Source organism: Triticum aestivum, chromosome 2A (genome assembly GCF_018294505.1).
Source record: "Triticum aestivum cultivar Chinese Spring chromosome 2A, IWGSC CS RefSeq v2.1, whole genome shotgun sequence".
NCBI lineage: Eukaryota > Viridiplantae > Streptophyta > Magnoliopsida > Poales > Poaceae > Triticum > Triticum aestivum.
This window is the reverse complement of record NC_057797.1, coordinates 664,990,570-665,057,093: the sequence shown is the minus strand read 5'-3', so window position 1 is coordinate 665,057,093 and position 66,524 is coordinate 664,990,570. Positions and strand designations below refer to the sequence as shown.

Sequence of the window (66,524 nt, the reverse complement as noted above, 5' to 3'; positions counted from 1 at the left end):
ATCTATATCTATATCTATATCTACACCTACCAATAAAGCAAGGTGTGTTTCGTCAAATTTTTCATCCGTTCACCACAGAAAATATTTTCTTTATCCGAGGTGGTACTAAATTCTTATGCGTTTGTCTACTAGAAAAAGATTTTTCGTACATGGGCCACGCGCTGTGGCCTAGCAAAGCCAGCCCACTTATTTTTCTGCCCTCGCAGCTGGGGAAATTCTATTTTCCGCACAGGGCGACAAATAGTCAGAGTTTCGCACAGGACAACCAATAATATGCTGACCCATTTTTTTCTGTGTTTTACTTCTATTTTTATTCTCATTTCCCTATATCTTTTTTCACTACCAAGTTTATTTTTCTTTTAGAATTTATTTCGTAAGTAAAAAATTCTCAAAAAAATTCAGAATTACAAAACCAAATTTTGGAAAATGTTCATAATTCCAAAACTTTGTTGCTGTTTTGAAAAATATTTGGAACTTTTAAAGTTTCCCATTTTTTCAAATAATATTTCTTTACAAAATTGTTCGAGATTTCTAAAAAGAAAATGGCATTTTAAAAAAATGCTCCGAATTCAAAGAATGTTCTTATTTTACTGAATTTTTCAAAATTAAAAATAATGTTAGTGTATAAAATATACACATTTTCTAAAATATTTATGAATTTTCAACACATGTTCCTGTTTTAAAAAAATTATTCACAAACTTAAATAATGTTCATGTCTTTATAATAAAAAAAATTGGTGTTTTCAAAAAATGTTTGTGAATTTTAAAATATGTTCCCTTTCATATTTTGTTCGCGTTTCTTCAAAAGTGTACATAATTTCCAAAAAATTGTTCAGTATTTAAAACATTGTTCATGTCTCCTAGAATATTCAGAAACTACATACCTTGAAATCCCCTCGATTGAAAAGAATTGAAAGGAAGAGTATATTGAATAACTCATGGGTCTTCTCTTAAATGCCCTCAATCAATGAATGAAAAAATAGCGGATTGATTCCTTCACACGCGGCGAAACCGAGAAACTAAATGTTCATTTTTCATGCGCACGCAGGGTTTTGCTTGCATATATAATTTTTATTGACTTTAAATGCATACTATTTTATCTCCCGTTGCAACGCATGGGCATATTGTTCACTGACTTTAAATGTTCAAGGGTTGACTTTAAATGTTCAAGGGTTGTAGACATATTGTTTTTCTCCATATTTTTTATAAAACATTTACAATAGATATATTTGGAATTGGAGCATGGAAACATGTGGGAGATGGTATCACGGGATACTCCCTCCAAATGCACTGCTAAACCCTGGGCTGGGTATTATTACATTATCTATTTTTTTTCTATCACATACATTATCTAAGGCAAGGGATCTTCGGGTAGACATATCCGGAGGTGTCCCCTTGCGCGTTCTGGCAGCGGGCCACGGTTTCTCCGCCGTACGCAGCTGTGATCGCCACGGAGTTGACGTGGATGTTCGTGCAGCTGCCGCTCTTGCTGCAGTCGAACTCGACGGCCGTCTTGTACCTCGAAGTCCCCTTCAGGTTCGTGTACGCACTGGTAGAAAAAGAGGCTTCCGTCCAGCCCCATTAGTCGCAAAACTGTAGGAACCGCGACTAATGAAGTCTTTAGTCGCGGTTCGGCAGACGAACCGCGACCAAAGGCCTGGGCCCAGGGCGCTCGGTGGCCAGCTGGTGCACGTGAGGGGCTTTAGTCGCGGTTGGCCAGGCCAACCGCGACTAAAGGTGCGCAAAGGCCTTTAGTCGCGGTTGGCCAGGCCAACCGCGACTAAAGCTCCTCCCCTATATATACCAGTTCAGCATGCTCACTTAGCCATTTGGTGCCACTTCTCTTCACAAGCTTCACAAGGGGGTGTAGGTTTGCTTTTGGTTCCTCTTATGCACACAAGGTGTTTGATGAAATGCCCTAAGAGGGTGAAACAAACATGATATGAAGTGTTGGAGCCACACTTGAGGTTCCTCATTTATTTTTTCCTCCTCGATCGCGGTTAGCAACTTGAACCTTTCATGCATGTGTGTCATTGATAAAATATGCATGTGTGCAGTTCATTGTTTAATTTATATTGTTTGTAGCTAGTTAGTTTAACAAATGCATGATGGTTAATTATATATTTTATATTATAATAATGCAGATGAATCGGCAATGGATGTACGGTAACCGACTCTCCGGCGAGTTCACTACGGGTTTGAAAGATTTCCTCGTAGTGGCTAATGCGAACAAGCAGGGGGGTTTTGTTATCTGTCCATGTGTTATCTGTAAGAATCAGAAGGGTTACTCTTCCTCAAGAGATGTTCACATGCATCTGCTTCGGCAGGGTTTCATGCCAAGCTATAATTGTTGGACCAAGCATGGAGAAAGAGGGGTTATAATGGAAGAAGATGAAGAAGGGGATGATTTCATCGATGAAAGCTATCTTGCTCATTTCGGTGATACTTTCATGGAGGATGCTGAAGGTGAAGGGGAAGGTGAAGAAGAGGCACGTGATGATCCCGTTGATGATCTTGGTCGGACCATTGCTGATGCACGGAGACGCTGCGAAACTGAAAAGGAGAGGGAGAATTTGGATCGCATGTTAGAGGATCACAGAAAGGCGCTGTACCCCGGATGCGATGATGGTCTGAAAAAGCTGGGCTGCACACTGGATTTGCTGAAATGGAAGGCAGAGGCAGGTGTAGCTGACTCGGCATTTGAAAACTTGCTGAAAATGTTGAAGAATATGTTTCCAAAGGATAACGAGTTGCCCGCCAGTACGTACGAAGCAAAGAAGGTTGTCTGCCCTCTAGGTTTAGTGGTTCTGAAGATACATGCATGCATCAACGACTGCATCCTCTACCGCGGTGAATACGAGAATTTGAATGAATGCCCGGTATGCACTCCATTGCGTTATAAGATCAGAGGCGATGACCCTGGTGACGATGTTGAGGGCCAGAAACCCAGGAAGAGGGTTCCCGCCAAGGTGATGTGGTATGCTCCTATAATACCACGGTTGAAACGTCTGTTCAGGAACAAAGAGCATGCCAAGTTGTTGCGATGGCACAAAGAGGACCGTAAGTCGGACGGGGAGTTGAGACACACCGCAGATGGAACGCAATGGAGAAAGATCGACAGATGGTTCAAAGATTTTGCAGCTGACGCAAGGAACATAAGATTTGCTCTAAGTACGGATGGCATGAATCCTTTTGGCGAGCAGAGCTCCAGCCATAGCACCTGGCCCGTGACTCTATGCATCTACAACCTTCCTCCTTGGTTGTGCATGAAGCGGAAGTTCATTATGATGCCAGTGCTCATCCAAGGTCCGAAGCAACCCGGCAACGACATCGATGTGTACCTAAGGCCATTAGTTGATGAACTTTTACAGCTGTGGGGTGGTGTCCGTGTGTGGGATGAGCACAAACAAGAGGAATTTGACCTACGAGCGTTGCTTTTCGTAACCATCAACGATTGGCCTGCTCTTAGTAACCTTTCGGGACTGTCAAATAAGGGATACAATGCATGCACGCACTGCTTACATGAGACTGAAAGTGTACATTTGCCAAATTGTAAGAAGAACGTGTACCTTGGGCATCGTCGATTTTTAAAGATGAAAAGGATAAAAACAGGAAAAGAAAAAATGAAATGAAATGAAAAAGAAAAGAAAAAAGAGTGTGGCCAGCACCCCCCGCCCTGCACATGGGCCATCCCGACCCCACATATATTCGTCTCCATCTGCATCCCTGGCCAAACCCTAGCCACTCTACTCCAAGCTCTGTTCGGACAATTTGTTTATACGGAGAGGGGCGGCGAGGGGGCGGCGATGCGCGCGGTGTTTTTGTAGGGATCGAGAGGGGACGGCGAGGGTTATAAATGTGTTGTCCTCGCCTCCCCTCTCCGTGACGCCGTCGTCTGCCGCCCTGTCTCGCGCTCTACCGCGACACCCTCTCCCACCCCTTCCTCGCCCCCTCCTTTCGCCACCGCCCTTTCGCCACCGCCACCGCCACCGCCCCCCTTCTTCACTTAATTAATTTGTTTTTACTACATGTTTTCAGGACTGACATAATGGCGGACGATAGAGCTGACCCGATTATGGACAACTATGATCCGGATGGTGAAGCACATATGTTCGGCATCATAAACGGCGATATTCTATATGTGCCGACCGGAGAAGAAGAATATGATATCTCTTCTTATCTGAACCTTGACGGTGAAGATGAAGGGCGCCGTCAGCAAGATGATGCCGAACAAACGTCGATAAACGACGATCTTCAAATGGAAGTAGCAACCACCTCCGGCGCCGAGGTATATATATACATTGAGCCTCTGGTGATACAAACTAACTGATTTGAATAAATATGTGTGTACTAACGCGCGCGACTCTTTCTTATTTTAGCCCTCGGCCGGATCGTCGAAACAATCGAGTACGTCGTCAAAGCGTGGCGCAACCAAGACGATGAAACAAGGAGAAACATGCACCATCGAGGTTGTCGACAGTGCAACCGGCAGGCCGCTGGAGCCCCGCAAGAACGCCACCAAGTTTGTCAGCCAATGCGGAGCCATTGTTAGAGACAACGTCTCGATCACCGTCCAGGAGTGGAATGAGCCAAAGAAGGCACGAATTGATGGTTTCACTTTTGTCGATAAGAGAACAAAAAAGATTGCTTCAAGAAGCTTATGGAACATTTCGTTCTACCTCCGGAATACAACAAATTCGATGAGGAGGGTAACAAGATTGAGGAAAACAAGGAGAGGAGGAGGCTAGTCAAACAGTTCGCTCTTCATAAGATGGCCGACGCATTCCGGAAATTCAAGCAAAATCTAGCCCATGACTTTGTCAAGCAGAACAAGACTCCGGATTTCAAAGGACAATATGAGAAACTGAAACATGATTGGCCAGAATTTGTGAAGCAAAAGAAATCGGAGCAGTTCATTCAAATATCGAAAAAAAATAAGGAAAATGCGGCTAAGAAGGAGTACAATCATGTTATGGGGCCAGGAGGGTATCGCATTTGGGTGCCTAGGTTGGAGAAGATGGAGAACGAGCTGAGGGCGCGAGGAATCCGTCCAGGTACGGAGGGATGGGACCCAAGGGCCAAAAGCTGGTGGTACGGGCATGGGGGAACGCTGAACCCGGAGACAGGGGAGTGTGTTTACCGGGGCAAATTAATTAAACCCACCCAAGCCCTTATTAACGCAATGAGGGATGCTCAACAGGGGAAGATCAAGTTCAACAGAGAGAACGACGCGCTGACAAAAGCCCTCGGGAATCCTGAACACGGAGGACGTGTACGAGGCATGGGGCACATTCCGTGGAAAATAGGGTTCCCCCAGAACGATGACCCGTACGGTTACAGAAGCCGTAAGAGAAAGATGGATCGGGAAGCAGATGTTGTGGCGCGGTTGGCATCGGAAATGGATGTGATGAAGAAAACCATGAGTGTACTAGTAGCCGAAAGAGATGCAGCTCGGGTGCAGCATGAAGATCATCCAGCGGATCTCGGAAGCCAACAGCGGAGAAGCAGCGTGGCTTCCACGGAGGCCCCACCGGCTGGTGCAGATGCACCGACGATCGAAATTACTGCACCGGAGCCTCTGGTGGTCCAAATTACTGCACCGGAGCCTCTGGTGGTCGAAATTACTTCACCGGAGCCTCCTCGCTACCCCGTGGACGATATAAAGGAGATGAAAGAATGTCATCTGTATTATCCTATCGGGAACATGTCCATGAAGGTAGCCATCGGCAGTGCTTTACCATGTTTACCTGGAGCACTCCACCACAACAACCCCATTCAAGATGGCTATGCTCGTGTCACGGTGGAGGACATAGTCCAAGGGTTTGAGGACCTGGAGATTGACATTGCTACACCTGAAGGGGAGAAAAGACTTGGAGATGTCAAGCGTCATTTGATTCTATGGCAAAAGAAGTTTATCAAGTTTCCAGGCGAGGCGCCAAGGACAACAAGTCCACCCCCCTACGGTGGTGGTGGCGGCGGTGGCGGTGGTGGTGGTGGTGGTGGTGGTGGCGGTTCACCTACACCTCCGTCACGTCAGCCGACGCCGCCCCCTAGTCCACAACGTCCGGCGGGTGATCAGCCGCCGCCCCCAGTCCTCGTCCGGCGGGTGATCAGACGCCGCCCCCCAATCCACCTCCGGCAAAGAAGCAGAAGCAGTCCTGGATTATTAACCCGGACCCTTATGTACCTAAGACCACAAAGGTACCGGAGCCATCACTGAAGCCTCTCCCCACAAGGCCTTGGGAACGTAGTGCCGAGGAAGTCGACGCGGCCGCGGCTGCTGATTTGGAGAAATGGAAGGCGGACTGCAAGAAGAAAAGAGAGCCCGAGCCCAAGCCAGTATTTTCTGATGAGCAAAAGAAGTGGGCTAAGTCATTTTTGAGCACACCGTCCCAAGCCGCGAAGAATCTGCCTAACGACTATGCACGTGAACTTCGCAGGCAGGCACTCATGTTCAAGGAGAACAAAGAGCGGGAGAAGGCCGAAAGTAAAAAAAGCGGGAAACAAGTTGCCCAGCTCGGGGAACAAAGTAAACAATCGATTGCCCCGCTTATAGTGGAAGCCTTCTGTCCGGATGCCCCCGAGATCATACAAGCTGCGGCAGCACAGGGATTGACTGTAACGAGTGCCAGAGAACAAGCGGCCAACTTAGGTATTACTCTTCGTGAACTGTTAGGCCTTGATGAGGCGCCAGTGAAGGAGGTAGTAATTACATATGTCAAGAATGGGCCTCTCGTCGAGCCTGCGCAGGAAAAGGATCTACCTCCACAAATGAAAGGTCTGCTGAAATGGTACAAGGGTTACATAAAAAATAAAAACGCCAAAGAATATATTTATGCGGAAGTTAGACATGAGCATCACTTCAAACATTACTATGTACAAATTGAACTGAGTGAATTGTTCCAGCTTTTCAATCTGCGCGAGCTCGATAAATCTATCATCAGTTGCTACGTTCTGTAAGTGATTTATTAATTTCTACCCCATCTCGTTCATATTGCCTGCACTATATATATGTCCTAACTATATTGTTGTGTCCGCTATTATACATGCAGAATGAAGATTAAGGAATGCAGAGTAAGGAACATCCATGATGTTGGGTTCATTGACCCACACATCGTTAATGGACATGTGTTGGAGCGTTACCCCGCCGACGTGGAGGCAGACCTGTGGCAGTTTCTTACAAAGCAGGAACTCAAAAGTGATATTCTATTTCCTTACCATTTTGAGTGAGTGTTTCTGTCTTGAGCACATTCTCTTTTGTTTACTCCATGCATGGTATGTGGCCGGCTAATCGATGAGTTATGCATGACGTACTGTGCATGTATCGTGTCCGCAGGTTCCACTGGATTCTGCTAGTAATTAAAGTTAACACCTCAGAATGTCTCGTCCACGACTCTGTGAATATGGATCCAAAGCTTTGGGGCGGCATGAGAAGAATGCTGCAGAAGTAATTATTTTCATTCATTTGCGCTCTATATCGATCGGCCTATTTCGTTCATTTCCTAATATCAAGTAACTAATTAATAACTCTCTTGTTCATTTAATTTTCTTTGCCTCGTAGGGTTTGGAGACGGTTCGTAGATACAAAGGTCGGTGAATTCAAAAAAGAGCTAGAATTCAAAATGTTAAAGGCTAAGAATGCTGGGGATATTCAGCCACCGGAGACCAATCTATGTGAATACTATGTCTGTGAGATGATCCGGAGATACACCTCTGAGCGGGTTCCGAGTGATACCAATGCTCAGAGGAATAACCTCCGGTGGATGCTTAGTCCAGAAGCTCGCTTCCGACCACTTCAAGAGGAACTAGCTGGATGGTTCAGCAGGGAAGTCCTCCATCCTAAAGGAGAACACTATTACGAGGACGTAGAACTTTATATGCATTAAATCATGTATGGAAACTTGTTCAAAATTGTATATGGTCATCCGATGATATTGAATATATATTGTATATTCCTCTTGAATTCTTTTTGGTTCTAATTTCAAATTTATTTGAAATTGTACATTCATATGCATGTATGTAGTACCGTAGAATATATGAAACTCCTTCAAAATTAAAATAAAGCACAAAAGAAATAAAACAATACAAATTAAACAGAAAACAGGTTTAAGGGGGGGGGGGGCTAAAACCCTAAACCTGCGGCGGCCTTTAGTCGCGGTTGGCCAGAAGAACCGCGACTAAAGGTCCTCCGCCCCGACGGCCACCTGGCGCCCACGTGGACGGGCCTTTAGTCGCGGTTCTTAAGCAACCGCGACTAAAGGGGGGGGCCTTTAGTCGCGCCCGTTCGGTCGCGGTTGCGCAACCGCGACTAATGGCAGTTGCGAACCGCGACCAAAGGCCCTTTTTCCACCAGTGACGTTATGTTGCTCAGCGCCACCGCCCCCTACGGCAAATAAAGACCAATCAGAAGATGCACAAACATTAGTACTCCCTCTGTACGAAAATACTTATAGTTGGGGAAACTTGGTAGTACTAGCTGCTCCACACGTATACAGATCGTCCAACAGTTAATAAACACATGCACTACTACCATGTTTGGGACATCGCGGCGGTCTACGTAGAACTGGTTGATGACCACAGGATGGTCCACGTTGGTGAAGTTTATGTCGGTGAAGGAGATGGATCTCGCGTAACCTTTCCCACCCTGCAGTGCGAAGAAACAGGCGTCAAAATCAGATGATCAGCTCCTTCGTTAGTAAGAGAAGGCCGGTTTCAGCTTGGTTTCATGGCGTGTCGATACACTGGCTAGCACTTTAGTACCTGCCACGTCTTGATCCTTGCTCCATTCGCGGTATTGATGAACTGGACGTTTTTTACGTCGATGTACTCCACGGATTCGGTTGCTCCCTTCCTGCCAAGGCTCCCCACACTAGCCAAGAAACACAATCACGTCATTTTACTCCTCTTCTTGGGGTGCATGGTAAATAGAAAATGCAGATGGAAGAAGACTCCGTATTGTAAGTTTGTAACCCATTTTATGGTACCTTACACCATGGCCGGGGCCGCAGACGATTCCGTCCACGGTGACGAATTAGCTCCCGGGGCCAATGGAGATGCAGTCGTCGCCGGTGCCGATGGTCGATCTGGTGACGCGGACGTCTTGGCTCCGGTCGATGTGCACGCCGTCGGTGTTGGGGCTGTTCCAGGGCGCGGTGATGGTCAGCTGCGTCAGGTGGACCTTGCTGCTCTGGCTGACGGCGATGTGCATCTGCGGGCTGTTCTTGCTGCTGAATTGGCTCAGCTCCACGTCGGCGCAGTTCATGACCACCAAGGCCTGTATCGATCCATGCGGTGGCACGTACGCAATGAGGTTACATTACATGCAGGTTGATTAGCGAATGCTAGTTACCTAGACAGTGTACTTGCTTTCTACACATTTGCACTAACCGTCGGCGCCTTAGAGATACAGTCCTGAAAGAAAAGATTATAGACAATTAAGTACTTTCTCTCAGACGAAGATTTGACAAATAAATCAAAAAACTCAAATGCAAGGAGGAATGAAAAGATTTTCGTTCTTTCTTGCAAGAGGTTAGTTGGGCTCTCACAGCATGGCGTTTGCATTTATCGCCCCACCACGTCCCGCCTCTGCCGTCGAGCAAGCCGGTGCTGCCGCCGGTAACCGTGAGCCCGTGGACCTGGTAGAACATCAGCCAATAGTTCTTCTCGCTCCATGGGCGCGCCGGCGGCGCCGTAATCGTGCCCATGACCTACGACAGCCAAAGAAAGGCCGCAGGATTTCTGACCGTCAGATGAGGCCTAGTCATGGAAGCCACGGACCAGACCTAAGACGAGATCAGGAAAGACGAACGGTGCATGCGTGCCTGGACGATAATTCTGCTGGAGGCGCAGGGCCCGCTGAACCTGGTGGGGCCGACGAGGAAGGATTTGGCCGCCGGCACGAGCAGCGTCGCCGACCAGCCTCTGGCGCCGCACGCCGCCGTCCATGCGTCCATGAACGCCTTCCCATGCAGTACAGAAAACCAACTCACATCCGTCACGTAGGTTGAGTTATTTCGATGGAGAGCGCGACGGCAAGTCCGGCATCGCGCGCGCGCGTGCGTGCGTGCGTACGTACCTTGGTGTCGTCCGTGGTCCCGTCGCCTCGAGCACCGTAGTCCTTGACGTTGAACACGCCGGCGGCGGCGACGAGCACGCCACACCACGCGAGGCCGGCGAGGAGCAGGGTGGCCGTGCGGATGCCCATGATACCTTGCAAGATTACTTAGTACTGTACACTATACTCTCACCGCAGTCTGTGAGTGGAGTGAAGTGCCAAGCTCCGTTCGATCCTAAAATGTTTTTCCGTGGGGGTATATATATCCTCTTCAAGTTCATGCCGGCTGAAATGAAGAGCGTTGAGGGCATACATGGTAGTGCATCTATGACATGTGGACCCATCTTGAAAACACTTGGCTGCACTTGGCGATGGCTTGTATATATGTACACCGGAGAAGCGTGGAAACTGGGGACGGCACCTTTTCTTCATTTTTTTTGAAACAAACAAAGAGGCGGCACCGTTTGTTTTGGTGTTGAAGATTGCCCAAGTGGTGTTGAAGCCACATAGCATTTTGCCGGATCATGTATCTGTCAACGCCCACCGATACCAGATGGATTCTTTGTCGTGTTCTCGCGCCAAAGAAATGAAGATCGATGAAGTGACATGTACGTTTGCCTCACAAAATAATAGAGATATATGTTCGATCAGATGAAATCCTCTTCAAGTTTATGTCGGGCTGAAATGAAGAGCGCTGAGGGCATACGTGGTAGTGCATCTATGACATATGAACCCATCTCGAAAACACTTGGCTGCACTCGGCGATGGCTTGTATATATGTACACCGGAGAAGCGTGGAAACTGAGGGCGGCACCTTTTCTTCATTTATTGTTTGAAACAAACAAAGAGGCGGCACCGTTTGTTTTGGTGTTGAAGATTGCCCAAGTGGTGTTGAACCCACATAGCATTTTGCTGGATCATGTATCTATCAACGCCCACCGATACCAGATGGATCCTTTGTTGTGTTCTCGCGCCGAAGAAATGAGGATCGATGGAGTGACATGTACGTTTGCCTCATAAAATAATAGAGATATACGTTCGATCAGATGTAATGCTTAATCGTCCCAAATTGAATGTGTAAACAATTTCCATGCACTTTCAATGCTTATATTTTAGTAGGCTGGTTGTAGTGGTATCATGTATCAGTATCATGCACATAATATTAGTATATGATATTATTTCTATAATGCACAATATTATAGAATAGTATCATATCTTATTTATTGATGCATGCCACATAAAAGAATATTATTTATTATGATATAGTATCATAATATGATACTCGACCATCTCTTTCTTCATTTAATTCTATGCAGCCTCGTCAAAATTGCTTAATTGGTATGCATTATAGTAGTTATATATGATACTCCCATTACGGTTAGCCGTATCATTTCATAGTCAAAGATCTGATGTAGCATCTTATTTAATGAGGAAAGAGAAATCAACCATATCTTAATTTTGATATTAATCTTAACATCAAATCCAGATATCTCATAAGTTTTCTCTCACCAAATGCATCAAAATGACTTATTTTTGAAACAATACTAGACGTATAGTGCACTATCACGGAGACTGCTATATCTAAATATTTATTTAATGTAGTGGATATAGGTCAAGATATGATGCACCAGCCCTGCCCTAAGTAAACTATCCCACCGTAGCCATTTCAAAGCTCCTAATCAACAAACTCGAACCCCCAATTCGTGGTTTCGCATGGAGACCATTGCCGGGCATGCAAAGCATCCGAGCGACACTAGCCAGCAAAGGAGCACAACATAGCTGCCATCAAACCCCACCACACTGGGGAAGAAACCGAGAAGAGAGCTTGCCCAGAAGAGTTTCTCCACCTGAAACGACACATGCAAAATACTTCCTTCATTCCTAAATATAAGTCTTTGAAGAGATTCTACTATGGACAACATACGAAGTAAAATGAATGAATCTATACTCTAAAATGCATCTAGATACATCTGTATATGGTTCATAGTTGTTGAGTATGATATTCGTGCATGTATATTGTCTTTTGTACATGTTGGAAACGAATATTTTGGCAATGCAACTCGATGTATTGATCGGTGCATAGCGCACGTATATATGGAGTACAAGGTGTGCCACAACCTCAACTATACAATGACTAGGAGGTGGGCCGGACTATACAATATACATGCACAAACCATATATTCAACCCCCCCCCCCCCCCCCCCCCCCGCAGTCGAAGCGTCGCCGGAGACGCAAAGACTAGACCTGAACTCCTCGAAAACAGAAGTAGGCAGTCCTTTTTTCATAACATCAGCAAACTGTTGCGCCGTCGGGACGTGGAGGACCCGGATGCGCCCAAGGGCCACCTGCTCACAAACAAAGTGTATGTCGAGCTCAATGTGCTTCGTTCGTCGATGATGGACCGGGTTGGCGGAGAGGTACACGGCGGAGACGTTGTCGCAGTAGACGAGTGTGGCCTTGTGAACATCACAAAGCAACTCCTGGAGCAGCTGACGAAGCCAAGAGCATTCGGCAACGGCGTTAGCCACTGCCCGATACTCTGCCTCGGCACTCGAGCGAGAGACTGTGGGCTGTCGCTTGGAAGACCAAGAGATCAGAGACGGCCCAAGGTAGACACAGTACCCCGAAGTGGAGCGCCATGTGTCCGGGCAGCCAGCCCAGTCCGCATCAGAGTAGGCGACAAGGTCGTTAGAGGCGGAGGCCGTCAGTGTAAGTCCCATGGACATAGTGCCGCGTATGTAACTGAGGATACGCTTCACCAAGGTCCAGTGAGAGTCACGCGGATCATGCATGTGAAGACAGACCTACTGAATGGCATACTGCAAGTCGGGGCATGTCAGAGTGAGGTACTGCAAGGCACCCACAATGGAGCGATAGAAGGCCGCATCGGATGCGAGAGAGCCCTCCAGAGCTGAAATCTTGGCCTTGGTGTCAACAGGCGTGGGAGCAGGCTTGAGTTAAGCATGCCGGCACGATCGAGAAGCTCATGGGCGTAACGCTGCTGGTGCAGAAAGAACCCATCTGGCCGTCGAACCACCTCAATGCCGAGGAAGTAGTGGAGGGGCCCCAAGTCCTTCAGGGCAAACTCATCGCGAAGACGAGCAGTAAGCCGCTGGAGAAGCGCGACAGTGGAAGCCGTCAGGATGATGTCGTCGATGTAGAGCAACAAGTAGGCCGTGTCAACCCCGTGATGGTACACGAAGAGGGACGCGTCGGAGCGGGTCGATGTAAATCCGAGCGTCTGCAGGAAGGCAGCGATGCGCTGGTACCAGGCCCGAGGCGCCTGCTTAAACCCGTAAAGAGAACGGGAGAGCAAGCACACATGGTCCGGATGTGTGGCGTCGACAAAGCCGGTGGGCTGCTCACAGGAACACCTGCTCGGCGAGGTGGCCGTGCAAGAAGGCGTTGGAGACGTCCAACTGATGCACGGGCCAAGCTCGGGAGACGGCCAGCTGAAGCATGGTGCGAAACGTGCCCGGTTTAACAACCGGAGCAAAAGTGTCGGTGAAGTCCACGCCCGCACGTTGCCGAAAGCCTCGAACCACCCAGCGAGCTTTGTAGCGTTTGAGAGTCCCGTCGGGACGAGTCTTATGCCGAAAGACCCACTTGCCTGTGATGATGTTGGCACGAGGTGGCCGAGGGACAAGCTGCCAGGTGCGGTTCCGTTGGAGCGCATCGAACTCTTCCTGCATTGCAGCGAGCCAATGAGGGTCCCGAAGGGCGGCTCGAGCTGACGATAGGAGAGGGGACGGCTCAGAGACGGAAGCAGCGAGAAGATACTCATCGCTGGTGTACCGCGTACTCGAGCGGAAGGTACCGGCCCGAGAGCGAGTCATCGGGCGGTGCAGCGAGTCCGGGGCGACGGGCGAGGACGAAGAAGAGCCCGCCGCCACTGATGCCGCGGGTGAGACCACGGGTGAGGCCGCGGGCGAGGCCGCCTCGGGCGAGGCCACCGGCGAGGGCGCGGGGAAGGCCGCCGCGGGCGAGGCCGCCGGCGAGGGCGTGGGGAAGGCCGCCGCGGGCGAGGCCGCCAGCGAGGGCGCGGGGGGCGCCGAGGAGGCCCGCGCCGATGGTGGCGCAGGGGGCGTCGCAGGCGCCGGGAGGGGTGCAGCCCCGAAGGAAATCAGTCGGGGAGGAACTCGACCCGGGGCACGGGAGGCACCCTCAAAGCCAGGAGGCGGCCCGCGAGAAGCGCCCGAGCGGCCGTCACCAGGAGCGGGCAAGGCCGCAACATCCGAAGGTACCTACTGAAACGGAAAAACCATCTCACCAAAGTAAACGTGTCGGGAAGTGATGACCCGATGTGAGATAGGATCATAGCAGCGGTAGCCTTTGTGTTGGAAATATGCCCTAGAGGCAATAATAAAAGTATTATTATTATATTTCCTTGTTCATGATAATTGTCTTTTATTCATGCTATAACTGTATTATCCGGAAATCGTAATACACGTGTGAATACATAGACCACAATATGTCCCTAGTGAGCCTCTAGTTGACTAGCTCGTTGTGATCAACAGATAGTCATGGTTTCCTGGCTATGGACATTGGATGTCGTTGATAACGGGATCACATCATTAGGAGAATGATGTGATGGACAAGACCCAATCCTAAGACTAGCACAAAAGATCGTATAGTTCATTTGCTAGAGCTTTGCCAATGTCAAGTATCTCTTCCTTTGACCATGAGATCGTGTAACTCCTGGATACCGTAGGAGTGCTTTGGATGTATCAAACGTCACAACGTAACTGGGTGACTATAAAGGTGCACTACAGGTATCTCCGAAAGTATCTATTGTTTTATGCGGATCGAGACTGGGATTTGTCACTCCGTCTAAACGGAGAGGTATCTCTGGGCCCACTCGGTAGGACATCATCATATGCGCAATGTGACCAAGGAGTTGATCACGGGATGATGTGTTACGGAACGAGTAAAGTGACTTGCCGGTAACGAGATTGAACAAGGTATTGGATACCGACGATCGAATCTCGGGCAAGTAACATACCGATAGACAAAGGGAATTGAATACGGGATCGATTGAGTCCTTGACATCGTGGTTCATCCGATGAGATCATTGTGGAACATGTGGGAGCCAACATGGGTATCCAGATCCCGCTGTTGGTTATTGACCAGAGAACGTCTCGGTCATGTCTACATGTCTCCCGAACCCGTAGGGTCTACACACTTAAGGTTCGATGACGCTAGGGTTATAAAGGAAGCTTGTATGTGGTTACCGAATGTTGTTCGGAGTCCCGGATGAGACCCCGGACGTCACGAGGAGTTCCGGAATGGTCCGGAGGTAAAGATTTATATATGGGAAGTCCTGTTTCGGCCATCGTGACAAGTTTCGGGGTCATCGGTATTGTACCGGGACCACCGGAAGGGTCCCGGGGGCCCACCGGGTGGGGCCACCTGCCCCGGGGGGCCACATGGGCTGTAGGGGGTGCGCCTTGGCCTACATGGGCCAAGGGCACCAGCCCCAAGAGGCCCATGCGCCTAGGGAACCCTAGAGGGAAGAGTCCTCAAGGGGGAAGGCACCTCTGAGGTGCCTTGGGGAGGATGGACTCCTTCCCCCCCTTCTTGGCCGCACCCCAAAACCCATCTAGGGCTGGCCGCCGCCCCTAGGGGGTGGGAAACCCTAAAGGGGGCGCAGCCCCCTTCCACCCTATATATATTGAGGCATGGGGCTGCCCATAACACATGATTTGATCTCTCGTCAGTGCAGCCCTGCCTCTCTCCCTCCTCCTCTTCTCCCATGGTGCTTGGCGAAGCCCTGCGGGATTGCCACGCTCCTCCACCACCACCACGCCATTGTGCTGCTGCTGGATGGAGTCTTCCTCAACCTCTCCCTCTCTCCTTGCTGGATCAAGGCGTGGGAGACGTCACCGGGCTGTACGTGTGTTGAACGCGGAGGTGCCGTCCGTTCGGCACTTGATCATCGGTGATCTGAATCACGACGAGTACGACTCCATCAACCCCGTTCACTTGAACGCTTCCGCTTAGCGATCTACAAGGGTATGTAGATGCACTCTCCTTCTACTCGTAGCTGGTTTCTCCATAGATAGATCTTGGTGACGCGTAGGAAAATTTTGAATTTCTGCTACGTTCCCCAACAGTGGCATCATGAGCTAGGTCTATTGCGTAGATTCTTTGCACGAGTAGAACACAAAGTAGTTGTGGGCGTTGATGTTGTTCAATATGCTTACCGTTACTAGTCCAATCTTGTTTCGACGGTATTGTGGGATGAAGCGGCCCGGACCGACCTTACACGTACTCTTACGTGAGACAGGTTCCACCGATTGACATGCACTTGGTGCATAAGGTGGCTAGCGGGTGCCAGTCTCTCCCACTTTAGTCGGAACGGATTCGATGAAAAGGGTCCTTATGAAGGGTAAATAGCAATTGACATATCACGTTGTGGTCTTGCGTAGGTAAGAAACGTTCTTGCTAGAAACCCATAGCAGCCACGTAAAACATGCAACAACAATTAGAGGACGTCTAACTTGTTTTTGCAGGGTATGCTATGTGATGTGATATGGCCAAAAGGATGTGATGAATGATATATGTGATGTATGAGATTGATCATGTTCTTGTAATAGGATTCACGACTTGCATGTCGATGAGTATGACAACCGGCAGGAGCCATAGGAGTTGTCTTTATTTTTTGTATGACCTGCGTGTCATTGAAGAACGCCATGTAACTTACTTTACTTTATTGCTAAACGCGTTAGCCATAGAAGTAGAAGTAGTCGTTGGCGTGACAACTTCATGAAGACACGATGATGGAGATCATGATGATGGAGATCATGGTGTCATGCCGGTGACGATGATGATCATGGAGCCCCGAAGATGAAGATCAAAAGGAGCAAAATGATATTGGCCATATCATGTCACTATTTGATTGCATGTGATGTTTATCATGTTTATGCATCTTGTTTACTTAGGACGACGGTAGTAAATAAGATGATCCCTTACAAAATTTCAAGAAGTGTTCTCCCCTAACTGTGCACCGTTGCTACAGTTCGTCGCTTCTAAGCACCACGTGATGATCGGGTGTGATGGATTCTTACGTTCACATACAACGGGTGTAAGACAGTTTTACACAGCGAAAACACTTAGGGTTAACTTGACGAGCCTAGCATGTGCAGACATGGCCTCGGAACACGGAGACCGAAAGGTCGAGCATGAGTCGTATAGCAGATACGATCAACATGAAAATGTTCACCGATGATGACTAGTCCATCTCACGTGATGATCGGACACGGCCTAGTTGACTCGGATCATGTGATCACTTAGATGACCAGAGGGATGTCTATCTAAGTGGGAGTTCATAAGATGAACTCAATTATCCTGAACATAGTCAAAAGACCTTTTGCAAATTATGTCGTAGCTCGCGCTTTAGTTCTACTGTTTTAGATATGTTCCTAGAGAAAATATAGTTGAAAGTTGACAGTAGCGATTATGCGGACACTAGAATGCTTATGTCCTTAATGCACTGCTTAGTGTGCTGAACCCCAAACGTCGTTTGTGGATGTTTCGAACATCGAACATACACGTCTTGATAACTACGTGATAGTTCAGTTAAATGGTTTAAGTAGAGGCACCAAAGACGTTTTCAAAATGTCGCGGAACATATGAGATGTTTCGAGGGCTGAAATTAGGATTTCAGGCTCGTGCCCACGTCAAGAGGTATAAGACCTCCGACGATTTTCTTAGCCTGCAAACTAAGGGAGAAAAGCTCAATCGTTGAGCTTGTGCTCAGATTGTCTGAGTGCAACAATCACTTGAATCGAGTGGGAGTTGATCTTTCAGATGAGATAGTGATGTTTCCCCAAAGTCATTGCCACCGAGCTGCTAGAGCTTCGTGATGAACTATAACATATCAGGGATAAATAAGATGATCCTTGAGGTATTCACGATGTTTGACACCGCGAAAGTAGAAATCAAGAAGGAGCATCAATTGTTGATGGTTGATGAAACCACTAGTTTCAAGAAGGGCAAGGGAACAAAGGGATACTTCATGAAACGGCAATTCAGCTGCTGCTCAAGTGAAGAAACCCAAGGTTGAACCCAAACCCGAGACTAAGTGCTTTTGTAATAAAGGGAACAACCACTGGAGCAGAATTACCCTAGATACTTGGTAGATGAGAAGGCTGGCAAGGTCGATAGAAGTATATTGGATATACATTATGTTAATGTGTACTTTACTAGTACTCCTAGTAGCACCAGGGTATTAGATACCGGTTCGGTTGCTAAGTGTTAGTAACTCGAAATAAAAGCTACGGAATAAACGGAGACTAGCTAAAGGTGAGCTGACGATATATGTTGGAAGTGTTTCCAAGTTTGATATGATCAAGCATCGCACGCTCCCTCTACCACCGAGATTGGTGTTTGCGTTGAGCATAGACATGATTGGATTATGTCTATCGCAATACGGTTATTCATTTAAGGAGAATAATGGTTACTCTATTTTGAATAATACCTTCAATGGTCTTGCACCTAAAGGAATGGTTTATTGAATCTCGGTCGTAGTGATACGCATTTTCATGCCAAAAGATATAAGATAGTAATGATAGTACCACTTACTTCTGGCACTGCCATGTAAGTCATAATGGTATAAAACGCATGAAGAAGCTCCATGTTGATGGATCTTTGGACTCACTCATTTTTGAAAAGTTTGAGACATGCGAACCATGTCTATTGGTATATATGCATGAAGAAACTCCATGCAAATGGACCGTTTGAACTCACTTGATTTTGAATCACTTGAGATATGCAAATCATACCACATGGGCAAGATGACTGAAAAACCTCGGTTTCAGTAAGATGGAACAAGATAGCAACTTGTTGGAAGTAACACATTTTGATGTGTGTAGTCCAATGAGTGCTGAGGCATGCAGTGAATATCATTATGTTCTTACTTCACAGATGATTCGAGTAGATGTTGAGAATATTTACTTGATGAAACACAAGTCTGAATTATTGAATGGTTCAAGTAATTTCAGAGTGAAGTAGCAGATCATTGTGACAAGAGGATAAAATGTCTATGATATGATCATAGAGATGAATATCTGAGTTACGAGTTTTGGCACACAATTAAGACATTGTGGAAATTGTTTCATAATTAATACCGCCTGGAACACCATAGTGTGATGGTGTGTCCGAACATCATAGTTGCACCCTATTGGATATAGTGCGTACCATGATGTCTCTTATCGAATTACCACTATCGTTCATGGGTTAGGCATTAGAGACAACCACATTCACTTTAAATAGGGCACCACGTAATTCCGATGAGATGACACCGTATGAATTATGGTTTAGAGAAACCTAAGTTGTCGTTTCTTAAAGGTTTGGGGCTGCGACGCTTATGTGAAAAAGTTTCAGGATTAAGCTCGAACCCAAAGCGGATAAAATGCATCTTCATAGGAAACCCAAAACAGTTGGGTATACCTCCTAATTCAGATCCGAGAGCAATAAGGGATTGTTTCTAGAATCGGGTCCTTTCTCGAGGAAAGGTTTCTCTCGAAAGAATTGAGTGGGAGGATGGTGGAAACTTGATGAGGTTATTGAACCGTCTCTTCAACTAGTGTGTGGCAGGGCACAAGAAGTTGTTCCTGTGGCACCTACACCAATTGAAGTGGAAGCTTATGATATTGATCATGAAACTTCGGATCAAGTCACTACCAAACCTCGTAGGACGACAAGGACACGTACTACTTCGGAGTGGTAAGGTGATCATGTCTTGAAGGTCATGTTGCTAGACAACAATGAACCTACGAGCTATGGAGAAGCGATGGTGGGCCCGAATTCCGACAAATGGTTAGAAGCCATGAAATCCGAGATAGTATCCATATATCAGAACAAAGCATGGACTTTGATGGACTTGCCCGATGATCGGCAATCCATTGAGATAAATGGATCTTTTAAGAAGAAGACGGACGTGGATGGTGATGTCACCGTCCATAAAGCTCGACTTGTGGCGAAAAGTTTTTCATAAGTTCAAGGAGTTGACTACGATGAAATTTTCTCATCCGTAGCGATGCTTAAAGTCCGTCGGATTCATGTTAGCATTAGCTGTATTTATGAAATCTGGCAGATGGATATCAAAACGAGTTTCCTTACCAGTTTTCGTGAGGAAAGGTTGTATGCAATACAATCAGAAAAGTTTTGTCGATCCTAAGGATGCTAAAAGGTATGCTAGCTCCAGCGATCCTTCTAAGGACTGGAGTAAGCATCTCGGAGTTGGAATGTACGCTTTGATGAGATGATCAAAGATTTTGGATTTATACAAAGTTTATAAGAAACTTGTATTTCCAAAGAAGTGAGTGGGAGCACTATAGAATTTCTGATGAGTATATGTTGTTGACATATTGATGATCAGAGATGATGTAGAATTTCTGTAAAGCATATAGGGTTGTTTGAAAAGTGTTTTTCAATAGAAAACCTGGATTAGGCTACTTGAACAATAAGCATCAAGATCTATAAGATAGATCAAAATGCTTAATAATACTTTCAAATGAGCACATACCTTGACATGATCTTGAAGGTGTTCAAGATGGACCAGTCAAAGAAGGAGTTCTTGCCTGAGTTGTAAGGTACGAAGTTAAGACTTAAAGCTCGACCACGGCAGAATAGAGAGAAAGGACGAAGGTCGTCCCCTATGCTTCAGACGTAGGTTCTTCAGTATGCTATGCTGTGTACCGCACCTGAAGTGTGCCTTGCCATGAGTCAGTCAAGGGGTACAAGAGTGATCCAAGAATGGCTCACAGGACAGCGGTCAAAGTTATCCTTAGTAACTAGTGGACTAAGAAATTTTCTCGATTATGGAGGTGGTAAAAGAGTTCGTCGTAAGAGTTACGACGATGCAAGCTTGACACCTATCCGGATAGCTCTGAGTAGAGAGACCGGATACATATAATGGAGCAATTATTTAGAATAGCTCCAAGTAGAACAGTTATTTGGAATAGCTCCAAATAGAGCGTGGTAGCTACATCTAGGAGATGACATAGAGATTTGTAAAGCACACACGGATCTGAAAGGTTCAGACCCGTTGACTAAAACCTCTCTCACAAGCAACATGATCAAACATTAAACTCATTGAGTGTTAATCACATAGTGATGTGAACTAGACTACTGACTCTAGTAAACTCTTGGGTATTAGTCACATGGCGATGTGACCTGTGAGTGTTAATCACATGGCGATGTGAACTAGATTATTGACTCTAGTGCAAGTGGGAGACTGTTGGAAATATGCCCTAGAGGCAATAATAAAAGTATTATTATTATATTTCCTTGTTCATGATAATTGTCTTTTATTCATGCTATAACTGTATTATCCGGAAATCGTAATACACGTGTGAATACATAGACCACAATATGTCCCTAGTGAGCCTCTAGTTGACTAGCTCGTTGTGATCAACAGATAGTCATGGTTTCCTGGCTATGGACATTGGATGTCGTTGATAACGGGATCACATCATTAGGAGAATGATGTGATGGACAAGACCCAATCCTAAGACTAGCACAAAAGATCGTATAGTTCATTTGCTAGAGCTTTGCCAATGTCAAGTATCTCTTCCTTTGACCATGAGATCGTGTAACTCCTGGATACCGTAGGAGTGCTTTGGATGTATCAAACGTCACAACGTAACTGGGTGACTATAAAGGTGCACTACAGGTATCTCCGAAAGTATCTATTGTTTTATGCGGATCGAGACTGGGATTTGTCACTCCGTCTAAACGGAGAGGTATCTCTGGGCCCACTCGGTAGGACATCATCATATGCGCAATGTGACCAAGGAGTTGATCACGGGATGATGTGTTACGGAACGAGTAAAGTGACTTGCCGGTAACGAGATTGAACAAGGTATTGGATACCGACGATCGAATCTCGGGCAAGTAACATACCGATAGACAAAGGGAATTGAATACGGGATCGATTGAGTCCTTGACATCGTGGTTCATCCGATGAGATCATCGTGGAACATGTGGGAGCCAACATGGGTATCCAGATCCCGCTGTTGGTTATTGACCAGAGAACGTCTCGGTCATGTCTACATGTCTCCCGAACCCGTAGGGTCTACACACTTAAGGTTCGATGACGCTAGGGTTATAAAGGAAGCTTGTATGTGGTTACCGAATGTTGTTCGGAGTCCCGGATGAGACCCCGGACGTCACGAGGAGTTCCGGAATGGTCCGGAGGTAAAGATTTATATATGGGAAGTCCTGTTTCGGCCATCGTGACAAGTTTCGGGGTCATCGGTATTGTACCGGGACCACCGGAAGGGTCCCGGGGGCCCACCGGGTGGGGCCACCTGCCCCGGGGGGCCACATGGGCTGTAGGGGGTGCGCCTTGGCCTACATGGGCCAAGGGCACCAGCCCCAAGATGCCCATGCGCCTAGGGAACCCTAGAGGGAAGAGTCCTCAAGGGGGAAGGCACCTCTGAGGTGCCTTGGGGAGGATGGACTCCTTCCCCCCCTTCTTGGCCGCACCCCAAAACCCATCTAGGGCTGGCCGCCGCCCCTAGGGGGTGGGAAAACCCTAAAGGGGGCGCAGCCCCCTTCCCCCCTATATATATTGAGGCATGGGGCTGCCCATAACACATGATTTGATCTCTCGTCAGTGCAGCCCTGCCTCTCTCCCTCCTCCTCTTCTCCCATGGTGCTTGGCGAAGCCCTGTGGGATTGCCACGCTCCTCCACCACCACCACGCCGTTGTGCTGCTGCTGGATGGAGTCTTCCTCAACCTCTCCCTCTCTCCTTGCTGGATCAAGGCGTGGGAGACGTCACCGGGCTGTACGTGTGTTGAACGCGGAGGTGCCGTCCGTTCGGCACTTGATCATCGGTGATCTGAATCACGACGAGTACGACTCCATCAACCCCGTTCACTTGAACGCTTCCGCTTAGCGATCTACAAGGGTATGTAGATGCACTCTCCTTCTACTCGTAGCTGGTTTCTCCATAGATAGATCTTGGTGACGCGTAGGAAAATTTTGAATTTCTGCTACGTTCCCCAACAGTGGCATCATGAGCTAGGTCTATTGCGTAGATTCTTTGCACGAGTAGAACACAAAGTAGTTGTGGGCGTTGATGTTGTTCAATATGCTTACCGTTACTAGTCCAATCTTGTTTCGACGGTATTGTGGGATGAAGCGGCCCGGACCGACCTTACACGTACTCTTACGTGAGACAGGTTCCACCGATTGACATGCACTTGGTGCATAAGGTGGCTAGCGGGTGCCAGTCTCTCCCACTTTAGTCGGAACGGATTCGATGAAAAGGGTCCTTATGAAGGGTAAATAGCAATTGGCATATCACGTTGTGGTCTTGCGTAGGTAAGAAACGTTCTTGCTAGAAACCCATAGCAGCCACGTAAAACATGCAACAACAATTAGAGGACGTCTAACTTGTTTTTGCAGGGTATGCTATGTGATGTGATATGGCCAAAAGGATGTGATGAATGATATATGTGATGTATGAGATTGATCATGTTCTTGTAATAGGATTCACGACTTGCATGTCGATGAGTATGACAACCGGCAGGAGCCATAGGAGTTGTCTTTATTTTTTGTATGACCTGCGTGTCATTGAAGAACGCCATGTAACTTACTTTACTTTATTGCTAAACGCGTTAGCCATAGAAGTAGAAGTAGTCATTGGCGTGACAACTTCATGAAGACACGATGATGGAGATCATGATGATGGAGATCATGGTGTCATGCCGGTGACGATGATGATCATGGAGCCCCGAAGATGAAGATCAAAAGGAGCAAAATGATATTGGCCATATCATGTCACTATTTGATTGCATGGGATGTTTATCATGTTTTATGCATCTTGTTTACTTAGGACGACGGTAGTAAATAAGATGATCCCTTACAAAATTTCAAGAAGTGTTCTCCCCTAACTGTGCACCGTTGCTACAGTTCGTCGCTTCTAAGCACCACGTGATGATCGGGTGTGATGGATTCTTACGTTCACATACAACGGGTGTAAGACAGTTTTACACAGCGAAAACACTTAGGGTTAACTTGACGAGCCTAGCATGTGCAGACATGGCCTCGGAACACGGAGACCGAAAGGTCGAGCATGAGTCGTATAGCAGATACGATCAACACGAAAATGTTCACCGATGATGACTAGTCCATCTCACGTGATGATCGGACACGGCCTAGTTGACTCGGATCATGTGATCACTTAGATGACCAGAGGGATGTCTATCTAAGTGGGAGTTCATAAGATGAACTCAATTATCCTGAACATAGTCAAAAGACCTTTTGCAAATTATGTCGTAGCTCGCGCTTTAGTTCTACTGTTTTAGATATGTTCCTAGAGAAAATATAGTTGAAAGTTGACAGTAGCGATTATGCGGACACTAGAATGCTTATGTCCTTAATGCACTGCTTAGTGTGCTGAACCCCAAACGTCGTTTGTGGATGTTTCGAACATCGAACATACACGTCTTGATAACTACGTGATAGTTCAGTTAAATGGTTTAAGTAGAGGCACCAAAGACGTTTTCAAAATGTCGCGGAACATATGAGATGTTTCGAGGGCTGAAATTAGGATTTCAGGCTCGTGCCCATGTCAAGAGGTATAAGACCTCCGACGATTTTCTTAGCCTGCAAACTAAGGGAGAAAAGCTCAATCGTTGAGCTTGTGCTCAGATTGTCTGAGTGCAACAATCACTTGAATCGAGTGGGAGTTGATCTTTCAGATGAGATAGTGATGTTTCCCCAAAGTCATTGCCACCGAGCTGCTAGAGCTTCGTGATGAACTATAACATATCAGGGATAAATAAGATGATCCTTGAGGTATTCACGATGTTTGACACCGCGAAAGTAGAAATCAAGAAGGAGCATCAATTGTTGATGGTTGATGAAACCACTAGTTTCAAGAAGGGCAAGGGAACAAAGGGATACTTCATGAAACGGCAATTCAGCTGCTGCTCAAGTGAAGAAACCCAAGGTTGAACCCAAACCCGAGACTAAGTGCTTCTGTAATAAAGGGAACAACCACTGGAGCAGAATTACCCTAGATACTTGGTAGATGAGAAGGCTGGCAAGGTCGATAGAAGTATATTGGATATACATTATGTTAATGTGTACTTTACTAGTACTCCTAGTAGCACCAGGGTATTAGATACCGGTTCGGTTGCTAAGTGTTTTTCACGTGTAAGAGAACAAACAGAAACAAGATTTTTAATGATGTCAGGTGAAACGAGTACGTTAGAAAGATGTAATGGAACGGAGTTAGAAGGAAAAGTAGCATGGCCGACATGAGTGATGGGCATGGAAGAACCGTCGCCCACGGTAATGCGAGTAGCAGTGTGAACAGGGTGAGCGGTAAGAAGGTTACCGGGGTTGGCGGCCATGTGAGCCGTGGCTCCGGTGTCCATGTACCAGTCGCCACCGCCGGTGTACTGCTGTGGCGTGGGGGCGGTGTGGAGGGCCGCTAGCAACGCGGGGTCCCATGGTGCCGGCAGGAGGGCCGGGGCCGACGACAGAGGCTGTGGCGGCGGCGCCACGAGCCCACCGGCCGGAGGTAGCCCATAGGCCGCCGAGGGGCCGTAGAGCGGCGCCGGCGGATATGCCTGAGGGGCCGCGTACAAAGCCTGATGAGGGGCCGGGCGGGCGCCAAAAACACCGGGGACGGGGGTGCGCGGTATGGGCATGGAGTATGCGTGAACAACCCCCGTCCAGGGGTTCTGGCCAGCCTGCCAGGGCATCGGCGGGAGCGGGTGCTGCGGCTGGCGCGGCGCCCGCCATGGGCAGCTGGCAGCTGCTGCTGCTGCTTGCGGCTACCTCGGCCGCGACGCCCGCCCCGGCGCTGCTGCTGTTCGGCGGGGGGCGGCGGAGGGGCCTGCGGTGGCGCGGGATATGGGAACCCGGGCGGCGGCTGCACGTGGTGGGGCCCCTGGGCGGGCCGCGGCGGGGGAGCCGGAGCGGTGGGCAGCGCACCGCCGCGGGTTCCGGCGGTGAGAGCCGTATGGGTGGCCCGGGCGCGCGACATCCGCATCCTCTTCTCCTCCAGCTTCAGGTACGTGACGATCTTGGCGAAGGTCGGGTTGGTGATGAGAGGGATATTGGAGGCGGCGTTCCCGAAGTCTTCGTTCAGGCCGGCGATGAGAGTGCTGAGGAGGAGCTCGTCGGAGACCTTCTCGCCAAGGTCACGGAGCTCGTCGACAAGCTTCTTGAGGCGCATGCAATAATCGTCGACCGACGAGTCAAGCTGCTGGCACCCAAAAAACTTGCTGTGCAAGAAAACCTTGCGTTGGAGCTCGTTGTCGGTGAAGAGGCCATTGAGCTTAGTCCAAATGGCGTGAGCGTCATCATAGGCGGAGACCATCGTGTGGAAGAGGTCCTTCGAGATGGTGGTGTAGAACCAGCGGATCAGAGTGGCGTCGATGGACGTCCACTCCTCATCGTCCTCCATGAAGCGGGAGTCCACAGAGCCATCGATGTGATCCCGGAGATTGTACTCACGGAACACAAGGGAGAAGTACGTCTTCCAAGCATAGTAGGTGGAGGTGAGTTGATCGAGGACGACGGGAACCCGAGCGAGGATATTGAGATCACGGATGACGACGGGATCGGGGCCGTCGAAGGGGTTGGTGCGTTGGCTGCGGGTGGTACCGGTGGAACCGGGGGAGGCCATGGCCGAGAGGGGAGGGCGGCGGCGCGTGGTGAAGCGGCGCGGCGGGAGGGATGGCAGCGTGACGCGGGTGGCGGCACTGCGGGTGCGGGCGGAAGCGCGAGGCGGCGACACATAGGGGGGCAGCAGCGCGGTGTCGAGGAGACGCGGCGGCGGCGATAGGATCGCGGTGGCGGCGGCAGGAGTTAGGGTTAGGATCGTAGGTATGATACCATGTTGGAAACGAATATTTTGACAATGCAACTCGATGTATTGATCGGTGCATAGCGCATGTATATATGGAGTACAAGGTGGGCCACAACCTCAACTATACAATGACTAGGAGGTGGGCCGGACTATACAATATACATGCACAAACCATATATTCAACAGTACATTAAGCCCACCTCTCTAGGTTGTTGTATAGATTGAGGTAGAGGCCCCACCTTGTATTTATATATACTGTGCACATTGCACCGAATCAATATATCGTGCAATTCATACATCTACATGGTATCAGTTTTTAGGTTTAGACTTTTACCCTAGCTTCCGCCGCCGCCGCCGCCGCACTCCTCCATGCCGCCGCCGCCGCTTCCCATCCCGCTCCTTTACCCGGCCCGCCGCTGCTTCCCTTCCCGAGACCAGCGCACGCTCGCTTCGCATGCTATGCGCCAGCCGCTATGCGCGCTTGCCGCCAGCCGCTACGTGCGCTTGCCAGCACGCTGCTCGCCGCTACGCGCCAACCTCGTCTGCCAGCTGCCCGTCCCGTCTGATCGGACGCACGCCACACGCCTCGTTTGCTCGCCTCGTCAGTACCCGCTCGCCTCGCAAAACGCTGCTGCCGCTGGCCTAAGCCACCGAGTCGCCTCATCATGTCGTCAGTCACTTCCTCCGCGTCCACCAACTCCAACCCGTTCGCCGACGCCAACCCTCCCGACGTCAACGACATCCGCAGGCTCAACATCTTCGAGTGGGTGCCGGTTCGTCTCTCCCAGGCGGACTCCTCCTACCACACATGGAAAACGTACTTCTCCCTCGTGTTTCGGGAGTACCATCTCATGGATCACGTGGACGGCACCATCGACTCCAGTCTCATCCCCGAGTTTCACGACTGGTCCACCATCGACACCACGATCATCCGCTGGTTTTTTCTCACCATCACGCCCGACCTCTTCCAGACGGTCGTGACAGACGGTGATGATGCCTGCTCCGTGTGGACCAAACTGAACGTGCTCTTCACCGACAACAAGCTCCAACGTCGCGTTTTTCTGTAGCAAGAGTTCTTTGGGTGTCATCAGGACAACACCTCCATCGACGACTATTGTCGCCGCCTTAAGACTCTCGTCGATGATGACCTCCTCCTCAGCACGCTCACCGCCGGGCTCAACGAGGATTTCGGCAACGCCGCGGGGAACCTCAGCCTCATCCACAACCCGTCCTTCGCCAAGTTCATTGCGTATCTCCGCTTGAAGGAGAAGCGGATGAAGAAGGTGAAGACGCATGCCATCCACACCGCCCTCGTTGCCGGTACCTCCCGCGGTGGGCCTCCGGCGCCTCCCGCTGCCCCGGTGCCCCAGCAGCGTCATCAGGCACCTTTTTCGGCGCCCCAGTAGCCAGGGCTCCTGCTCCTGCCATACGGCCCACCCGCGCTCCCCGCTCCTCCCGCTGAAAAGCACCGCGGGGGCCAGCGCGGTGGCCGACGCGGCGGTCAGCAGCAGTAGCAGCCGCAGCAAGCTGGCCAGCAGCAGCAGCAGTTTCAGGCGCCGAAGCAGCTCCAGGTGCCGCCCCCATGGGCCTCCGGCTACAACCTCTGGACCGGTGTTGTCCATGCGTACACCATGCCGGTTCCACGGGCTCCTGCACCGACGCTTCCTGTGCCGCGCCCACCGGCGCACCAGGCCTACTACGCGGCTCCGCAGCCGTACGGAGGATACCCACCGCCGCAGATGAGCGGCGCCTACGGTCTCCCTGCGGTCTCGCCGCCGCCCTCGCCGGTCCTGCCGCCGGCACATTGGGATTTGGCGCTCCTCGCCGCGCTGCACGCTGCGCCCATGCCGAACAACTACACTGGAGGCGGTGATTGGTACATGGACACCGGGGCTACGGCTCACATGTTTGCTCATCCTGGTAATCTTGCCTCCTTCATCCCTGTCACCACCGACCGCCGCATCATTGTCGGCGACGGTTCCACACTACCTATCACACATGTCGGGCACACTTCTTTTCCTTCTACTTCTATGCCTATTACTTTGTCTAACATTCTTGTGTCCCCTCATCTTATTAAGAATCTTGTTTCCGTTCGTTGTTTAACTCGTGAAAATCCTGTTACTGTTGAATTTGACGAGCTTGGTTTTTGTGTCAAGGACACTCGAACCAGGATGGCACTTCACCGATGTGACAGCCTCGACGAGCTCTATCCGGTGCATCCGCCGTCCACCTCCACCACTGCACCGGTTGCTCTCTCCGCCGGCGTCGATCTCTGGCACGCTCGTTTGGGTCATCCCAACCCCGTCACACTTCGTCATATTCTTAGGAGTTTCAGTTTCACTTGTAATAAGATAGAGGACCACACCTGTCATGCGTGTCGTGTCGGCAAACATGTCTGCCTTCCGTTTAATAACTCCACCACCATAGCTTCTTTTCCTTATCAGTTGATTCATAGCGATGTGTGGACCTCTCTGGTTCCTAGTAATTCGGGCTATTTATACTATCTGGTTATTCTTGATGATTATTCTCACTATGTGTGGACATTTCCTTTACGACGCAAGTCGGATGCACTCTCCACTTTGTCGGCCTTTTACTCCTATGTCAGCACGTAGTTTGGGCGTCCCATTCTTGCTCTTTAGACTGACAATGGAAAAGAGTTCGACAATCTTGCTTTCCGCACTTTTCTGTCACACCACGGCATAGTTTTTCGTCTCACATGCCCGTATACTTCACAACAGAACGGTCGAGCCGAACGTGTCCTTCGCACTCTGAACGACTGCGTTCGGACGCTCCTGTTCCACGCTAATGTGTCGCCTCGTTTTTGGCCAGATGCATTCGCTACTGCTTCACTTCTCCTTAACCTTCGCCCTTGCCGCCCATGATGGAACTATGCACCTCATCATCTTCTCTTCGGTACGCCCCCATCTTATGATGACTTGCGTATTTTCGGGTGCCTTTGCTATCCTAGCACTGTGGACTCCGCTCCTCACAAACTCGCACCTCGTTCTGTTGCTTGCATGTTCATCGGCTACCCCTCCAACTCCAAGGTATATCGGTGCTACGATCCCGTCTCCCACCGTGTGTTCACTTCCCGACATGTTTACTTTGATGAGCATGTGTTTCCATTTCAGCAGGTACCTCCGGCTGTTCCTCCCGCCACTGGTGACGCGGGTTCCTCGGCGTCGCCCCCTGGCCCGCCCCTGGCTTTGAGGCGCGCCCCCCGCCTGCGCCGTCGGCCCCCTCGGCGCCCCCGGCCTCCTCGGCGCCCCTGGCCTCCTCGGCGCCCCTCGGCGCCCCCGGTGCCCCTCAGCGCCCCCTCGGCGCCCCCGGCCTCCTCGGCGCCCCTCGGCGCCCCCGGCCCCCACGCCTCCGGCACCTCTGGCCGGCCCGGTCACCCGCGCCCATACAGGCGTTTTTCGCCCGAGCTCGCGCTACGCCGCAGATGACTACGTTCATGCGGCGTCCACCTCTGAGCCGTCGCCTTTTCCATCCTCCGTCCGAGCCGCTCTTCATGACCCGCTCTGGCTGGCTGCGATGCAAGAGGAGTTTGACGCTCTGTTGCGCAACCAGACGTGGCAGCTTGTTCCCCGTCCCCGGCACGCCAACGTGATTACCGGGAAGTGGGTTTTCAAACACAAGCTCCGTCCTGATGGTACTCTTGATCGCTATAAAGCGTGTTGGGTCGTTCGGGGCTTCAGGCAGCGTGCTGGCATCGACTTCACCGACACATTTGCTCTAGTCATCAAGCCTGGCACGATTCGCACGGTTCTTCACCTTGCGGTCTCCCGTGCTTGGCCGGTGCACCAGATGGGCGTCTCCAACGCCTTCCTCCATGGCCACCTCGAGGAGCAGGTCTTCTGCCAGCAGCCCACCGGGTTTGTTGACTCGGCGCTTCTCGACCATGTGTGCCTGCTCTCGCGGTCCTTGTATGGACTCAAACAGGCTCCGCGCGCTTGGTACCAGCGCATAGCGGCATTTCTCCACCAGCTTGGGTTTCGCTCTACCCGCTCAGACGCCTCGCTCTTCGTCTATCATCAGGGCTCCGACACGGCCTACTTGCTGCTCTACGTCGACGACATCATCCTGACGACATGTACGGCTGGTCTCCTCAGTCAGCTCACGGCTCGTCTTCGCCTGTGTTCGGCATCAAGGACTTGGGCCCTTTGCACTACTTCCTCGGTGTCGAGGTGGTGCATCGTCCGGATGGTTTCTTCCTTCATCAGCAGAAGTACGCTCATGAGCTCCTGGAGTGCGCCGGCATGCTTAACCGCAAGCCCGCCGCTACGCCTGTTGATACGAAGGCCAAGCTCTCTGCCACGGATGGTTCTCCTGCTTCGGATCCTGCTTTCTATCGGTCTATCGTTGGTGCTTTCCAGTACCTCACCCTGTCTCGACCTGAGATCCAGTATGCCGTGCAGCAGGTGTGTCTTCATATGCATGCTCCTTGAGACATTCACTGGGCTACCGTCAAGCGGATTCTTCACTATGTCTGTGGCACTATGGATCTTGGCGTCACGCTTCACGCCTCCGCCGACACTGTCCTCAGCGCCTACTCTGATGCTGACTGGGCGGGCTGTCCTGACACTCGTCGTTCCACTTCGGGCTATTGTGTCTACCTTGGACCCTCACTTATCTCGTGGTCGTCTAAGCGGCAGCCTACGGTCTCTCGTTCCAGTGCTGAGGCCAAGTATCGTGCGGTGGCCAACGCCGTCGCTGAGTGTTCGTGGCTTCGCCAGCCGCTTCAGGAGCTTTCCTGCCCTGTTGACCGTGCCACGGTGGTCTACTGTGACAACGTCTCGGCGGTCTACCTCTCTGCTAACCCGGTACATCATTGCCGGACCAAGCATATTGAGTTGGATATTCTTTTTGTTCGGGAACAGGTGGCTCTTGGCCATATTCGTGTTTTACACGTTCCTACTTCCCAACAATTTGCAGATATCATGACCAAGGGCTTGCCTACGGCATCATTTGAGGAGTTCCAGTCCAGTCTTTGCGTCAGCCGTGGTGCCGCTTCGACTACGGGGGGGGGGGGTGTTGAGTATGATATTCGTGCATGTATATTGTCTTTTGTACATTAGGCCCACCTCTTTAGGTTGTTGTATAGATTGAGGTAGAGGCCCCACCTTGTTGTATAGATTGCACCGAATCAATATATCGTGCAATTCATACATCTACAATAGTAAAATCTCTATAAAGACTTATATTTAGGAGGAACGAAGAGAGTAAAACCGAGCGAGCCAGCCAGACCATCCACGTGATGACATGAGCCATTGTCACGTGTTGGGTCCACTCAACCAGGGTCTTCGCATGAGCCACCTGTCTAGGTAAATGTGCTTAGATATGCATGACATGGTGGTTGAACTACACGAGAAAGCAACGAGTGGCCAATTGATGCTACGAATGAGCCCGGGCAACACACAAGCCCTCCAATGCGTGGGACAAGTAAAAAGAAATCTTCAATGCTAAATGAGCGAGATCAATGACACCACACATGATGCACCAGGTTCAATGTTGAGGGCCCATGGAAAATTGACACATCACACATCAAGCACCCAGTCGCCTGTGGTTTCAGGCCCATTTGATGAGGCTGGGCATTAGAGCATCCGACGAAGGCCAAACAAAAAGGCTCTACGTAACCGATCGAATGGTCGTGCCCAACAAGTCCCCACGCCGCGGGCTGCATAGTTGTAGAATTCTGATAGGTTGCTCGCGGCACCGAACAGCCAAGCAACAACATAGAGGACCACCCAGGTAAATGATTCGTCGTTGGTTTGATGAGGATATCAATACCATTGTTATACCCACAACCCCTACTGCTATATATACTGGATCAATCACTAGAGCTCGCACACGTCAATTGAATTACCATGTACTTTTTTCTTGGTAATAATTCTAATGTTCATGAGAATATGATGCTATCTAAATTGGATACATTTATATTGATTACTACTGAAGGGTCTATGGACAAGAGGGATGAACACTAGAGCAGAAACAAGCATGGAGATGAAGGCGTGCGGGAAGGGAACCAGAACGACGTTTCTAGTGCAGATTTCAGTACTTTGAAGCCTCCTTGATGACATACAAGGACATGGATGAAATATAAAAGATGCCCTTTCATAAATTTCGTCCATAGCTTATAATAGGTGCCACACCACCTTATTTTTGGGCCAGGCCCATGTAATTTCGAAATACTTGAGTATAGGCTATTTTTAGAGTCCGTATGTGTGGAGAAACAAGAGTTAGTGTTGGTTTCAGACCACTCCTCCAAGGGTCACGAAATTCCCCCCTCTTCCTCCATATATACAGCCTTAGGACATCGTTTAGACTTTGGGTTTTGTTTAGATTATAGTTCTCCATAGCTGCAACTTCACATACTTCGTTTGTGTTCAACGACCAGACCAAGACGTCACAGAACCCCATCTTGATCAATAAAGCTTTCCTCTTATATTCGCAATATCCATATTATAATCTTAGTTTCTTGCTTGTTCTTTGTTTGCTTGCAGGAAATAGACCCTCGTGGTCAGGTTGATCATACTCCGGCATGGTCAATAACCCTCAGAAGTTGTTTAAGCGATTGTTAAGGCATGACGTCTCGCACGTTCGTAATCGGATCGTCAAAGTCTACTCCCACACAAAACGATATTCACCTTCTCATCAAAACATCGGGACACCTTCGCCTCTATCAAGTGGTATCAGATTTCCAGGTTGTTTGGTGAGATTTTCCAGTTTTTCATAGTTTAGGTCGAGTCTGTTATTCATACCTACTGTCCACGAAAAATCCACAAAAAATATTTAGGGTTAGTTCATCATATCCAAACCAATCTGAGCCATAGCATAATCTTTTCTGTATTTGCTTTGTTGAATTTGTGGTTGCATCGTCGTGTCTGGTCCTTTAGAGTTTCGAGTTCTGTTCACAAGTTGTCGTGCCGCCGCCGCACCATCGTCACCATCGCTGCCATATACGACCATGGTCATCGCCGCTGCCATATACCACATATCTGCTGCCATCACGTTAATCCAAGTCCTCCTCCATCACAGATTCTCCACCAGTCCATGTTCCACCGACCTACATATCTCGTCCACCAGTCCGAGTTCCACTAGATTCATCTCCGCCACCAGTCTGAGTTCCAACAGATTCATCTCCGCCACCAGTCCAAGTCAAGTATTTGTTGCTTTGTTTTTGATTACCAGATCAGGCCATACTATGAGTCATGACCAAGTCGGACTCCTCAACTTTCGTGCCACACGTAGAAGGAAAAAACTAAGTCTGGAAAATTCTGGCTAGGCAGTTCTTAGGCCATTTGTAGACATTTTCAAAAACAAATTGTTGCAGAGCAAAAAAAAAGAGGAAAAAAGTGAAGAAAAAGAAAAAAATTCATAGTGTGCTCCTCCCTTGCTTACGTGTAGCGCCGTGATTTTGTTTGTGTTCTAGGCTCGCGTCTCTAGCACGGTCTAGACTAGGACCATCATAGAACTGTCGTTGAACGTTTATACAACTTTGCATCTCTGAATTGATTGTTTCTGACATTTTTGCTACCATATCATAAGCCTTCCCAGCTCCACATAAATCTACATTGTGCGTTTGACACCACCTGGCAATCGCTCTATCCAAGCTTTGAGCGTTTTGACTACAACGGTTGCCCATCACCACCTGCTGTTGGGTAAGAACTGGTAAGAATTTGAGATTTGCTTGATGAATTTGTGACACCCCACCACCACCACTTTTTACTAGTCTGTAGGATCATATTCTTGTGTGTTTCTATTGCTAGGCTAACAAGATGACGAGATTGACTGGAAGAACATGACGAAGAAGGAACTTCATGATAAATTTCAGCAAATGTTGGGTCAACAGGTGGAAGACGTGATGGCCAGCTTTCGAAAGGCATTGGCGAGGATTGATGACATTGAGAAGACAATTGACACCAAGTTGGACGCCAAGTTCGATGAAGTATTCGCTTGTCTACCACAACCACCACCCGCATCTGCTGCACCATTGGACAACATCAACAACAACCTTCACGTCACAATCCAGCAAGGCGAGCGCAACATGTTCCTCTTGAGCCAGGACAAACTTCTGGTGCTGCTCCTACTACTGTTGATGCTTCTGTAGCTCCCGCTGCTACTGCAAAAGAGGAGGACAATTACGAGGGTGAGGTTGATCAAAATCATAACTATGTGCAACCGCTAGCACCACAACCACCAGGTCGTCCTCATGCATATATTCGCAATGGTAGGGCTACACCACCACCTGAGGTACGTGATCATGATCATCTTCCTAAACTAAAATTGAATATTCCACCATTTGAGGGTAGATATGTTCCTGGTATATATCTTACTTGGGAGTTAGAAACTGAACAACGTTTTACATGTTTACAATATCCCAAGGAGAGACATGTTCCTGCTGTTGTTTATGCTTTCACTAGTTTTGCATGTGTTTGGTGGTCTGAACATTGTAGATTATATCTTATTCTAGCTACTTGGGCTGCTTTGAAATTTGCTATGCATACTCGTTGGGTTCCACCATATTATCAATGTGAATTACTTCAAAAATTACAGCGCTTAAGACAAGGAAAAAATTCTGTAGAAGAATACTATCAGGAATTACAAACTGGCATGATTAGATATGGTGTTGTTGAGGATAATGAGGCTATGCTTGCACGTTTTATGGGCGGATTAAATAGGGAGATTCAAACCATTCTAGAGCATAAGCAGTATAATAATATCACTCGTTTATTCTAGAGCACAGGCATTGGCGCGAACTAATTTTTCTGCAGGATGATCTTCCTCATGGACGCCACATACATCTTCTCCTTCCACACATCGTGCTATAGCACCGCCTATTTCATTCGCCAACTCCGTCCAAGATACAAGAAAACAGGCACTGCCATCACCTTCTGCCAAGAGCACACCATCTGGTCCTGCACAAAGCTCTTCTTCATCCATGGCATCAACAAGGAAAACACATGATATTATTTGTCGTCGTTGCAAGGGTGGAGGCCATTATGCGAGAGAATGCCCATCTAAGCGTGTGATGATTGCTACTGAGGATGGTGGGTATGAGTTCGCCAGTGACTATGATGAGGAGAGTTTGGCTCTTATTACAAGTGAAGAACACGATGAAGATGATTCTGAACATGAGATGCAATACATGACTGTTGAAGATGCTGACGGGTATGAGAGTTTAGTTGCAGAACATGTTTTAAGTGTGCAGGTAACACAAGTTGAGCAAAATCAGAGCATAATTTGTTCCATACAAAGGGAGTTGTGAAGGAATGTTCTGTCTGTGTCATCATTGATGGAGTGAGTTGCAACAACTTGGCTAGCATGGAGATGGTGGAGAGCTGTCCCTCACCGCAAGACCCCATCCACATCCTTACTACATCCAATGGTTCAACAACAGCGGCAAGGTTAAGGTAACACGTACTGTTCGTATGCATTTTATTATCTCTACATATGCTGATTATGTTGATTGTGATGTGGTACCTATGCAAGCATGTACCTTATTACTTGGTAGACCATGGCAATTTGATAAAAAAATTGTACACCATGGTAGAAACAATCAGTATACTCTTGTTCATAAGGATAAACATATTACTTTGCTTCCTATGTCTCCCAATTCTTTTCTGAAAGATGATATTAATAGAGCTAGTAAAGCAAAACAGGAGCAAAATAAGAGCAAAAATCAGATTGCGGCAAAAGAATTTGAGCAACAAATTGTGGCAACCCGTGTCGGTGTCAAAACCGGCGGATCTCGGGTAGGGGGTCCCAAACTGTGCGTCTAGGCCGGATGGTAACAGGAGGCAAGGGGCACGAAGTTTTACCCAGGTTCGGGCCCTCTTGATGGAGGTAAAACCCTACGTCTTGCTTGATTAATATTGATGATATGGGTAGTACAAGAGTAGATCTACCACGAGATCGGAGAGGCTAAACCCTAGAAGCTAGCCTATGGTATGATTGTTGTGTATGAATGTGTTGTCCTACGGACTAAAACCCTCCGATTTATATAGACACTGGATAGGGTTAGGGTTACATAGAGTCGGTTACAATGGTAGGAGATCTACATATCCGTATCGCCAAGCTTGCCTTCCACGCCAAGGAAAGTCCCTCCCGGACACGGGACGAAGTCTTCAATCTTGTATCTTCATAGTCCAGGAGTCCGGCTGAAGGTATAGTCCGGCCATCCGGACACCCCCTAATCCAGGACTCCCTCAGTAGCCCCTGAACCAGGCTTCAATGACGACGAGTCCGGCGCGCAGATTGTCTTCGGCATTGCAAGGCGGGTTCCTCCTCTAAGTACTTCATAGAAGATTTTGAACACAAAGATAGTGTCCGGCTCTGCAAAATAAGTTTCCACATATTGCCATAGAGAGAATAATATTTACACAAATCTAATCTGCTGACGTATTCCGTAGTGTGATATCACACCATGGCCAAGCCTTTATTCAAATCGTTTCATTGTCCCACCTCAGCGTGTTATGCGAGGCAGTTTCCTTGGCACGTCTTGTTAAAGCAGAGATCGTGTCCCCTTATTCCGGGATTCTCATCAATACGGGCATGGGTAACCCAACCACGCCATTGGTTACGGCGCTTGGGAGATAAGTGAGTTTTACCAGGCTGGTGGGGACGCATAGTCGCGTCCACCCATATAAGGGGATAAGGATCCACCTTTTCACCTACGCCTTCTTCCTCCTTTGCCTATCCATTTTCGCGCACTCAAGCTCCAACGTCCAAGTCCGCACTCCCCACCTCAACCTTCTCCAGCCATGTCCGGAGCGGGAGGCAAGTGGATGGTCTCCTCCGTTATGGAGGGACACATCAAAAGACTAAGGAAGGCCGGATACTTGTCTAACGACATTGCGCACCGGCTTCCCGAAGAGGGGCAGCTCATCCCCACCCCTAGGCCCCATGAGAGGGTGGTGTTCCTCCCCCATTTCCTCCGCGGACTGGGCTTCCCTCTCCACCTATTTGTCCGGGGGCTCATGTTCTACTATGGCCTGGATTTCCACGATCTGGCCCCGAACTTTGTCCTCAACATCTCGGCGTTTATCGTCGTGTGCGAGGCTTTCCTCCGCATCCGCCCCCATTTCGGCCTATGGCTAAAGACTTTCAATGTCAAGCCGAAGGTGGTGCGCGGCAACCAGGAGGAGTGCGGAGGCGCCATGGTGGGCAAGATGCCCAATGTCTTATGGCTCGAGGGATCCTTTGTGGAGACCCTAAAGGGGTGGCAATCAGGGTGGTTTTACATCACCGAGCCGCGCGACCCTAAGTGGGTCGCAGCCCCCGAGTTCCGATCCGGACCCCCTACGCGTCTCACCTCCTGGAAGGAGACGGGCCTGTCGTGGGGTAAAAAAGGAGAGCTGACCGGACTCCAAACATGCGTCCAAACCCTGGTGGACAAGCAGCTCAAGCTTGTCAACGTAGTCCAGGTTATGCTCATCCGTTGGATCCTCCCGTGTCAACAACGGGCTTTCAACCTTTGGGAGTTCGACCCGGCACGGCACCGAACTCTGAGCAGGCTCTTCGACACGACGTACGAAGATGCCTGGAAGGTGCTTTTCAAAGGCGCCGAGGCCCCCGCATCCGCTACCGAGGATCGCGGATTCAGCACGCAGTGTCATGCTCATGTGGTAAGCTATTTTTACCTTCTACAGGGTATCAGTTTTTCATAGTTTGACTCCATGCGGGATCTATGCTCCCTTACCTTTGACAGGATTGGCAGGAGACGTCCGGACAGATCAACTGTCCGGCTCCTTTGCCCGAAGGCCCAGCGGACGCTCGTTTGGCGAAGCTGCTAGTTCCGGCACCCTATGTGGTGCCGGAGAAGAAGGCCAAGAAGAAGGCCACGGGGACTCGAAAGAGTGCCCGGCGCCAGGAGGTGTCGGATCCATCATCCGACGACTCCAAGACGCACTCCTCCCATGAAGACGAGGAGGAGGAAGAAAAGACCTCTCCCCCTCCAGTGGGGGAAGGGAAGAAAAGGAAGGCCGCCCCAACTGGGGAGGCCAAAGGGTCCAAGAGGGGGGAAACCCTTCCTCCGGACTACTCCACCAACACCGACGACGGCGAATAGGAGTGGTTGCCCAGGGCCAAGCCCCTGGCGAAATCGTAAGTATCCGGATACCAGAGTGATTCATAGTATTCCTTTATTGCACAACTTTCCCTTATGTCGAATATGATTATACAGACCCCCCAAGGCCGGGCTCGACAAGTCTTCGAGCGGCTCCCTGGATTCGTCGGACGTGAATTCACTTCCGCCCGCTACCTCCCCCCACCATACGGACGACGCCGAGGTGCTGTCCCAATAGGTTCCAAGCCAGGAGGAGGTGGTCCTGGAGGTGCCACAAGGCGACCTCTCGGACTCCAGGAGTAAAGGGGATAACATCCCCCAGGGCTCCAAGTCCGGCTCTAGGCCGGACACCGCTCCGGAACCTTCAAAGGTTCCAGAGTCCGGCGGGCGACCTCCTTCCAAGAGGAGCAGGCCTTCCGTACCGGTGACCCCCGTCCAACCGGAGGTGCCGGACAATCTGTTGGAGGCGCTCCAAGGCGCCTGCATCGACGAGGAGCACCGCACCATTATGAGTGCGGTGGTCCAGAAGGTTCAGTCCGCTAAGAGCGGACTGACTGAAGCTTGTGCTAGCCTTTTGACAGGCTTTGAGGTAAGTAAAGAATGTGTAAATAATATTACCACATAGACAGTAGCCCCTAATGCTCTGTTTGGCATTCAGGAAGAAAAGCCGAATAGAGGATCAAATGAAATTCGCAGGAGTCTAACAAAAAGGAGTCAATATGCGTATGCAGGCTTCTCTGCTGGCGTCCGCTGCACAGACTGCGGAAGTGGACATGCTAAAGCAGAACCTCGAGCAGTCCGAGCAAGAGCTCGGGCGTGTCAAGAAGCAGCTCGAGGACAAGGAAGGTAAGAAATAGCTTGTTTATATATATATATATATATATAAAGGTGCAATTGCGAAAAATGATAGGATTATCCTGGCTATTGTAGGGGCCACGTCTGAGGTGGCGACCCTTAAGCAAGCGCTGCTCGAGGCCGAGAAGACGGCGGCCACGGAGCGCACCAAGCGGGAGAAGTATGAGGCCGAGGTTGGCAAGGTGCGGCAAGAGCTCTAGGCTCTCATGGAAAAACATGAGAGTTTGGAGCTTGACTCAAAGACGCGAGCGTCCGAGCTCGCGGTGGCTATTGAAAATGCCAAGTCTGCCAAGGCCGAATCCCAGAAGACCCTCCAGGAGTTGGATGAGGCGAAAAAGATAGCGGCGGGTAAGGCATTTTTTATGCAAAGCAAACACATAAACGTGAGTTACTTGTTACTTACCCGAATCTGAAGCTCTCCAGGAGCGTTCGCAGATCTTCCCCGTAGCGTGTCTGATGCCGCGGCATTCTATCGAGTCGAGGAGGGCAGCTCGACAGAGAAGGTGTTCTGGTCTCAGTATGTTGAGGCCGGACACCCCGTGCCCCTGAACGACCAGCTGAAGCAACTGGTCGAGCTCCACAAGGCGGCCGAACAGGCAATGAAGGGCATCATAGTTCAGCTATGGCCTGGAGAGGCTCTGCCTGGGAGCTATTTCGGGCTGGTGCGGCGGCTGGTAGGGGCCTGTCCAAGGCTCAAAGTCATCAAGCACTCCGTCTGCATTGAAGGTGCCCGTAGGGCCCTTGCCCGTGCTAAGGTGCACTGGGGCAAGCTGGATGCTGAGAAGCTTGTGAAGGATGGGCCACTGCCGGGGAAAGAGCATCGCAAGCCCGAGAATTATTATAAGGATGTTCTGAAGGGTGCCCGCCTTATGGCGGATGAATGTTCCCGGGATGTAATTTTTGAGTAAAACTCGCTCGTTTTGTCCTGTGCGCTGAAAACTTGTTCATATGCGCTAAGCAATGATGTTGGAATTTAAAATATTACCTTATGTGCGGCTGTTTATCAATTCTGAGAGATGGCGAGTCGTCGGCTTCTGCCCCCGTGCCGCTAGTGCTGGGGTGTTCGGGGATAAACCTGAGCGCTCTTTTTCCCATGTTTGGGTCCTTCGAGGGAGGTGCTCAGCACAACGAACAAGGCAATCGGACTATAATGCTTGAACACTCTCACTTAGCCATAGAATTCTATAATTTTAAATTTCGGCGAAGCCCCTGGTATTCGGAAGACCGAGTTCGGGGCGCTATCCACGCCTTGGCCGGACAGAGCCGACTCCTCGCTCTAAGCGGCATAAGTCTTTAGGGACTCGAAAAACCTCTCGAACAGCGACCAGCTCTCGCTTCATCATGACAGTCAGTTTTAGCTTTCTCTACTAAGGTGCTCGGCCCAGCTCAACTGGGGCACAATCGCAGTAGTTCTCCTAGTGCTACCTTAGCCGATATAGCGGAACGTAAGGCACCAAAACATAGGAGCCGGGCAAACCCAACTATTGACCCAAGACATGATTCGGAGCCGATGCATATAATGCTATAAGTTCGGGGTGCCGCACTTGTTTAAAGTGTTCGGACTTCTCACACCATATTGAGGGGTACTAAAGCCCCTGGCGTATTTTGGCCGTACCAAAGTGTACGGGTGCAACATGTCGTTAAGGACATATATTTGTAAAAAAAAGAGTAATGCAAAAATAGACAAAAGCTATGCATTGTTTATTAAAAAGGGCTGCAATCAAAGCAGAACGATACAAATAATGCGATAAGCGAAAGGTTGGACTATTTAACATGTCCGCTCCAGGGGTAGGCTGCGGAATGATATGCGAAACAGGTATACTGCTCGTGATAGAGACCACCTGGGAGTTCCGTAATGCGGCATGGCTTGTCTGCTTCCCTGGTTCTTGCATCGTTTGTGCGGCAATTGAACTACCGAACAGGCCTTCCGAAGAATGGAGTCCTGAAAGTAAGAGAAAATTAAAAAATCGGCAGCCCCTGGTGCGGTTTAAGCCGTGTTTCGGGCGTGCCGTGGTGGTGCCCCTCCCCCTGTACCCATGGTATTTCTAGAGCGTAGTTATGTACGCGAAGCACTGGTGTTGCATTTTTGCGAGGGCTGGGGTTGGGGCCGCATTGCTATGCCTGCTCAGAACGTGCCAGGCGGTCTTGTTGTAGGTTACTCCGGGCACGCTTGACGGTGTCCGGACGTTTAATGACCAGACTGGAGAATTGCCTGGAGAGGCTGCTTTGTGCTTCCGCTGCAAGGGCCGCCGTGTGCTCCTCCGTTCGGAGGGAGCGTTCGGTGTTTCCATTGACCATAATTACTCCTCGAGGGCCTGGCATCTTGATCTTAAGGTATGCGTAGTGCGGTACCACATTGAACTTGGCGAATGCGGTTCGCCCGAGCAGTGCGTGATAGCCACTGCGGAATGGTACTATGTCGAAGATTAACTCCTCGCTTCGGAAATTATTCGGAGATCCGAAGACCACTTCAAGTGTGACTGAGCCTGTACAGTTGGCCTCTACACCTGGTATTACGCCTCTAAAGGTTGTTTTGGTGGGCTTGATCCTCGAGGGATCTATGCCCATTTTCTGCACTGTATCTTGATAAAGCAGGTTCAGGCTGCTGCCGCCATCCATAAGGACTCTAGTGAGATGAAATCCGTCAATAATTGGGTCTAAAACCAATGCGGCGAATCCGCGATGACGGGTGCTAGTGGGATGGTCCCTTCGATCAAAGGTGATCGGGCAGGAGGACCATGGGTTGAACTTTGGGGCGACTGGCTCTACCGCGTATACGTCCCTTAACGCGCGCTTCCGCTCCCTCTTGGGGATGTGGGTTGCGTATATCATGTTCACTGTCCGCAATTGTGGGGGAAAACCCTTCTGTCCACTGTTGTTCGGTGGCCGGGGCTCTTCATCGTCATTGCTATGCAGCCCCTTGTCTTTATTTTCGGCATTTAACTTGCCTGCCTGCTTCAACACCCAACAATCCCTGTTGGTTTGATTGGCCGTCTTTTCGGGGGTGCCATGTATCTGGCACAAGCGGTCGAGTATTCGGTCCAAACTGGACGGGCCCCTAGGATTTCTGTTGAATGCCTTTTTCCGCTGACCAGATTTATAGCCTCTGAATCCGGCATTAACTGTCGTATCCTCAGCATTGTCGCCGTTAATGCGGCGCTTTTGCTTGTTGCGACATGACCTGCCACTACTGTCCCTGGTATCCGAATTACCAGGGTTCTTGGTCATATTGTTGCTACGAGCAAGCCAGCTGTCTTCTCCCGCGCAAAAGCGGGTCATGAGTGTCGTGAGTGCTGCCATAGATTTCGGCTTTTCCTGTCCAAGGTGCTGGGCAAGCCACTCGTCATGGATATTGTGCTTGAAGGCTGCTAGGGCCTCTGCGTCCGGACATTCGACTATTTGATTTTTCTTTGTTAGGAACCGTGTCCAGAATTTCCTGGCCGATTCCTCTGGCTGCTGAATTACGTGGCTTAGGTCATCGACGTCTGGTAGTTGCACATAAGTTCCCTGGAAATTGTCGAGGAATGCGGCTTCCAGGTCCTCCCAACAACTGATTGATCCTACTGGCAAGCTGTTAAGCCAATGCTGAGCTGGTCCTTTAAGCTTGAGTGGGAGGTATTTGATGGCATGGAGATCATCGCCGCGGGCCATGTGGATATGAAGGAGATAATCCTCGATCCATACCGCAGGATCTGTTGTGCCATCATATGATTAGATGTTTACGGGTTTGAAACCCTCGGGGATTTGATGATCCGTTACTTCGTCTGTGAAGCATAGTGGGTGTGCGGCGCCTCTGTACTGGGCTATATCATGACGTAGCTCCAATGAGCTTTCTCTACTATGTTCGGCCCTACCGGATTTGTGTCCGGCATGACGGTTATCGTCTCAAGTCATGGGGCGCCCACGCGATCCGTAGATCGATCTTGTTTGCCTTGCCTTGTCCTCCAACATATCTCGCAGGTCTGGCGCATTTTCCCGTGCCTTGGTACGGGGTGCGGCTTGAGTGGAGGGCCAAAAGGCCTCTCTGTCGCGGCCACGAGGTGGCCGGTCGGCCGTATCAAGTGCTGGTGATGTAGGTTTAAGTGCTTCCTCCTCTAATCGGGGTAGCAACCTGCGCTTTGGGTAGCTCTTGGAGGGGCATTCAAGTTTATGCTCTTCGGCCGCAAGGACTTCAGTCCATCTGTCGACTAGCAAATCTTGATCAGCTCTAAGTTGTTGCTGCTTTTTCTTGAGGCTTCTTGCCGTGGCCATAATCTTGCGTTGAAAATGCTCTTGCTCGATGGGATCCTCTGGCACGACGAATTCATCATCATCGAGGCTTGCCTCGTCTTCAGAGGGAGGCGTATAGTTATCGTCCTCGACCTCTCTGTCTGCCGCTCTCTCATGAGGGCTGGCTTCTCCATCCTCCTGTGCTGAATCTTGCTGGAGGGGGTTTTCTTCAGCACTCTCCGGAGTATTATTATCTCCCATGCTGGAATCACCGTATTTGTTTTGGCGGGATTTTGAGCGGCGCCGCTGACGCCGGCGCTTAGGCTGTTTCTTGGAGGGGTCATCCTCCGCTGTTCCATCGCCATCTCCTTCTTTTGGGGTGTCCACCATGTATATGTCATACGACGAGGTGGCTTTCCAGGGCCAAATAGGCGCTGGTTCTTCATCGTCTCCTGCATCGGCATCGATACCGTCGATGTCTTCGAAGTCAAAGTCGAGCATGTCAGTTAAATCATCGACAATGGCTACAAAGTGGGTGGTGGGTGGGCTTTGAATTTCTTCATCGTCCGTATCCCAAACTTGCTGACCGTAGTTCGGCCAGGGCTCTCCTGATAAAGAGAGAGACTTTAGTGTCTTCAGAATATCGCCGAAAGGCGAGTGCTGAAAGATATCCGCGGCAGTAAACTCCATGATCGGTCCCCAATTGGATTCGATCGGTAGGGGCGCGGAGGGTTCGGAGTCCGGAGAGGAGTCTGGCTCCTTGGAGTCACGAGTCTCGCGGGGTGCGGGGCTGGTGTTCGGCTCAATCGCCGTTGGGATCGCAGCCCCCGAGGCGGCGTCCAACCACCCATCCTCAGTCGGCGAAGTAGGCTCCAAATTAAGGGTCGAAGCCGATGCGGGTGTGGCCTCCAGGGCACTGTTCAGCGGCAGAGCTAGATCATGCTCGTCATGACAGTGCGGCGCGCTCGGCAGTGGCTCGAATCCATCGAAGATCAAGTCCCCGCGGATGTCAGCCATGTAGTTTAAACTTCCAAATCTGACCTGACGGCCAGGGGCATAGCTTTCGATCTGCTCCAGATGGCCAAGTGAATTGGCCCGCAGTGCGAAGCCGCCGAAGACAAAGATCTGTCTGGGGAGAAAGGTCTCACCCTAGACTACATCGCTATTGATGATCGTAGGAGCCATCAAGCCTAACGGTGACGACACAGAGGAACTCTCAATGAAAGCACCAATGTCGGTGTCAAGACCGGCGGATCTCGGGTAGGGGGTCCTGAACTATGCGTCTAGGCCGGATGGTAACAGGAGGCAAGGGACACAAAGTTTTACCCAGGTTCAGGCCCTCTTGATGGAGGTAAAACCCTACGTCCTGCTTGATTAATATTGATGATATGGGTAGTACAAGAGTAGATCTACCACGAGATCGGAGAGGCTAAACCCTAGAAGCTAGCCTATGGTATGATTGTTGTGTATGAATGTGTTGTCCTACGGACTAAAACCCTCCGGTTTATATAGACACCGGATAGGGTTAGGGTTACATAGAGTCGGTTGCAATGGTAGGAGATCTACATATCCGTATCGCCAAGCTTGCCTTCCACGCCAAGGAAAGTCCCTCCCGGACACAGGACGAAGTCTTCAATCTTGTATCTTCATAGTCCAGGAGTCCGGCTGAAGGTATAGTCTGGCCATCCGGACACCCCCTAATCCAGGACTCCCTCAACCCGGCTCAGAGAAACCGAAACGTCCCGTATTCCAGCACAGAGATCGAGGAGAAGTCTTCTAGAATACGACACTGCTTAGCATAGAACAAATCAGCTCGTTATTACAAGCTATAATAATAAGGGAATTACATCGGCACGACGACACTACGCCTGCCACGGTTCCTCAATGCAAGCAGCAGCACAACTTGAAGCAGCGGAACAACGACGTCGGTGATGAACTCCACTCCGCAGGGACTCTGGCTGGAATGCTTATCCTAGCTCGCAAACAAGGGATCCACGACAAACAAGCAATAAATTCCGGCATGACCTGCAAACTGGCATGACACGCCAGGTCAGTACATTGAATGTACTTGCAAGCTCACAATAACCAGAAGCATTCAAGACAAACAACAACATGTGAATTACAGGTTAAGTAGGAATTATTATGAGATCATCAGGATAGCATGTCATGAACAACATGAACCTGATACAGCTACAACAATATGAGCATGGCATGAACATATAAATCTGACGATACTAGCATGCAACATGATGACACTATATGCACCACTTATTCGGCTCGGCTTACCTCATAACCATCAGATGCATTACTTACCAACCTCGGACATCACACGATCATCTTAGGATCAAATCAAGCTTGGTATAAACAATACCATAGTAATCATTAAATGAACACAAGGAGCTTGATCTTTACCGATGATTCTTGCACAACATCATGAATATCCAACAACTCGGTATCCTTAATACAGAGGTTAGCACATTGTACCCACACCACAGAACCCATGGCCTCGCACTCCCATTCTAGTGGACCAACGGCGTTCCAACAAAATCGTCCTACTGCCATGACACTCTCCCGGCCACTCCGACTCACTCCCCACTGGGATAAGTCCTGGGTGGCCCCGTGCCTACTAAAGGCACCAACGGCCACCGTCGTGGCAAAACAAAAATGGTCCGAAATGGGGACAAGCCGACAACGACAACTACGGGCACATAAGGCTTATGTCCACCTACCTGATTAGGGTAGCACGCGCCCATAACCTTCCCTCGTGGGAGGCACCAGTGAGAGGCACGACAATAGACCCAGTTAGGACCCTTCCATAAAGGCAAGTGTGGTTGCACTGGTCAGCTCGATATGGTGGCACCATGACTCAGCCAACAGTTGTTCAAGTTCAATTAAGTCCGGTTAAACTTGAATGCAAATACGCTGAGCCATGATAAAATAACATGATGTAATTACAATGCATGAGCATGATATCAACATAAGCATGCAGGTAGTGCAACATAATCATCGAGCATAACCATAATGAAACATTAACCAAATGAGCATGGCAAACTAACGAGCATAACACTACACATGAGCATGCCATGACCACTAGCATCATAAATGAATACCATGCAAGAACTCATCCAGAATACTACCAAGTAAGCATATAACCAACTGGATACAAAGTAACATGCATAGCTACGACACTAGATAACAGATCGTAAACATGCATATGAAAGAACACACTGCTACTACTACCAAGCATGACATATAACAATAATACTAGTAATAAGTGTCAGATAATAAGATGCGAAAGAGCATAGCATGAAAGTGAACACAGATCTCTAAGCATTACCGAAACAACGATAACTTTATCCAAACAAGCAAACATTTATTAAACATTCAAGTTGAAAACCATGGCTACTGCATGACTATCCTGCAAGTGGTTGTTGTGGCTTGCCTGGGGTGGAAGAAATCACCGGGAAGACATGTGAGAAACTCGCGGAAAGAATCGCCGGAAAGCGTTTTCTCTTGAAGGGGGCTGATTAAGCGTAAGGGGAAATGGTCATTTTCAGAATGTTAAAACATGGTGAAAATGATGGGAACAGAACGGGCTCGATGAGACGAAGAAGTGGGCTTTGAATTCACCTGATTTGGAGCTACGGTTAAATAGATACGATTGTTTTTCTGCCAGGGACCCATCTGTAAAGAAAATATTTTCAAACAGGGCCTGAACAGGAAAAGGGAAAACACAATTAGAGGAATACGCATTCACTGAACTGAAAGTGTATTCTTAGCTGAAGAAGAAATGGAATGCGCGTTCGTTTAGGGAAAACGTACTCTGGTGTTTCCGCCTCCACTTAACTGACGTGGCATTGGCGGGACCGACACTGTGCGGCTGACGAGGGGGTCCCACTTCTTTCTCTCTCCTCCCGCTCCTCCTTCTCGCTCGCGCCCAATAGAAACAGAGAGGGCCGAGGCAGAGCCGTGGCTGCGCTTGGCCGGCGATGGGCTCGTCGGCTTTGGCCAGCTCCGGCCAAGGGGAGGCAACCGGTGAGCACAACAAGGTCCACCGCATCCATCCAGAGGAGAGAAGAGCACCGGGGAGGAGAGGAGGGGCGGCACCGTGCAGGGAACAGAGAGCTTGGCGGCGGTGGTTGATCTTGGGGCACGTGACCAAGGTGGCTCCGGCGGTGGGGCGAGGACACGGGGAGGACCGCTGGGGTCTGGGTGGAGCTATGGTGAGGTCAGGAGTGAGGGGGGGCTCGGATGGCTCGGATTTAAGCCGAGCCTCGCGGCGGCCATGGCGGCCTAGAGCAGCGAGGAGAGGCTCTGGAGCTTGTGGGAGAGGTCGGGGAGGCTTGCTGGGGTGGTGTGAGACTGGTGGTGAGCTCGGACGAGGCCGGGGATGGCTATTTATAGCCGGGTGATAACCCACAAGTATAGGGGATCGCAATCGTTTTTGAGGGTAGAGTATTCAACCCAAATTTATTGATTCGACACAAGGGGAACCAAAGAATATTCTCAAGTATTAGTAGCTGAGTTGTCAATTCAACCACACCTGGAAACTTAGTATCTGCAGCAAAGTATTTAGTAGCAAAGTAATATGATAGTAGTGGTAACGGTAGCAAAAGGTAACAGTAGTAAAAGTAATGTTTTTGGTATTTTGTGTGATGATAGCAATAGCGACGGAAAAGTAAATAAGCGAAGAACAATATATGGAAAGCTCGTAGGCAATGGATCGGTGATGGAGAATTATGCCGGATGCGGTTCATCATGTAACAATCATAACCTAGGGTGGCCCAGAACTAGCTCCAGTTCATCAATGTAATGTAGGCATGTATTCCGAATATAGTCATACGTGCTTATGGAAAAGAACATGCATGCCATCTTTTTTCCTACCCTCCCGTGGCAGCGGGGTCCTAATGGAAACTAAGGGATATTAAGGCCTCCTTTTAATAGAGTACCGGACCAAAGCATTAACACATAGTGAATACATGAACTCCTCAAACTACGGTCATCACCGGTAAGTATCCCGATTATTGTCACTTCGGGGTTAACGGATCATAACAAATAATAGGTGACTATAGACTTGCAAGATGGGATCAAGAACTCTCATATATTGATGAAAACATAATAGGTTCAGATTTGAAATCATGGCACTCGGGCCCTAGTGACAAGCATTAAGCATAGCAAAGTCATAGCAACATCAATCTCAAAACATAGTGGATACTAGGGATCAAACCCTAACAAAACTAACTCGATTACATGATAGATCCCATCCAACCCATCACCGTCTAGCAAGCCTACGATGGAATTACTCACGCACGGCGGTGAGCATCATGAAATTGGTGATGGAGGATGGTTGATGATGACGATGGCGACGAATTCCCCTCTCCGGAGCCCCGAACGGACTCCAGATCAGCCCTCCCTAGAGGTTTTAGGGCTTGGCGGCGGCTCCGTATCGTAAAACATGATGAATTCTTCTCTCTGATTTTTTTCTCCCCGAAACCAAATATATAGAGTTGGAGTTGAGGTCGGAGGAGCTCCAGGGGGCCCACGAGGTAGGGGGGCGCGCCCTAGGGGGGCAGGCGCGCCCCCACCCTCATGGACAGGTGGTGGGCCCCCTGGCCTTCATCTTTTGCAAGGATTTTTTATATTTTTCTGAAAAGTTGTTCCGTGAAGTTTCAGGTCATTCCGAGAACTTTTGTTTCTGCACATAAATAACACCATGGTAATTCTGCTGAAAACAACGTCAGTCCGGGTTAGTTCCATTCAAATCATGCAAGTTAGAGTCCAAAATAAGGGCAAAAGTGTTTGGAAAAGTAGATACGACGGAGACGTATCAACTCCCCCAAGCTTAAACCATTGCTTGTCCTCAAGCAATTCAGGTGATAAACTGAACGTGATAAAGAAAAACTTTTACAAACTCTGTTTGCTCTTGTTGTAAATATGTAAAGCCAACATTCAAGTTTTCAGCAAAGATTATAACTAACCACATGCACAATAACGATTAGGTCTCAAGTTACTCATATCAATGGCATAATCAACTAGCGAGCAATAATAATAAATCTCGGATGACAACACTTTCTCAAAACAATCATAATATGATATAACAAGATGGTATCTCGCTAGCCCTTTCTGAGACCGCAAAACATAAATGCAGAGCACCTTTAAAGATCAAGGACTGACTAGACATTGTAATTCATGGTAAATGCGATCCAGTCAAGTCATACTCAATGTAAACTAACAGTAATGAATGCAAATGACAGCGGTGCTCTCCAACTGGTGCTTTTTAATAAGAGGATGATGACTCAGCATAAAAGTAAATAGATAGGCCCTTTGCAGGGGGGAGCAGGGGTTTGTAGAGGTGCCATAGCTCGGTTTTGAAATAGAGATGAATAATATTTTGAGCGGTATACTTTCATTGTCAACATAACAACCAAGAGATGGCGATATCTTCCATGCTACACACATTATAGGTGGTTCCCAAACAGAATGATAAAGTTTATACTCCCCCTTCCACCAACAAGCATCAATCCATGGCTTGCTCGAAACAACGAGTGCCTCTAACTAACAAGAGTCCCAGGAGGAGTTTTGTTTACAATTATTTTGATTTAGTTTGCATAAAGCATGGGACTGGGCATCCCAGTGACCAGCCATTTTCTCATGAGTGAGGAGCGGAGTCCACTCCTCTTGAGAATAACCCGCCTTACATGGAAGATACGGACATCCCTAGTTGATACATGAGCTATTCAAGCATACAAAACAGGATATTTATGTTGACACCAGATTTTGGCACAGTCAAGAACTTATTTAACATGGCCTCAAATGGAGAAGTGATCTACATGAAAGAGTTCCGTATTATTGATATGAACATCTTTGAAGTTTGGGTCATCGTCGTCCGATTTCATCTCGAAGGCCGAAACTATGCTCAAAGTACTAAGATCTTATATTCAGAGTACAGTTTGGCCAATTAAGCCCCTAAGACGACCTCAAATGGAAAAATGACCTACACGAGTTGTCTTTTTCTCGTTGAAACGGTTGATTTTGATATAAAAATCGTCCAAATCCAAGTTCGTATGCAAAAGTTAGAGCAATCGGAGTGCAGCACTGTCACGAGGCGAGATGTGGCGTGCCCCACCACACACATGTCTGATGGGTAGCGCGAGAGAATAGCCTGTTTTGCGAGACCGATTTGACCCTCAGGATGATCTCTGATCAAAAAACTTTCAACATTAAAGTTATTCGTCTCGTTGAAACGTAAGATTGCGTTTGGGCTTGTTTTCATCCGAGATCTTTTACCATCACAAAAATGACCCGCAAGGTGCAGCCAGTTTAAACCGAACAGTTTTGGAAAGTTCGGATGAAACCAATCCGAATTTGACTAGGGTTCTGGACGTGAATCCAAGACTTTTCCTTGCACGGGAAGTCCAGCCGCCTCTTATATATCTAAGGGGTGACGGTCGATTGAACAACACACAATCGATCAAATCATCTACCACTTTTTACCTTTATCTTTATCTCTCTCCTTTGTTCTTCTTCCTCGTTCTTCGTTCGTTCTTCGTTTGCAGGGTGGAGAACCTTGAGGCCCTAGGGGCGGTCAGGCCGACCTAGGGCAGCCCATAGCCGCTGCGCGCCCTGACGGGGTCCCTCCCGGGCATGTGGGGTTTCGGGTCCTCAAAAGCACCCGCCGGATTGCTTGCGTATCGCGCTTCCGGACGGGTCTCCTTCGACGTGAGCTGCGGTGCATCACCCTCGGCGTTGGAGGTACACGGTGACGTGTTTGTGTGCGAACACACTTTTTGGCGACTCTGCTGGGGACGAAGCTTTGAACGGTCTCCAGCCCGTTCTTGCTACGAAGAGATCGTCATCAAGTTGCAGCAATCTACAAAGGTAATATGAATACCCAATTCCCCTTTGTAGATGCAAATAATCTATATGTTGTTGCTGGATCACCTAATGAGCATAATGCATCGGCTAGCCCTAGTTTTATTAATCATGCATCTAATTATGCGCAAGGGCCGATGCAAAGCAATCTTCATGCTTCAAATTCTTATGATTTTAGCAACGTACAACATATGTATCCAAACTCTCATGCATCGGTAACCCCACAAATCCATATGCCGATGAACAACATGATGGGTTTGGTTAATCAATTTGAAACACCTCATGTCAAAATTTCCAATAGCATACAAGAAAGTGTTTCACATTTTTATTCATCGGCAACTAATTTTCAATATGTGAATCCAACCTTGCCGATGGATGGGAGAATTGGCCATGCTACTACTAGCTATTCGGCCAGTTACTCTCAACCATCATATGCTACACCTCAAGTTAGTAATTTTTCAGCACCGTATGCAACTGTAGATGTTCATAATTCGGCCCCGCATCTTCATGGTCATAGCCGAATAAGTGAAAATTTACAGGAACACATGTGCCATCATCAAATACTGTAGCATATAATGCATACTCTACGCAATTCAAGAATTTCGGCAACACTCACGAATCATTGCCGAAAGAATCTGAAAGTATTGCGGAGCAATCTCTTCCAGAAGTGGTTGTGGCTGCGTTAAAAAAGAGCTTGACACAAAATAAGAGGATTAGTGCTCTTTGCCTTGAACAATATAAAAAGGGGTTGTATCCTGATTATGCTGCAATAAAGGCTAGGGTTTTGCAAGAAGATGAAACTTCATCAATTGATAGAATTGGTGAGAGAGCATATGGTTATACAGCAGTGCATACACCTCCACCTCGTACCGCAGCATATTATACACCCCCTACACAATTGCAAAATTCCGGCAACACTAACACTTCATTGCCGAAAGATTCTAAAAGCATTGGGAGGCAAACTAATCTAGAGCAGGCTGGAATTGAGAGGGGAGTTAAAGCTTTGCGCGATAGGGTGCAGGTACTTCGCCAAGAGAGAATTGATAGGGAATTGGCTCAAAGAAAATAAGCCTTACCAATTGATATAACCGGCAAAAAGAATGATGATTCAGAAACTAAAAGTGCATCGGTTGAAAAAGCCGAATCAAGTAGTATATATTCCGAATCCATCAAATCCAAAGAGGCAAGCATTATTGAGAAAGGGCATGGCAAGCATAGCAAAACAACCATGTTTGATTTTTCTGAAGTTAATGGAACCTACTTCCTGCCCTATGAGTTTCGTGCCATAGAAATTGACAAGCTTCAAGGACAAGAGCAAGTAGCCGAACAAAGTTCGGTTGACGAAGATCTTCAAATTTATGATGCACGAAATCAAGAAGAAAATTGTGACATGGTGTTGGGAAGTCATCCAGAAGCAAAGCACAATATTATTCATCATATGCAATCATCATGCTCTCCCAACATATTTGAAGAGGTATGTCTAGCAAGTAATTTACCTATTTTCAGATTTGGTCACAACTTTATTGTTGATGCATCTATTAGAAAAATTCTAATAAGTAATTTTCAAAGACCAATGAAGAAGGGCAATTTACTTGTTAGCAATAAAATTGTTGCTAAGCATATCGGTCAATATATTGTACCATTCAAAGAGACCGATAGTGACTTATTACTGTAGCCAAAGCTTTTCCCATTGCTTTATTTAAAGTTCATATCTAATTGGGTAGCTTTGCTTATTTCTTACTTGGCTTACACTTGGTCTCAATTGAGACATGTATGTTCTAACTATTTTCGTTTCAGAAATTTAAAGCCAAGGTTAAAATCCTCTGAGCAAACCGATGCCAGTATATTTCTTATCCAAAGACATTGGAGATAGAGTGCAAAACACAATGCATAGCCGAATGGGGTGATGCAAAATTTGAACCATTCGTTTGCTTAACTCCAAAGCCGTTCTCACAACAAGATCGGATAGAGAATACAAAGTTTACCTTCAAATCAAGCATGTGTGATCAAATATTTAATTTGTTGTTGAGAAATAATTATATTAGAATTCTTGATCACCATGTTGAGCCATCTGTCCAGGGACGAATGTATTGTAAGTTGCATGATTCGTCCAAGCATAATTTTGAGGATTGCAACATGTTTCGTCAAATAGTTAAATCGGCCATTGATGAAGGACGATTGAAATTTGTTGAGACACCAAGAGATCACCAGTCTATTCCGATTGGTCCCCATGGCAGAAAGTTTTTGCATCGGCTACTTCAAGTCGATCCATTTAAAGAGAAGGTAAAAACTGCAGGTGATGGGATTAAGCTTTCAAGTAAAGAAGTTGTTGAAGAGCATAATGAACATAATCTTGAGGGCGAAAATTCCATCGAAGCTACAATGGAGACGCCAAGGACTGGGGGGCAGCAAGCAAATTCAGAGATCGGTGCAAGCACAACCAAAGGAAACAAAAGCCGCAATAAGCACAAGTGCAAGAAATTCAAGGTCACTTTTGCACAATTATTAGATAAATATCAAAATAAGAGTGAAGAGAAAAGTGCTTATCGGCCAACTAATGCAAAAGCATCAAGATCACCCCCAAGGCACAAATATGAGGATCGGTATTGGAAAAGTGAAAATTTTCATGCAACATATTCATATCCTTATTTTGGGCCGCCAATGCCAATGTCCTGGATTTCTCCCTATGCTCGTGTAGATTCATATCCATCATGGGACAGGTATGATACAAGGGCACATTCTCCATCTTATTTTAGACCATCTCATCAATATTATGCAGCTCCGAGAAGATCAACATTTGAACAATCACATGTTAAAGACCGTTTCAATCATAAGGAATCGGTCCAGAGCTCAAAGAAGAAGAAAGAGGTGGTCAAGCAAGTTTACCGTGTTAAAAGAGATGGTCGTAAGAGTGCAACTTCAGATTTGATCCCAAATGAAAAAGAGCCAATTAAAGTGTTGACATTGGCTACTAAAGGCAAGGAGACGAAGCAACCAATTATTGAGAGTCAAAGTGCCAAATCTGAAGAAAAGAAGTTGAGAGTGCACAAGGTCAAAATAGAATCACAGCCAAGATGCCCACTCGGTTTATCGTATTGGCAAAATAGAGAATTGCAATATCTTAGTGTACAAGAGCTGAGACAGAAGAACATGGCATGGGTTCCCAAGAGGATCAATCATAAAAAAGGATGTGCATGCTTCTATTGCAATAAGTACAATAAAAGTAAAGAAAGAGAAGAATGGAAGCAACAAACAATTAAGCCGAAGGTGTGCATCACAACATCAAAATCTTCGGTTAGCACATCATTCATTTCCTTCAACCATGCCATTGATGCCTTTGCCATGGAATTCATCCATAGGTATGATCAATTACCCTCCATGGATTTATTTGTTCCATGGATGCAACATAATTTTCTATATCATGACAGGGTATTACCAAATCACCACACATTTGGTTAGTTACGTTTTCGTTGCTAATACAAAAGGGCTGAAATATTTTATTACTATTTCATTTGTTTATTTCTGCTATACATACTTTGGTGGGTGAATTCTACATGGACCTCATGGGAATGGCTGATACTTATATATCGCTCTAAGAATATCTAAGAATGGCCGGTGTGGTATTCTAACATCGTCCTTAGTTTGAGTAGAGATTGAGATAAGTCCTTGCAAAGGAATTTGTCAAATTGATGCCATTGAAGATATTATGCATAGACCAATTCATCAAAATTGGAAAGTGAAATTATGTTTTGATTGGGTGTGCTTTGGCTTATTAGTTTTTAGAATTTACGTAAGGCCAAATCATGGTTGATTTTTTTATTGAGCATCATATTGACATCATGCATAATATTGTTTTTAGCTTGATCTCTCTAGTACCATGGAGATTATATATTGATGGTTAAATTTGTAACAATGGCCAAGGTGTTGGTGTTGTTTATTTATCTCCATATGAAACTATTTTGTGAAGCCTCATGCCGCTTAAAATATTTTTGCACAATGATCAAAGCCGAATATGCATTATTATTCGGATTGGATCTTTACCTTGATATAGGTGCTATAGATATTGAGGCTTCCGGTGATTCGTTATTAGTAGTGCAACAAATATCCAAGGGTTATCAACGTTTTGACGAATCACTTATAGTTTATCTTTTGGTATGTCTAGATGCAAAATTTACCTTGGGTTGCATTAAAATTGTTCATATATTTAGACATGTCAATTGAAGAGAGTTGCCATAGCAAGCATCCGGCTACCATGTCCGTGATGGTGTATTGCATATCTATCAATAGCCGATGCTTATTCTTGCCAACATAGGTAAGGCCGAATTGGAGTTCACTACCTCGGCCACTAATGAGACTTTTATGCAGACAAAGTAAAGATTCGAGAAAGTTCATTGTTGATAATCTGCAAGATCCTAGCAGAAGGGTGGACAATATGGCTGATGGATGGTCTTGACATGCATACCTATGGAACTTTATAGTCGGATTAATGAAGTTGGGAAAGTCACCCAAGCTTGCATCAAAATATTCATACAAGCAATGGTCGATATAAACTTATCGTCCTAAGCATATGCAAAATGGCCGATGTAGTGTTCACATCGTCCTTAGAGCAAGCTATGTGCAACTTATTTTTCGGCACACAAGCTTTGCCGAAAAATAGGGGGGCATGTGTTGACACCAGATATTGGCACGGTCAAAAACTTATTTAACATGGCCTCAAATGGACAAGTGATCTACATGACAGAGTTCCGTATTATTGATATGATCATCTTTGAATTTTGGGTCATCGTCGTCCGATTTCATCTCGAAGGCCAAAACTATGCTCAAAGTACTAAGATCTTATATTCAGAGTACAGTTTGGCTGATTAAGCCCCTAAGACGATCTCAAATGGAAAAATGACCTACACGAGTTGTCTTCGTCTCGTCGAAACGGTTGATTTTGATATAAAAATCGTCCAAATCCGAGTCCATATGCAAAAGTTAGAGCAATCGGAGTGCAACACTGTCACGACGCGAGATGTGGCGCGCCCCACCACACACATGTGTGATGGGTAGCGCGAGAGAATAGCCTGTTTTGCAAGACCGATTTGACCCTCAAGATGACCTCTGATCAAAAAACTTTTAGCATGAAAGTTGTTCGTCTCGTTGAAACTGTTAAGATTGCTTTTGGGCTCGTTTTCATCCGAGATTGTTTACGTCACAAAAATGACCCACAAGGTGCAGCCAGTTTAAACCGAACAGTTTTGGAAAGTTCGGATAAAACCAATCCGAATTTGACTAGGGTTCTGGACGTGAATCCAAGCCTTTTCCTTGCACGAGAAGTCCAGCCGCCTCTTATATATCTAAGGGGTGACGGCCGATTGAACAACACACAATCGATCAAATCATCTACCACTTTTTACCTTTATCTTTATCTCTCTCCTTTGTTCTTCTTCCTCGTTCTTCGTTCGTTCTTCGTTTGCAGGGCGGCGAACCTCGAGGCCCTAGAGGCGGTCAGGCCAACCTAGGGCAGCCCATAGCCGCTGCGCGCCCTGACGGGGTCCCTCCCGGGCATGTGGGGTTTCGGGTCCTCAAAAGCACCCGCCGGATTGCTTGCGTATCTCGCTTCCGGACGGGTCTCCTTCGACGTGAGCTGCGGTGCATCACCCTCGGCGTTGGAGGTACACGGTGACATGTTCGTGTGTGAACAATTTATTTGAAGGTTTAGAGTTTGGCACATACAAATTTACTTGGAACGGCAGGTAGATACTGTATATAGGTAGGTATGGTGGACTCATATGGAATAACTTTGGGGTTTATGGGATTGGATGCACAAGCAGTATTCCCGCTTAGTATCGATGAAGGCTAGCAAAAGACTGGGAAGCGACCAGCTAGAGAGCGGCAACAGTCATGAACATGCATTAAAATTAATCAACATCGAATGCAAGCATGAGTAGGATATAATCCACCATGAACATAAATATCGTGAATGCTATGTTGATTTGTTTCAACTACATGCGTGAACATGCGCCAAGTCAAGTCACTTAAATCATTCAGAGGAAGATACCACCCTATCATACCACATCACAACCATTTTAATAGCATGTTGGCACGCAAGGCAAACCATTATAAGCTCCTAGATAATCAAGCATGGCACAAGAAACTATGATCTCTAGTTGTCATTGCAAACATGTTTATTCATAATAGGTTGAATCAGGAACGATGAATTAATCATATTTACAAAAACAAAAGAGGTCGAGTTCATACCAGCTTTTCTCATCTCAATAAGTTCATCATATAATCATCATTATTGCATTTCACTTGCATGACCGAACGATGTGAATAATAATAATAATAGTGCACGTGCATTGGACTAAGCTGGAATCTGCAAGCATTCAATAAACAGGAGAAGACAAGGCAATATGAGCTCTTTTGTCAGATCAACAATAATGCAAATAAGAGCCACCTCAACAATTTAATTATGATCTTATCCTATCGACCCCCAAAGAAAAGAAAAGAAATAAAACTATTTACACGGGAAAGCTCCTAGCAAGCAAAAGAAGAACATGAAATATTTTTGGGTTTTCTTTTTAATTACTACTACAAGCATGGAAAGTAAACTAATTAAAAGCTACAACTATTTTTTTTGGTTTTTCTTAAGGTTTATTAAACACACAAGAAGAAAGCATAAAAAGGAAATAAACTAGCATGGATGATACAACTAAAAATTATGAACACCGACATCTAGCAATGAGTGTGTGAACATAAATGTAATGTCGGTGAGAAATACGTACTCCCCCAAGCTTAGGCTTTTGGCCTAAGTTGGTCTATGGCCACGGTTGGCCTGGCTGATATCCATAGTAGAAGTTGGGGTCGTACTGAGATGCAGCGGCTATCGCCTCCTGAGCTACAGCGTGGCGATGAGCGGCCTCCGCCCTCCTCTCGTACTCATCTGCCTCCTCTCTGGTAATAACATATGTTCCATTTGCCTGGTAATCAAAGAAGGCAGGAGCAGGGAGAGTAATACAGACAGCACGACGTCTGTCAAAGATTAAGCCATACTGGCGAGGTGATTCATTCCTCTCGACAAACTGGTGGTGAACCATAGCATTAAAGTCTAGGTAAGAAGGGGGTAATTCAATATCATCTTCGCGTATGGCTACACCAAGAAAATTAGCTATGCGGGTTGCATAAATTCCACCAAAGAAATCTCCATTAAATCTATTAAGATGCAACCTACGTGCAACAATGGCTCCCAAATTATAAGATTTATCTCCAAACACAGCACTCCTAAGAATACCGAGGTCAGGGACACACATGTGACATGCCTCATCTTTACCATTAATGCATCTACCTATGAAGAGAGCAAAATAATGTATATCAGGAAAGTGAATGCTCCCTATAGTGGCTTGTGTTATATCTCTAGATTCTCCCACAGTCATACTAGCAAGAAAATCTCTAAATTCAGATTTGCGAGGATCCCTGATACTACCCCATTGTGGAAGTTTGCAAGTAGTGGTAAAATCCTCTAAGTCCGTAGTGTAAGAATTTTCATAAAGATCAAACAGGACAGTTGGAGAATTACGTGAAGATGAAAATTCAAACCTCCTCACAAACGAACTAGTGAGATGGTGATACTGGCTGCACTTATCTTCCTCGAAGCTCACAAGATCAGCGTTACACAAATATGCGTTAAATGCTTCCTTAATTCCCGCTCGATCCATAAAGTTCTCCGAAGGCCATTCACAAGGACGCACTGGAGCGTTTCTTGGTGGCTCATCATCAGCATCACGCATTGCAAGCATGTGTCCTTGCTTCCTTGAAGAACCACCTTGGAACATTTTCCTAAGCATATTTCTTCCTCTGAAAAATTCTGAAATTTTTTAGTAACTTCAAAATAAAAGTAAACCAAACTCAATAATATTGATAACAACTACTCCTACAAGTGCCTAGAGCCTATATCATGCATCAAAACTACTTGGAACCATATAAATTTGACATGCAAGCTCAAGAACATGGTCACCTAGGCAACAAAAATTTGCAATGAATAAAGCACTAGAACAAAAACTAATTGGACCAATGGAGGAGTCACATACCAAGGAACAATCTCCCCAAGCAGTTTTGTGAGAGGTGCTTTGAGCAGGGAGATCAAAAATGGCAGCAAGATGAGCTAGAACTCGTGCTTGAGCTGGATATTCGTGTTTGTGGGAGGAAGAAGAAGTGTGTGGCTGCATGAATAAGTGGAGGAGGGACACCATGGGCCCATGAGGCAAGGGGGCGCGCCCTCCACCCTCGTGGGCAGGTGGGTGACCCCCCTACTGTGTTCTTAGTGCCAAATATTCTCAAATATTCCAGAAAAAATCATATTTAAATTTCACGGCATTTGGAGAACTTTTATTTTCAGGGTATTTTTATATTGCACGGATAATCAGATAACAGACAGAATACACTATTTTTATTTTATTTAAAATAAATAACAGAAAGTAAAAGGAGGGTACAGAAGGTTGTGACTTCTAGTTTCATCCATCTCATGATCATCAAAAGGAATCCACTAACAACGTTGATCAGGTCTTGTTAACAAACCCATTCCGAATAACATGGAACCGGAGAAATTTCGAATAACACTATGTTACCTCAACGGGGATATGCACATCCCCAATAATAAGAATATCATATTTCTTCTTGATAGTAGGAAGAGGAAATTCAAAACCTCCAAATATAATCGATGGAATTTTTCCAATAGAGTTGATACTATGAACTTGAGGTTGTTTCCTCGGAAAGTGTATCATATGCTCATTATCATTAACATGAAAAGTGATATTGCCTTTAGTGCAATCAATAACAGCCCCTGCAGTATTCAAAAAGGGTCTTCCAAGAATAATAGACATACTATCGTCCTCGGGAATATCAAGAATAACAAAGTCTGTTAAAATAGTAACGTTTGCAACTACAACAGGCACATCCTCACAAATACCGATAGGTATAGCAGTTGATTTATCAGCCATTTGCAAAGATATTTCAGTAGGTGTCAACTTATTCAAATCAAGTCTATGATATAAAGAGAGAGGCATAACACTAACACCGGCTCCAAGATCACATAAAGCAGTTTTAACATAGTTTCTTTTAATGGAGCATGGTATAGTGGGTACTCCTGGATCTCCAAGTTTCTTTGGTATTCCACCCTTAAAAGTATAATTAGCAAGCATGGTGGAAATTTTAGCTTTCGGTATCTTTCTCTTATTTGTAACAATATCTTTCATGTACTTAGCATAAGGATTCATTTTGAGCATATCAGTTAATCGCATACGCAAAAAGATAGGTCTAATCATTTCAGCAAAGCGCTCAAAATCCTCATCATCCTTTTTCTTGGATGGTTTGGGAGGAGAAGGCATGGGTTTCTAAACCCATGGTTCTCTTTCTTTACCATGTTTCCTAGCAACAAAGTCTTTCTTATCATAACGTTGATTCTTTGATTGTGGGCTATCAAGATCAACAACGGGTTCAACTTCTATATCATTATCATTACTAGGTTGAACATCACCATGAACATTATCATTAATATTATCACTAGTTTCAGGTTCATTACCAGATTATGTTTCAGCATCAGAGATAGAAATATCGTTTGGGTTCTCAGGTGTTTCAATAACAGGTTCGCTAGAAGCATGCAAAGTCCTATCATTTTTCTTTTTCTTCCTTTTAGAAGGACTAGGTGCATCTATATTATTTCTCTGAGAATCTTGCTCAATTCTCTTAGGGTGGCCTTCAGGATACAAAGGTTCCTAAGTCATTCTACCACCTCTAGTCATAACTCTAACAACATTATCATTATCCTTACTATTCAATTCATTGAGCAAATCATTTTGAGCTTTAAGTACTTGCTCTACTTGAGTGGTAACCATAGAAGCATGTTTACTAATAAGTTTAAGTTCACCTTTGACATTAGCCATATAATCACCCAAGTGTTCAAGCATATTTGAATTGTATTTCAATTGTCTACCAAAATAAGCATTAAAATCTTCTTGCTTAGCCATAAATTTATCAAACTCATCTAAGCATGGGCTAGCAAACTTAGTAAATGGGATTTCAGCTTTATCATATCTATAGAGAGAATTTACCTTTACTACCTGTGTCGGGTTATCAAGACCACGAGTTTCTTCAATAGGTGAAGGATTAAGATCATATGTTTCTTCAACGGGCGGTAAATTAAGACCATGTATTTCTTCAATAGGAGGTAAATTATTAACGTCTTCGGCTTTAATACCTTTTTCTTTCATAGATTTCTTTGCCTCTTGCATATCTTCAGGACCGAGAAATAGAATACCCCTCTTCTTCGGAGTTGGTTTAGGAATAGGCTCAGGAATTGGCTCCGGAGGTGTCCAATTATTTTAATTTGTCAACATATTATTCAATAGAATTTCAGCTTCATCCGGTGTTCTTTCCCTAAAAACAGAACTAGCACAACTATCCAGGTAATCTCTGGAAGCATCGGTTAGTCCATTATAAAAGATATCAAGTATTTCATTTTTCTTAAGAGGATGATCAGGCAAAGCATTAAGTAACTTGAGAAGCCTCCCCCAAGCTTGTGGGAGACTCTCTTCTTCAATTTGCACAAAATTATATATATCCCTTAAAGCAGCTTGTTTCTTATGAGCAGGGAAATATTTAGTAGAGAAGTAATAAATCATATCCTGGGGACTATGCACACAACTAGGATCAAGAGAATTAAACCATATCTTAGCATCACCCTTTAATGGGAACGGAAATATTTTAAAGATATAAAAGTAACGAGTTCTCTCATTAGTAGTGAACAGGGTGGCTATATCATTTAATTTAGTAAGATGTGCCACAACAGTTTCAGATTCATAGCCATGAAAAGGATCAAATTCAACCAAAGTAATTATATCAGGATCAACAGAGAATTCATAATCCTTATCAGTAACACAGATAGGTGAAGTAGCAAAAGCAGGGTCAGGTTTCATCCTAGCATTTAGAGATTGCTTATTCCATTTAGCTAATAACCTCTTGAGTTCGTATCTATCTTTGCAAGCTAAAATAGCTAAAGAAGCTTCTTTATCAAAAACATAACCCTCAGGAATAACAAGTGAGTCTTCATCATCACTTTCATCTATATTATCAGATTCAATAATTTCATTCTCTCTAGCCCTAGCAAGTTGTTCATCAAGAAATTCACCAAGTGGCACAGTAGTATCAAGCATAGAAGTAGTTTCATCATAAGTATCATGCATAGCAGAAGTGGCATCATCACTAACATGCGACATATTAGAACGAATAGCAGAAGCAGGTTTAGGTGTCGCAAGCTTACTCAAAACAGAAGGTGAATCAAGTGCAGAGCTAGATGGCAGTTCCTTACCTCCCCTCGTAGTTGAGGGATAAATCTTGGTTCTTGGATCTTTCAAGTTCTTCATAACGATAAGTAGATATAAATCCCAAGTGAATCAAAGAATAGAGCTATGCTCCCCGGCAACAGCTCCAGAAAATAGTCTTGATAACCCACAAGTATAGGGGATCGCAAAAGTTTTCGAGGGTAGAGTATTCAACCCAAATTTATTGATTCGACACAAGGGGAGCCAAAGAATATTCTCAAGTATTAGCAGCTGAGTTGACAATTCAACCACACCTGGAAACTTAGTATCTGCAGCAAAGTATTTAGTAGCAAAGTAATATGATAGTAGTGGTAACGGTAGAAAAGGGTAACAGTAGTAAAAGTAATGTTTTTGGTATTTTGTAGTGATGATAGCAATAGCAACGAAAAAGTAAATAAGCGAAGAACAATATATGGAAAGCTCGTAGGCAATAGATCGGTGATGGAGAATTATGCTGGATGTGGTTCATCATGTAACAATCATAACCTAGGGTGACACAGAACTAGCTCCAGTTCATCAATGTAATGTAGGCATGTATTCCGAATATAGTCATACGTGCTTATGGAAAAGAACTTGCATGACATCTTTTGTCCTACCCTCCCATGGCAGCGGGGTCCTAATGAAAACTAAGGGATATTAAGGCCTCCTTTTAATAGAGTACCAGACCAAAGCATTAACACATAGTGAATACATGAACTCCTCAAACTACGGTCATCACCGGTAAGTATCCCGATTATTGTCACTTCGGGGTTAACAGATCATAACAAATAATAGGTGACTATAGACTTGCAAGATAGGATCAAGAACTCTCATATATTGATGAAAACATAATAGGTTCAGATCTGAAATCATGGCACTCGGGCCCTATTGACAAGCGTTAAGCATAGCTAAGTCATAGCAACATCAATCTCAGAACATAGTGCATACTAGGGATCAAACCCTAACAAAACTAACTCGATTACATGATAGATCCCATCCAACCCATCAACGTCCAGCAAGCCTATGATGGAATTACTCACGCATGGTGGTGAGCATCATGAAATTGGTGATGGAGGATGGTTGATGATGACGATGGCGACGGATTCCCCTCTCCGGAGCCCTGAACAGACTCCAGATCAGCCCTCCTGAGAGGTTTTAGGGCTTGACGGCGGCTCCGTATCGTAAAACGCGATGAATTCTTCTCTCTGATTTTTTCTCCCCAAAACCAAATATATAGAGTTGGAGTTGAGGTCGGAGTAGCTCTAGGGGGCCCACGAGGTAGGGGGGCGTGCCCCCCACCCTCATGGACAGGTGGTGGGCCCCGTGGCCTTCATATTTTGCAAGGATTTTTTATATTTTCTGAAAAGTTGTTCCATGAAGTTTCAGGTCATTCCGAGAACTTTTGTTTCTGCACATAAATAACACCATGGTAATTCTGCTGAAAACAGCGCCAGTCCGGGTTAGTTCATTCAAATCATGCAAGTTAGAGTCCAAAACAAGGGAAAAAGTGTTTGGAAAATTAGATACGATGGAGACGTATCATCGGGCGAGGGAGGCCGAGCTCAGGTGTCGCCGCGGGGATCCGGCCAACGCTCTGGTGATGGACAGTGATCACGGGAGGGCGTGGGAAGGCGACGAGGGAGGCAACGGACGAGCCGCAGAGGTCACGGAGACGAGCAGAGGTTGTGTACAAGAGAAGGAAGACGCCACGACGCGAACAGAGCCGTTCAACTATAGGTTTCCCATGGGCGCGCAGCGATAAGCACCGATGAAGGGGCTTACGGAGGGGGAGATGGTTCCAGGAGGATGGCGACGACGCGGTGAAGTTGTTGGACATACTCATGAGCGCGAAGACGACGAGAGGGGAGGGGGTCGAGCACAAACGACGCCTGGGCGCGGCCGCAGCGCACAAAGCGCATGCATAGGCTTGCCAGCTGCTTGGTCACCGCGTGCACTGGCATGTAGCAGGGGCAACGGGCTGGAACGTGTTGTCTAGTGGTAAGTTCTTCCAGGGGAGGTTTCAACTGCGGTGGTAGAATGATGAATGGATCTGTGGTTAAATGGTAACCAACATCTAAAGTTTACTGCAGTAAACTGGAACATGCACTAGTGATCAACAGGAAAATGATTGGGGCCAAAGAGTTTGTCTGTGGTGATTAGCTTAGGAAGTACTATAATCTTGGAGAGTTTGAGGAGATTTGGATCAAGATTTAATGTAGTTGCTTTACAACTGACCAAAATGGTCCAGAAACTTGATCATGATGGTTCACTCACATGGAGTATCAAATTGATCTGACATTTCTCAAGGCCTAATGATTTGGACATAGTAAGATGCAGTAAAAATTTCATACCAAATGGATTCACCAAAATGGTACTTCCTTCATGGCTATTCTCTCTGTCCAGAAACTTGCAAAAGTTTTAGAGGAATATTCGCTTGATGAATTGATCCCAAATTTGGTGGAGAAAATTTATTTGAGTATGGGAATGCTGTGGTAAATTTTCAGGCAAAATGAAGCAAAATGTACTTGCTTCACAATCTGAAAATATTGACAGAAGCAAAGATTTGGTCCGGTGCTCATATAAATCAAAGGATGGAGCTGAAATTTGGAGGAGAGTCATAATATGAGAACGAGAGTCATCATATGAGCACATGAAGGAGTGTGCAAAATTTCAACTCATTTGGATAACCCTAGCTAGTACTTCCTTCACAATGCCTTCTGTCTGACAGAAGGTTTGAAAAATTGCTGAGGAAGATTGGCCAGGAAAATAAAGTTGAATTTTGGCATGAGACAATTATTTGGGCATAAAAGAATGCCCAAAAAGTTTGGGAGCAAACAAGATAAGATAGATGACACTTCCTTCACAAAGTGCCACTCTGGACAGAAATGAAGTTTAATTATTGGGGAATTATTCTTGGGCTAGGACAGGAAAGTTTGGGCATATTTGAGCAACATATAACCCAAAGGAATTATGAGAATTATTTGGGAATTTTTGGATGGACAGAAATATAGGTTGCTTCACAACCTAGGGCAGACAGGGTTATTCCTTTAATAGAAAAAGGAATATTCCTGAGAAAAAGATTTTAGGGTTTGGTCAAGGATTGAAGTGACATGATCTTGGCAAGATTTTGAGAATGATGAACCACTTGGGAGGGGGAATGAGGAGGATTTCCCAGGTGGTAAGTCCACAGAACCACTCCAAAAAGAAAACAGAGCAAAAACCAAATGAATCAAAAGAAAAAAAAGGGCCAAAAGCCAGGCTGTTACACAAATGAAGCCTAATAATAAAC

General features: G+C 47.1%; 1 pseudogene; it reads right to left on the bottom strand.

Annotated features, from left to right (window-relative positions):
- Positions 1–8,283: 8,283 nt before the first annotated feature.
- On the bottom strand, positions 8,284–26,488 carry LOC123191817 (uncharacterized; annotated as a pseudogene).
- Positions 26,489–66,524: the final 40,036 nt, after the last annotated feature.